This window comes from Podarcis bocagei, assembly GCF_964188305.1.
Source record: "Podarcis bocagei genome assembly, chromosome: 5".
Taxonomy (NCBI): Eukaryota; Metazoa; Chordata; class Lepidosauria; order Squamata; family Lacertidae; genus Podarcis; species Podarcis bocagei.
Window position 1 is genome coordinate 92,683,770 of NC_138129.1, and position 72,089 is coordinate 92,755,858.

Genomic DNA, 72,089 nt, shown 5'->3' on the forward strand with positions numbered 1-72,089 from the left:
GAAAAACCTTTCAGGGGATCGTTTGCAACAGTTTGGCACCATTTTTGAGTGAATTCCAGAACGTCAGATTTTTGCTGAAATTGTGACCGCGCGGCTTAGGGACTTTTTCAAAAAAAAAGTTGTTCAGACCTTGTGGCCTAATTCTGTTTCTATGATAAAAACTCATGTGTTTCCACCGAAAAACCTTTCAGGGGATCGTTTGCAACAGTTTGGCAGCGTTTTTGAATGAATTCCAGAACGTCACATTTTTGCTGAAATTGTGACCGCGCAGCTTAGGGATTTTTTCAAAAAAAAGTTGTTCAGACATTGCTAGCTAATTCTGTTTCAATGATAAAAACCCATCTGTTTCCACCGAAAAACCTTTCAGGGAATCGTTTGCAACAGTTTGGCACCATTTTTGAGTGAATTCCAGAACGTCAGATTTTTGCTGAAATTGTGACCGCACGGCTTAGGGATTTTTCAAAAAAATGTTGTTCAGAACCTGCGGGCTAATTCTGTTTTGATGATAAAAACCCATCTGTTTCCACCGAAAAACCTTTCAGGGGATCGTTTGCAACAGTTTGGCACCATTTTTGATTGAATTCCAGAACGTCAGATTTTTGCTGAAATTGTGACCGGGCGGCTTAGGGATTTTTTCAAAAAAAAGTTGTTCAGACATTGCTGGCTAATTCTGTTTCAATGATAAAAACCCATCTGTTTCCACCGAAAAACCTTTCAGGGAATCGTTTGCAACAGTTTGGCACCATTTTTGAGTGAATTCCAGAACGTCAGATTTTTGCTGAAATTGTGACCGCGCGGCTTAGGGATTTTTTTAAGAAAATGTTGTTCAGACCTTGCGGGCTAATTCTGTTTCGATGATAAAAACCCATCTGTTTCCACCGAAAAACCTTTCAGGGGATCGTTTGCAACAGTTTGGCACCATTTTTGAGTGAATTCCAGAACATCAGATTTTTGCTGAAATTGTGACCGCGCGGCTTAGGGACTTTTTCAAAAAAAAGTTGTTCAGACCTTGCGGGCTAATTCTGTTTCTATGATAAAAACTCATGTGTTTCCACCGAAAAACCTTTCAGGGGATCGTTTGCAACAGTTTGGCAGCATTTTTGATTGAATTCCAGAACGTCAGATTTTTGCTGAAATTGTGACCGCGCGGCTTAAGGGATTTTTTCAAAAAAATGTTGTTCAGACCTTGCGGGCTAATTCTGTTTCGATGATAAAAACCCATCTGTTTCCACCGAAAAACCTTTCAGGGAATCGTTTGCAACAGTTTGGCACCGTTTTTGAGTGAATTCCAAAACGTCAGATTTTTGCTGAAATTGTGACCGCGCGGCTTAGGGATTTTTTCAAAAAAATGTTGTTCAGACCTTGCGGGCTAATTCTGTTTCGATGATAAAAACCCATCTCTTTCCACCGAAAAACCTGTCAGGGGATCGTTTGCAACAGTTTGGCAGCGTTTTTGAGTGAATTCCAGAACGTCAGATTTTTGCTGAAATTGTGACCGCGCGGCTTAGGGACCTTTTCAAAAAAAAGTTGTTCAGACCTTGCGGGCTAATTCTGTTTCTATGATAAAAACCCATCTGTTTCCACCGTAAAACCTTTCAGGGGATCGTTTGCAACAGTTTGGCACCGTTTTTGAGTGAATTCCAAAACGTCAGATTTTTGCTGAAATTGTGACCGCGCGGCTTAGGGACTTTTTTCAAAAAAAAGTTGTTCAGACATTGCTGGCTAATTCTGTTTCAATGATAAAAACCCATCTGTTTCCACCGAAAAACCTTTCAGGGGATCGTTTGCAACAGTTTGGCACCATTTTTGAGTGAATTCCAGAACGTCAGATTTTTGCTGAAATTGTGACCGCGCGGCTTAGGGACTTTTTCAAAAAAAAGTTGTTCAGACCTTGCGGGCTAATTCTGTTTCTATGATAAAAACTCATGTGTTTCCACCGAAAAACCTTTCAGGGGATCGTTTACAACAGTTTGGCACCATTTTTGAGTGAATTCCAGAACGTCAGATTTTTGCTGAAATTGTGACCGCGCGGCTTAGGGACTTTTTCAAAAAAAAAGTTGTTCAGACCTTGTGGCCTAATTCTGTTTCTATGATAAAAACTCATGTGTTTCCACCGAAAAACCTTTCAGGGGATCATTTGCAACAGTTTGGCAGCGTTTTTGAATGAATTCCAGAACGTCACATTTTTGCTGAAATTGTGACCGCGCAGCTTAGGGATTTTTTCAAAAAAAAGTTGTTCAGACATTGCTAGCTAATTCTGTTTCAATGATAAAAACCCATCTGTTTCCACCGAAAAACCTTTCAGGGAATCGTTTGCAACAGTTTGGCACCATTTTTGAGTGAATTCCAGAACGTCAGATTTTTGCTGAAATTGTGACCGCACGGCTTAGGGATTTTTCAAAAAAATGTTGTTCAGAACCTGCGGGCTAATTCTGTTTTGATGATAAAAACCCATCTGTTTCCACCGAAAAACCTTTCAGGGGATCGTTTGCAACAGTTTGGCACCATTTTTGATTGAATTCCAGAACGTCAGATTTTTGCTGAAATTGTGACCGGGCGGCTTAGGGATTTTTTCAAAAAAAAGTTGTTCAGACATTGCTGGCTAATTCTGTTTCAATGATAAAAACCCATCTGTTTCCACCGAAAAACCTTTCAGGGAATCGTTTGCAACAGTTTGGCACCATTTTTGAGTGAATTCCAGAACGTCAGATTTTTGCTGAAATTGTGACCGCGCGGCTTAGGGATTTTTTAAAGAAAATGTTGTTCAGACCTTGCGGGCTAATTCTGTTTCGATGATAAAAACCCATCTGTTTCCACCGAAAAACCTTTCAGGGGATCGTTTGCAACAGTTTGGCACCATTTTTGAGTGAATTCCAGAACATCAGATTTTTGCTGAAATTGTGACCGCGCGGCTTAGGGACTTTTTCAAAAAAAAGTTGTTCAGACCTTGCGGGCTAATTCTGTTTCTATGATAAAAACTCATGTGTTTCCACCGAAAAACCTTTCAGGGGATCGTTTGCAACAGTTTGGCAGCATTTTTGATTGAATTCCAGAACGTCAGATTTTTGCTGAAATTGTGACCGCGCGGCTTAAGGGATTTTTTCAAAAAAATGTTGTTCAGACCTTGCGGGCTAATTCTGTTTCAATGATAAAAACCCATCTGTTTCCACCGAAAAACCTTTCAGGGAATCGTTTGCAACAGTTTGGCACCATTTTTGAGTGAATTCCAGAACGTCAGATTTTTGCTGAAATTGTGACCGCGCGGCTTAGGGACTTTTTCAAAAAAAAGTTGTTCAGACCTTGCGGGCTAATTCTGTTTTTATGATAAAAACTCATGTGTTTCCACCGAAAAACCTTTCAGGGGATCGTTTGCAATAGTTTGGCAGCGTTTTTGAATGAATTCCAGAACGTCAGATTTTTGCTGAAATTGTGACCGCGCAGCTTAGGGATTTTTTCAAAAAAAAGTTGTTCAGACATTGCTGGCTAATTCTGTTTCAATGATAAAAACCCATCTGTTTCCACCGAAAAACCTTTCAGGGAATCGTTTGCAACAGTTTGGCACCATTTTTGAGTGAATTCCAGAACGTCAGATTTTTGCTGAAATTGTGACCGGGCGGCTTAGGGATTTTTTCAAAAAAATGTTGTTCAGACCTTGCGGGCTAATTCTGTTTTGATGATAAAAACCCATCTGTTTCCACCGAAAAACCTTTCAGGGGATCGTTTGCAACAGTTTGGCACCATTTTTGAGTGAATTCCAGAACGTCAGATTTTTGCTGAAATTGTGACCGCGCGGCTTAGGGACCTTTTCAAAAAAAAGTTGTTCAGACCTTGCGGGCTAATTCTGTTTCTATGATAAAAACCCATCTGTTTCCACCGTAAAACCTTTCAGGGGAACGTTTGCAACAGTTTGGCACCGTTTTTGAGTGAATTCCAAAACGTCAGATTTTTGCTGAAATTGTGACCGCGCGGCTTAGGGACTTTTTTCAAAAAAAAGTTGTTCAGACATTGCTGGCTAATTCTGTTTCGATGATAAAAACCCATCTCTTTCCACCGAAAAACCTGTCAGGGGATCGTTTGCAACAGTTTGGCAGCGTTTTTGAGTGAATTCCAGAACGTCAGATTTTTGCTGAAATTGTGACCGCGCGGCTTAGGGACTTTTTCAAAAAAAAGTTGTTCAGACCTTGCGGGCTAATTCTGTTTCTATGATAAAAACTCATGTGTTTCCACCGAAAAACCTTTCAGGGGATCGTTTGCAACAGTTTGGCAACATTTTTGAGTGAATTCCAGAACGTCAGATTTTTGCTGAAATTGTTACCGCGCGGCTTAGGGACTTTTTCAAAAAAAAGTTGTTCAGACCTTGTGGCCTAATTCTGTTTCTATGATAAAAACTCATGTGTTTCCACCGAAAAACCTTTCAGGGGATCGTTTGCAACAGTTTGGCAGCGTTTTTGAATGAATTCCAGAACGTCACATTTTTGCTGAAATTGTGACCGCGCAGCTTAGGGATTTTTTCAAAAAAAAGTTGTTCAGACATTGCTAGCTAATTCTGTTTCAATGATAAAAACCCATCTGTTTCCACCGAAAAACCTTTCAGGGAATCGTTTGCAACAGTTTGGCACCATTTTTGAGTGAATTCCAGAACGTCAGATTTTTGCTGAAATTGTGACCGCACGGCTTAGGGATTTTTCAAAAAAATGTTGTTCAGAACCTGCGGGCTAATTCTGTTTTGATGATAAAAACCCATCTGTTTCCACCGAAAAACCTTTCAGGGGATCGTTTGCAACATTTTGGCACCATTTTTGATTGAATTCCAGAACGTCAGATTTTTGCTGAAATTGTGACCGGGCGGCTTAGGGATTTTTTCAAAAAAAAGTTGTTCAGACATTGCTGGCTAATTCTGTTTCAATGATAAAAACCCATCTGTTTCCACCGAAAAACCTTTCAGGGAATCGTTTGCAACAGTTTGGCACCATTTTTGAGTGAATTCCAGAACGTCAGATTTTTGCTGAAATTGTGACCGGGCGGCTTAGGGATTTTTTCAAAAAAATGTTGTTCAGACCTTGCGGGCTAATTCTGTTTCGATGATAAAAACCCATCTGTTTCCACCGAAAAACCTTTCAGGGGATCGTTTGCAACAGTTTGGCAACATTTTTGAGTGAATTCCAGAACATCAGATTTTTGCTGAAATTGTGACCGCGCGGCTTAGGGACTTTTTCAAAAAAAAGTTGTTCAGACCTTGCGGGCTAATTCTGTTTCTATGATAAAAACTCATGTGTTTCCACCGAAAAACCTTTCAGGGGATCGTTTGCAACAGTTTGGCAGCATTTTTGATTGAATTCCAGAACGTCAGATTTTTGCTGAAATTGTGACCGCGCGGCTTAGGGATTTTTTCAAAAAAATGTTGTTCAGACCTTGCGGGCTAATTCTGTTTCGATGATAAAAACCCATCTCTTTCCACCGAAAAACCTGTCAGGGGATCGTTTGCAACAGTTTGGCACCATTTTTGAGTGAATTCCAGAACGTCAGATTTTTGCTGAAATTGTGACCGCGCGGCTTAGGGACTTTTTCAAAAAAAAGTTGTTCAGACCTTGCGGGCTAATTCTGTTTCTATGATAAAAACTCATGTGTTTCCAACGAAAAACCTTTCAGGGGATCGTTTGCAACAGTTTGGCAGCATTTTTGATTGAATTCCAGAACGTCAGATTTTTGCTGAAATTGTGACCGCGCGGCTTAGGGATTTTTTCAAAAAAATGTTGTTCAGACCTTGCGGGCTAATTCTGTTTCGATGATAAAAACCCATCTCTTTCCACCGAAAAACCTGTCAGGGGATCGTTTGCAACAGTTTGGCACCATTTTTGAGTGAATTCCAGAACGTCAGATTTTTGCTGAAATTGTGACCGCGCGGCTTAGGGACTTTTTCAAAAAAAAGTTGTTCAGACCTTGCGGGCTAATTCTGTTTCTATGATAAAAACTCATGTGTTTCCAACGAAAAACCTTTCAGGGGATAGTTTGCAACAGTTTGGCAGCATTCTTGATTGAATTCCAGAACGTCAGATTTTTGCTGAAATTGTGACCGCGCGGCTTAGGGATTTTTTCAAAAAAATGTTGTTCAGACCTTGCGGGCTAATTCTGTTTCGATGATAAAAACCCATCTCTTTCCACCGAAAAACCTGTCAGGGGATCGTTTGCAACAGTTTGGCACCATTTTTGAGTGAATTCCAGAACGTCAGATTTTTGCTGAAATTGTGACCGCGCGGCTTAGGGACTTTTTCAAAAAAAAGTTGTTCAGACCTTGCGGGCTAATTCTGTTTCTATGATAAAAACTCATGTGTTTCCACCGAAAAACCTTTCAGGGGATCGTTTGCAACAGTTTGGCAGCGTTTTTGAATGAATTCCAGAACGTCAGATTTTTGCTGAAATTGTGACCGCGTGGCTTAGGGATTTTTTCAAAAAAAAATGTTCAGACATTGCTGGCTAATTCTGTTTCAATGATAAAAACCCATCTGTTTCCACCGAAAAACCTTTCAGGGAATCGTTTGCAACAGTTTGGCACCATTTTTGAGTGAATTCCAGAACGTCAGATTTTTGCTGAAATTGTGACCGCGCGGCTTAGGGACTTTTTCAAAAAAAAGTTGTTCAGACCTTGCGGGCTAATTCTGTTTTTATGATAAAAACTCATGTGTTTCCACCGAAAAACCTTTCAGGGGATCGTTTGCAACAGTTTGGCAGCGTTTTTGAATGAATTCCAGAACGTCAGATTTTTGCTGAAATTCTGACCCCGCAGCTTAGGGATTTTTTAAAAAAAAAGTTGTTCAGACATTGCTGGCTAATTCTGTTTCAATGATAAAAACCCATCTGTTTCCACCGAAAAACCTTTCAGGGAATCGTTTGCAACAGTTTGGCACCATTTTTGAGTGAATTCCAGAACGTCAGATTTTTGCTGAAATTGTGACCGGGCGGCTTAGGGATTTTTTCAAAAAAATGTTGTTCAGACCTTGCGGGCTAATTCTGTTTCGATGATAAAAACCCATCTGTTTCCACCGAAAAACCTTTCAGGGGATCGTTTGCAACAGTTTGGCACCATTTTTGAGTGAATTCCAGAACGTCAGATTTTTGCTGAAATTGTGACCGTGCGGCTTAGGGACCTTTTCAAAATAAAAGTTGTTCAGACCTTGCGGGCTAATTCTGTTTCTATGATAAAAACCCATCTGTTTCCACCGTAAAACCTTTCAGGGGAACGTTTGCAACAGTTTGGCACCGTTTTTGAGTGAATTCCAAAACGTCAGATTTTTGCTGAAATTGTGACCGCGCGGCTTAGGGATTTTTTCAAAAAAATGTTGTTCAGACCTTGCGGGCTAATTCTGTTTCGATGATAAAAACCCATCTCTTTCCACCGAAAAACCTGTCAGGGGATCGTTTGCAACAGTTTGGCACCATTTTTGAGTGAATTCCAGAACGTCAGATTTTTGCTGAAATTGTGACCGCGCGGCTTAGGGACTTTTTAAAAAAAAAGTTGTTCAGACCTTGCGGGCTAATTCTGTTTTTATGATAAAAACTCATGTGTTTCCACCGAAAAACCTTTCAGGGGATCGTTTGCAACAGTTTGGCAGCGTTTTTGAATGAATTCCAGAACGTCAGATTTTTGCTGAAATTGTGACCGCGCAGCTTAGGGATTTTTTCAAAAAAAAGTTGTTCAGACATTGCTGGCTAATTCTGTTTCAATGATAAAAACCCATCTGTTTCCACCGAAAAACCTTTCAGGGAATCGTTTGCAACAGTTTGGCACCATTTTTGAGTGAATTCCATAACGTCAGATTTTTGCTGAAATTGTGACCGGGCGGCTTAGGGATTTTTTCAAAAAAATGTTGTTCAGACCTTGCGGGCTAATTCTGTTTTGATGATAAAAACCCATCTGTTTCCACCGAAAAACCTTTCAGGGGATCGTTTGCAACAGTTTGGCACCATTTTTGAGTGAATTCCAGAACGTCAGATTTTTGCTGAAATTGTGACCGCGCGGCTTAGGGACCTTTTCAAAAAAAAGTTGTTCAGACCTTGCGGGCTAATTCTGTTTCTATGATAAAAACCCATCTGTTTCCACCGTAAAACCTTTCAGGGGAACGTTTGCAACAGTTTGGCACCGTTTTTGAGTGAATTCCAAAACGTCAGATTTTTGCTGAAATTGTGACCGCGCGGCTTAGGGACTTTTTTCAAAAAAAAGTTGTTCAGACATTGCTGGCTAATTCTGTTTCGATGATAAAAACCCATCTCTTTCCACCGAAAAACCTGTCAGGGGATCGTTTGCAACAGTTTGGCAGCGTTTTTGAGTGAATTCCAGAACGTCAGATTTTTGCTGAAATTGTGACCGCGCGGCTTAGGGACTTTTTCAAAAAAAAGTTGTTCAGACCTTGCGGGCTAATTCTGTTTCTATGATAAAAACTCATGTGTTTCCACCGAAAAACCTTTCAGGGGATCGTTTGCAACAGTTTGGCACCATTTTTGAGTGAATTCCAGAACGTCAGATTTTTGCTGAAATTGTTACCGCGCGGCTTAGGGACTTTTTCAAAAAAAAGTTGTTCAGACCTTGTGGCCTAATTCTGTTTCTATGATAAAAACTCATGTGTTTCCACCGAAAAACCTTTCAGGGGATCGTTTGCAACAGTTTGGCAGCGTTTTTGAATGAATTCCAGAACGTCACATTTTTGCTGAAATTGTGACCGCGCAGCTTAGGGATTTTTTCAAAAAAAAGTTGTTCAGACATTGCTAGCTAATTCTGTTTCAATGATAAAAACCCATCTGTTTCCACCGAAAAACCTTTCAGGGAATCGTTTGCAACAGTTTGGCACCATTTTTGAGTGAATTCCAGAACGTCAGATTTTTGCTGAAATTGTGACCGCACGGCTTAGGGATTTTTCAAAAAAATGTTGTTCAGAACCTGCGGGCTAATTCTGTTTTGATGATAAAAACCCATCTGTTTCCACCGAAAAACCTTTCAGGGGATCGTTTGCAACATTTTGGCACCATTTTTGATTGAATTCCAGAACGTCAGATTTTTGCTGAAATTGTGACCGGGCGGCTTAGGGATTTTTTCAAAAAAAAGTTGTTCAGACATTGCTGGCTAATTCTGTTTCAATGATAAAAACCCATCTGTTTCCACCGAAAAACCTTTCAGGGAATCGTTTGCAACAGTTTGGCACCATTTTTGAGTGAATTCCAGAACGTCAGATTTTTGCTGAAATTGTGACCGGGCGGCTTAGGGATTTTTTTAAAAAAATGTTGTTCAGACCTTGCGGGCTAATTCTGTTTCGATGATAAAAACCCATCTGTTTCCACCGAAAAACCTTTCAGGGGATCGTTTGCAACAGTTTGGCAACATTTTTGAGTGAATTCCAGAACATCAGATTTTTGCTGAAATTGTGACCGCGCGGCTTAGGGACTTTTTCAAAAAAAAGTTGTTCAGACCTTGCGGGCTAATTCTGTTTCTATGATAAAAACTCATGTGTTTCCACCGAAAAACCTTTCAGGGGATCGTTTGCAACAGTTTGGCAGCATTTTTGATTGAATTCCAGAACGTCAGATTTTTGCTGAAATTGTGACCGCGCGGCTTAGGGATTTTTTCAAAAAAATGTTGTTCAGACCTTGCGGGCTAATTCTGTTTCGATGATAAAAACCCATCTCTTTCCACCGAAAAACCTGTCAGGGGATCGTTTGCAACAGTTTGGCACCATTTTTGAGTGAATTCCAGAACGTCAGATTTTTGCTGAAATTGTGACCGCGCGGCTTAGGGACTTTTTCAAAAAAAAGTTGTTCAGACCTTGCGGGCTAATTCTGTTTCTATGATAAAAACTCATGTGTTTCCAACGAAAAACCTTTCAGGGGATCGTTTGCAACAGTTTGGCAGCATTTTTGATTGAATTCCAGAACGTCAGATTTTTGCTGAAATTGTGACCGCGCGGCTTAGGGATTTTTTCAAAAAAATGTTGTTCAGACCTTGCGGGCTAATTCTGTTTCGATGATAAAAACCCATCTCTTTCCACCGAAAAACCTGTCAGGGGATCGTTTGCAACAGTTTGGCACCATTTTTGAGTGAATTCCAGAACGTCAGATTTTTGCTGAAATTGTGACCGCGCGGCTTAGGGACTTTTTCAAAAAAAAGTTGTTCAGACCTTGCGGGCTAATTCTGTTTCTATGATAAAAACTCATGTGTTTCCAACGAAAAACCTTTCAGGGGATAGTTTGCAACAGTTTGGCAGCATTCTTGATTGAATTCCAGAACGTCAGATTTTTGCTGAAATTGTGACCGCGCGGCTTAGGGATTTTTTCAAAAAAATGTTGTTCAGACCTTGCGGGCTAATTCTGTTTCGATGATAAAAACCCATCTCTTTCCACCGAAAAACCTGTCAGGGGATCGTTTGCAACAGTTTGGCACCATTTTTGAGTGAATTCCAGAACGTCAGATTTTTGCTGAAATTGTGACCGCGCGGCTTAGGGACTTTTTCAAAAAAAAGTTGTTCAGACCTTGCGGGCTAATTCTGTTTCTATGATAAAAACTCATGTGTTTCCACCGAAAAACCTTTCAGGGGATCGTTTGCAACAGTTTGGCAGCGTTTTTGAATGAATTCCAGAACGTCAGATTTTTGCTGAAATTGTGACCGCGTGGCTTAGGGATTTTTTCAAAAAAAAATGTTCAGACATTGCTGGCTAATTCTGTTTCAATGATAAAAACCCATCTGTTTCCACCGAAAAACCTTTCAGGGAATCGTTTGCAACAGTTTGGCACCATTTTTGAGTGAATTCCAGAACGTCAGATTTTTGCTGAAATTGTGACCGCGCGGCTTAGGGACTTTTTCAAAAAAAAGTTGTTCAGACCTTGCGGGCTAATTCTGTTTTTATGATAAAAACTCATGTGTTTCCACCGAAAAACCTTTCAGGGGATCGTTTGCAACAGTTTGGCAGCGTTTTTGAATGAATTCCAGAACGTCAGATTTTTGCTGAAATTCTGACCCCGCAGCTTAGGGATTTTTTCAAAAAAAAGTTGTTCAGACATTGCTGGCTAATTCTGTTTCAATGATAAAAACCCATCTGTTTCCACCGAAAAACCTTTCAGGGAATCGTTTGCAACAGTTTGGCACCATTTTTGAGTGAATTCCAGAACGTCAGATTTTTGCTGAAATTGTGACCGGGCGGCTTAGGGATTTTTTCAAAAAAATGTTGTTCAGACCTTGCGGGCTAATTCTGTTTCGATGATAAAAACCCATCTGTTTCCACCGAAAAACCTTTCAGGGGATCGTTTGCAACAGTTTGGCACCATTTTTGAGTGAATTCCAGAACGTCAGATTTTTGCTGAAATTGTGACCGTGCGGCTTAGGGACCTTTTCAAAATAAAAGTTGTTCAGACCTTGCGGGCTAATTCTGTTTCTATGATAAAAACCCATCTGTTTCCACCGTAAAACCTTTCAGGGGAACGTTTGCAACAGTTTGGCACCGTTTTTGAGTGAATTCCAAAACGTCAGATTTTTGCTGAAATTGTGACCGCGCGGCTTAGGGATTTTTTCAAAAAAATGTTGTTCAGACCTTGCGGGCTAATTCTGTTTCGATGATAAAAACCCATCTCTTTCCACCGAAAAACCTGTCAGGGGATCGTTTGCAACAGTTTGGCACCATTTTTGAGTGAATTCCAGAACGTCAGATTTTTGCTGAAATTGTGACCGCGCGGCTTAGGGACTTTTTTAAAAAAAAGTTGTTCAGACCTTGCGGGCTAATTCTCTTTCTATGATAAAAACTCATGTGTTTCCACCGAAAAACCTTTCAGGGGATCGTTTGCAACAGTTTGGCAGCGTTTTTGAATGAATTCCAGAACGTCAGATTTTTGCTGAAATTGTGACCGCGCAGCTTAGGGATTTTTTCAAAAAAAAGTTGTTCAGACATTGCTGGCTAATTCTGTTTCAATGATAAAAACCCATCTGTTTCCACCGAAAAACCTTTCAGGGAATCGTTTGCAACAGTTTGGCACCATTTTTGAGTGAATTCCAGAACGTCAGATTTTTGCTGAAATTGTGACCGGGCGGCTTAGCGATTTTTTCAAAAAAATGTTGTTCAGACCTTGCGGGCTAATTCTGTTTCGATGATAAAAACCCATCTCTTTCCACCGAAAAACCTGTCAGGGGATCGTTTGCAACAGTTTGGCAGCGTTTTTGAGTGAATTCCAGAACGTCAGATTTTTGCTGAAATAGTGACCGCGTGGCTTAGGGATTTTTTCAAAAAAAAGTTGTTCAGACCTTGCGGGCTAATTCTGTTTCGATGATAAAAACCCATCTCTTTCCACCGAAAAACCTGTCAGGGGATCGTTTGCAACAGTTTGGCACCATTTTTGAGTGAATTCCAGAACGTCAGATTTTTGCTGAAATTGTGACCGCGAGGCTTAGGGACTTTTTTAAAAAAAAGTTGTTCAGACCTTGCGGGCTAATTCTCTTTCTATGATAAAAACTCATGTGTTTCCACCGAAAAACCTTTCAGGGGATCGTTTGCAACAGTTTGGCAGCGTTTTTGAATGAATTCCAGAACGTCAGATTTTTGCTGAAATTGTGACCGCGCGGCTTAGGGATTTTTTCAAAAAAATGTTGTTCAGACCTTGCGGGCTAATTCTGTTTCGATGATAAAAACCCATCTGTTTCCACCGAAAAACCTTTCAGGGGATCGTTTGCAACAGTTTGGCACCATTTTTGAGTGAATTCCAGAACGTCAGATTTTTGCTGAAATTGTGACCGTGCGGCTTAGGGACCTTTTCAAAAAAAAGTTGTTCAGACCTTGCGGGCTAATTCTGTTTCTATGATAAAAACCCATCTGTTTCCACCGTAAAACCTTTCAGGGGAACGTTTGCAACAGTTTGGCACCGTTTTTGAGTGAATTCCAAAACGTCAGATTTTTGCTGAAATTGTGACCGCGCGGCTTAGGGATTTTTTCAAAAAAATGTTGTTCAGACCTTGCGGGCTAATTCTGTTTCGATGATAAAAACCCATCTCTTTCCACCGAAAAACCTGTCAGGGGATCGTTTGCAACAGTTTGGCAGCGTTTTTGAGTGAATTCCAGAACGTCAGATTTTTGCTGAAATAGTGACCGCGTGGCTTAGGGATTTTTTCAAAAAAAAGTTGTTCACACCTTGCAGGCTAATTCTGTTTCGATGATAAAAACCCATCTGTTTCCACCGAAAAACCTTTCAGGGGATCGTTTGCAACAGTTTGGCACCATTTTTGAGTGAATTCCAGAACGTCAGATTTTTGCTGAAATTGTGACCGCGCGGCTTAGGGACTTTTTCAAAAAAAAGTTGTTCAGACCTTGCGGGCTAATTCTCTTTCTATGATAAAAACTCATGTGTTTCCACCGAAAAACCTTTCAGGGGATCGTTTGCAACAGTTTGGCAGCGTTTTTGAATGAATTCCAGAACGTCAGATTTTTGCTGAAATTGTGACCGCGCGGCTTAGGGATTTTTTCAAAAAAAAGTTGTTCAGACATTGCTGGCTAATTCTGTTTCAATGATAAAAACCCATCTGTTTCCACCGAAAAACCTTTCAGGGAATCGTTTGCAACAGTTTGGCACCATTTTTGAGTGAATTCCAGAACGTCAGATTTTTGCTGAAATTGTGACCGCGCAGCTTAGGGATTTTTTCAAAAAAAAGTTGTTCAGACATTGCTGGCTAATTCTGTTTCAATGATAAAAACCCATCTGTTTCCACCGAAAAACCTTTCAGGGAATCGTTTGCAACAGTTTGGCACCATTTTTGAGTGAATTCCAGAACGTCAGATTTTTGCTGAAATTGTGACCGCACGGCTTAGGGATTTTTCAAAAAAATGTTGTTCAGAACCTGCGGGCTAATTCTGTTTTGATGATAAAAACCCATCTGTTTCCACCGAAAAACCTTTCAGGGGATCGTTTGCAACAGTTTGGCACCATTTTTGAGTGAATTCCAGAACGTCAGATTTTTGCTGAAATTGTGACCGCGTGGCTTAGGGATTTTTTCAAAAAAAAGTTGTTCAGACCTTGCGGGCTAATTCTGTTTCAATGATAAAAACCCATCTGTTTCCACCGAAAAACCTTTCGGGGGATCGTTTGCAACAGTTTGGCACTGTTTTTGAGTGAATTGCAGAACGTCAGATTTTTGCTGAAATTGTGACCGCGCGGCTTAGAGATTTTTTCAAAAAAATGTTGTTCAGACCTTGCGGGCTAATTCTGTTTTGATGATAAAAACCCATCTGTTTCCACCGAAAAACCTTTCAGGGGATCGTTTGCAACAGTTTGGCACCATTTTTGATTGAATTCCAGAACGTCAGATTTTTGCTGAAATTGTGACCGGGCGGCTTAGGGATTTTTTCAAAAAAATGTTGTTCAGACCTTGCGGGCTAATTCTGTTTCGATGATAAAAACCCATCTGTTTCCACCGAAAAACCTTTCAGGGGATCGTTTGCAACAGTTTGGCACCATTTTTGAGTGAATTCCAGAACGTCAGATTTTTGCTGAAATTGTGACCGCGCGGCTTAGGGATTTTTTAAAAAAAAAGTTGTTCAGACATTGCTGGCTAATTCTGTTTCAATGATAAAAACCCATCTGTTTCCACCGAAAAACCTTTCAGGGAATCGTTTGCAACAGTTTGGCACCATTTTTGAGTGAATTCCAGAACGTCAGATTTTTGCTGAAATTGTGACCGCACGGCTTAGGGATTTTTCAAAAAAATGTTGTTCAGAACCTGCGGGCTAATTCTGTTTTGATGATAAAAACCCATCTGTTTCCACCGAAAAACCTTTCAGGGGATCGTTTGCAACAGTTTGGCACCATTTTTGAGTGAATTCCAGAACGTCAGATTTTTGCTGAAATTGTGACCGCGTGGCTTAGGGATTTTTTCAAAAAAAAGTTGTTCAGACCTTGCGGGCTAATTCTGTTTCAATGATAAAAACCCATCTGTTTCCACCGAAAAACCTTTCGGGGGATCGTTTGCAACAGTTTGGCACTGTTTTTGAGTGAATTGCAGAACGTCAGATTTTTGCTGAAATTGTGACCGCGCGGCTTAGAGATTTTTTCAAAAAAATGTTGTTCAGACCTTGCGGGCTAATTCTGTTTTGATGATAAAAACCCATCTGTTTCCACCGAAAAACCTTTCAGGGGATCGTTTGCAACAGTTTGGCACCATTTTTGATTGAATTCCAGAACGTCAGATTTTTGCTGAAATTGTGACCGCGCGGCTTAGGGACTTTTTCAAAAAAAAGTTTTTCAGACCTTGCGGGCTAATTCTGTTTCTATGATAAAAACTCATGTGTTTCCACCGAAAAACCTTTCAGGGGATCGTTTGCAACAGTTTGGCAGCGTTTTTGAATGAATTCCAGAACGTCAGATTTTTGCTGAAATTGTGACCGCGCAGCTTAGGGATTTTTTCAAAAAAAAGTTGTTCAGACATTGCTGGCTAATTCTGTTTCAATGATAAAAACCCATCTGTTTCCACCGAAAAACTTTTCAGGGAATCGTTTGCAACAGTTTGGCACCATTTTTGAGTGAATTCCAGAACGTCAGATTTTTGCTGAAATTGTGACCGCGCAGCTTAGGGATTTTTTCAAAAAAAAGTTGTTCAGACATTGCTGGCTAATTCTGTTTCAATGATAAAAACCCATCTGTTTCCACCGAAAAACCTTTCAGGGAATCGTTTGCAACAGTTTGGCACCATTTTTGAGTGAATTCCAGAACGTCAGATTTTTGCTGAAATTGTGACCGCACGGCTTAGGGATTTTTCAAAAAAATGTTGTTCAGAACCTGCGGGCTAATTCTGTTTTGATGATAAAAACCCATCTGTTTCCACCGAAAAACCTTTCAGGGGATCGTTTGCAACAGTTTGGCACCATTTTTGAGTGAATTCCAGAACGTCAGATTTTTGCTGAAATTGTGACCGCGTGGCTTAGGGATTTTTTCAAAAAAAAGTTGTTCAGACCTTGCGGGCTAATTCTGTTTCAATGATAAAAACCCATCTGTTTCCACCGAAAAACCTTTCGGGGGATTGTTTGCAACAGTTTGGCACTGTTTTTGAGTGAATTGCAGAACGTCAGATTTTTGCTGAAATTGTGACCGCGCGGCTTAGGGATTTTTTCAAAAAAATGTTGTTCAGACCTTGCGGGCTAATTCTGTTTTGATGATAAAAACCCATCTGTTTCCACCGAAAAACCTTTCAGGGGATCGTTTGCAACAGTTTGGCACCATTTTTGATTGAATTCCAGAACGTCAGATTTTTGCTGAAATTGTGACCGGGCGGCTTAGGGATTTTTTTCAAAAAAATGTTGTTCAGACCTTGCAGGCTAATTCTGTTTCGATGATAAAAACCCATCTGTTTCCACCGAAAAACCTTTCAGGGGATCGTTTGCAACAGTTTGGCACCATTTTTGAGTGAATTCCAGAACGTCAGATTTTTGCTGAAATTGTGACCGCGCGGCTTAGGGATCTTTTCAAAAAAAAGTTGTTCAGACCTTGCGGGCTAATTCTGTTTCGATGATAAAAACCCATCTGTTTCCACCGAAAAACCTTTCAGGGGATCGTTTGCAACAGTTTGGCACCATTTTTGAGTGAATTCCAGAACGTCAGATTTTTGCTGAAATTGTGACCGCGCGGCTTAGGGACTTTTTCAAAAAAAAGTTGTTCACACCTTGCGGGCTAATTCTGTTTCGATGATAAAAACTCATGTGTTTCCACCGAAAAACCTTTCAGGGGATCGTTTGCAACAGTTTGGCACCGTTTTTGAGTGAATTCCAGAACGTCAGATTTTTGCTGAAATTGTGACCGCGCCGCTTAAGGATTTTTTACAAAAAAGGTTCTTCAGACATTGCGGGCTAATTCTGTTTCAATGATAAAAACCCATCTGTTTCCACCGAAAAACCTGTCAGGGGATCGTTTGGAAGAGTTTGGCACCTTTTTTGAGTGAATTCCAGAACGTCAGATTTTTGCTGAAATTGTGACCGCGCGGCTTAGGGATTTTTTCAAAAAAATGTTGTTCAGACCTTGCGGGCTAATTCTGTTTCGATGATAAAAACCCATCTCTTTCCACCGAAAAACCTGTCAGGGGATCGTTTGCAACAGTTTGGCACCATTTTTGAGTGAATTCCAGAACGTCAGATTTTTGCTGAAATTGTGACCGCGTGGCTTAGGGATTTTTTCAAAAAAAAGTTGTTCAGACCTTGCGGGCTAATTCTGTTTCTATGATAAAAACTCATGTGTTTCCACCGAAAAACCTTTCAGGGGATCGTTTGCAACAGTTTGGCAGCGTTTTTGAATGAATTCCAGAACGTCAGATTTTTGCTGAAATTGTGACCGCGCGGCTTAGGGATTTTTTCAAAAAAAAGTTGTTCAGACCTTGCGGGCTAATTCTGTTTCTATGATAAAAACTCATGTGTTTCCACCGAAAAACCTTTCAGGGGATCGTTTGCAACAGTTTGGCAGCGTTTTTGAATGAATTCCAGAACGTCAGATTTTTGCTGAAATTGTGACCGCGCGGCTTAGGGATTTTTTCAAAAAAAAGTTGTTCAGACCTTGCGGGCTAATTCTGTTTCTATGATAAAAACCCATCTGTTTCCACCGAAAAACCTTTCAGGGGATCGTTTGCAACAGTTTGGCAGCGTTTTTGAATGAATTCCAGAACGTCAGATTTTTGCTGAAATTGTGACCGCGCGGCTTAGGGATTTTTTCAAAAAAAAGTTGTTCAGACATTGCTGGCTAATTCTCTTTCTATGATAAAAACCCATCTGTTTCCACCGAAAAACCTTTCAGGGAATCGTTTCCAACAGTTTGAACCATTTTTGAGTGAATTCCAGAACGTCAGATTTTTGCTGAAATTGTGACCGCGCGGCTTAGGGACTTTTTCAAAAAAAAGTTGTTCAGACCTTGCGGGCTAATTCTGTTTCTATGATAAAAACTCATGTGTTTCCACCGAAAAACCTTTCAGGGGATCGTTTGCAACAGTTTGGCAGCGTTTTTGAATGAATTCCAGAACGTCAGATTTTTGCTGAAATTGTGACCGCGCAGCTTAGGGATTTTTTCAAAAAAAAGTTGTTCAGACATTGCTGGCTAATTCTGTTTCAATGATAAAAACCCATCTGTTTCCACCGAAAAACCTTTCAGGGAATCGTTTGCAACAGTTTGGCACCATTTTTGAGTGAATTCCAGAACGTCAGATTTTTGCTGAAATTGTGACCGCACGGCTTAGGGATTTTTCAAAAAAATGTTGTTCAGAACCTGCGGGCTAATTCTGTTTTGATGATAAAAACCCATCTGTTTCCACCGAAAAACCTTTCAGGGAATCGTTTGCAACAGTTTGGCACCATTTTTGAGTGAATTCCAGAACGTCAGATTTTTGCTGAAATTGTGACCGCACGGCTTAGGGATTTTTCAAAAAAATGTTGTTCAGAACCTGCGGGCTAATTCTGTTTTCTTGATAAAAACCCATCTGTTTCCACCGAAAAACCTTTCAGGGGATCGTTTGCAACAGTTTGGCACCATTTTTGAGTGAATTCCAGAACGTCAGATTTTTGCTGAAATTGTGACCGCGTGGCTTAGGGATTTTTTCAAAAAAAAGTTGTTCAGACCTTGCAGGCTAATTCTGTTTCAATGATAAAAACCCATCTGTTTCCACCGAAAAACCTTTCGGGGGATCGTTTGCAACAGTTTGGCACCGTTTTTGAGTGAATTGCAGAACGTCAGATTTTTGCTGAAATTGTGACCGCGCGGCTTAGGGATTTTTTCAAAAAAATGTTGTTCAGACCTTGCGGGCTAATTCTGTTTTGATGATAAAAACCCATCTGTTTCCACCGAAAAACCTTTCAGGGATGGTTTGCAACAGTTTGGCACCATTTTTGAGTGAATTCCAGAACGTCAGATTTTTGCTGAAATTGTGACCGCGCGGCTTAGGGACTTTTTTTAAAAAAAGTTGTTCAGACCTTGCGGGCTAATTCTGTTTCTATGATAAAAACCCATGTGTTTCCACCGAAAAACCTATCAGGGGATCGTTTGCAACAGTTTGGCACCATTTTTGAGTGAATTCCAGAACGTCAGATTTTTGCTGAAATTGTGACCGCCTGGCTTAGGGATTTTTTCAAAAAAAAGTTGTTCAGACCTTGCGGGCTAATTCTGTTTCTATGATAAAAACTCATGTGTTTCCATCGAAAAACCTTTCAGGGGATCGTTTGCAACAGTTTGGCAGCGTTTTTGATTGAATTCCAGAACGTCAGATTTTTGCTGAAATTGTGACCGGGCGGCTTAGGGATTTTTTCAAAAAAATGTTGTTCAGACCTTGCGGGCTAATTCTGTTTCGAGGATAAAAACCCATCTGTTTCCACCGAAAAACCTTTCAGGGGATGGTTTGCAACAGTTTGGCACCATTTTTGAGTGAATTCCAGAACGTCAGATTTTTGCTGAAATTGTGACCGCGCGGCTTAGGGACTTTTTCAAAAAAAAGTTGTTCAGACCTTGCGGGCTAATTCTGTTTCTATGATAAAAACCCATCTGTTTCCACCGTAAAACCTTTCAGGGGATCGTTTGCAACAGTTTGGCACCGTTTTTGAGTGAATTCCAAAACGCCAGATTTTTGCTGAAATTGTGACCGCGCGGCTTAGGGATTTTTTCAAAAAAAAGTTGTTCAGACCTTGCGGGCTAATTCTGTTTCTATGATAAAAACTCATGTGTTTCCACCGAAAAACCTTTCAGGGGATCGTTTGCAACAGTTTAGCAGCATTTTTGATTGAATTCCAGAACGTCAGATTTTTGCTGAAATTTTGACCGCGCGGCTTAGGGATTTTTTTAAAAAAATGTTGTTCAGACCTTGTGGGTTAATTCTGTTTCGATGATAAAAACCCATCTGTTTCCACCGAAAAACCTTTCAGGGGATCGTTTGCAACAGTTTGGCACCATTTTTGAGTGAATTCCAGAACGTCAGATTTTTGCTGAAATTGTGACCGCGCGGCTTAGGGACTTTTTCAAAAAAAAGTTGTTCAGACCTTGCGGGCTAATTCTGTTTCTATGATAAAAACTCATTTGTTTCCATCGAAAAACCTTTCAGGGGATCGTTTGCAACAGTTTGGCACCATTTTTGAGTGAATTCCAGAACGTCAGATTTTTGCTGAAATTGTGACCGCGCGGCTTAGGGACCTTTTCAAAAAAAAGTTGTTCACACCTTGCGGGCTAATTCTGTTTCGATGATAAAAACCCATCTGTTTCCACCGAAAAACCTTTCAGGGGATCGTTTGCAACAGTTTGGCACCATTTTTGAGTGAATTCCAGAACGTCAGATTTTTGCTGAAATTGTGACCGCGTGGCTTAGGGATTTTTTCAAAAAAAAGTTGTTCAGACCTTGCGGGCTAATTCTGTTTCTATGATAAAAACTCATGTGTTTCCACCGAAAAACCTTTCAGGGGATCGTTTGCAACAGTTTAGCACCGTTTTTGAGTGAATTCCAGAACGTCAGATTTTTGCTGAAATTGTGACCGCGCCGCTTAAGGATTTTTTGCAAAAAAGGTTGTTCAGACATTGCGGGCTAATTCTGTTTCAATGATAAAAACCCATCTGTTTCCACCGAAAAACCTGTCAGGGGATCATTTGGAACAGTTTGGCACCTTTTTTGAGTGAATTCCAGAACGTCAGATTTTTGCTGAAATTGTGACCGCGCGGCTTAGGGATTTTTTCAAAAAAATGTTGTTCAGACCTTGCGGGCTAATTCTGTTTCGATGATAAAAACCCATCTCTTTCCACCGAAAAACCTGTCCGGGGATCGTTTGCAACAGTTTGGCACCATTTTTGAGTGAATTCCAGAACGTCAGATTTTTGCTGAAATTGTGACCGCGTGGCTTAGGGATTTTTTCAAAAAAAAGTTGTTCAGACCTTGCGGGCTAATTCTGTTTCGATGATAAAAACCCATCTGTTTCCACCGAAAAACCTTTCAGGGGATCGTTTGCAACAGTTTGGCACCATTTTTGAGTGAATTCCAGAACGTCAGATTTTTGCTGAAATTGTGACCGCGCGGCTTAGGGACTTTTTCAAAAAAAAGTTGTTCAGACCTTGCGGGCTAATTCTGTTTCTATGATAAAAACTCATGTGTTTCCACCGAAAAACCTTTCAGGGGATCGTTTGCAACAGTTTGGCAGCGTTTTTGAATGAATTCCAGAACGTCAGATTTTTGCTGAAATTGTGACCGCGCGGCTTAGGGATTTTTTCAAAAAAAAGTTGTTCAGACCTTGAGGGCTAATTCTGTTTCTATGATAAAAACTCATGTGTTTACACCGAAAAACCTTTCAGGGGATCGTTTGCAACAGTTTGGCAGCGTTTTTGAATGAATTCCAGAACGTCAGATTTTTGCTGAAATTGTGACCGCGCAGCTTAGGGATTTTTTCAAAAAAAAGTTGATCAGACATTGCTGGCTAATTCTGTTTCAATGATAAAAACCCATCTGTTTCCACCGAAAAACCTTTCAGGGAATCGTTTGCAACAGTTTGGCACCATTTTTGAGTGAATTCCAGAACGTCAGATTTTGCTGAAATTGTGACCGCGCGGCTTAGGGACTTTTTCAAAAAAAAGTTGTTCAGACCTTGCGGGCTAATTCTGTTTCTATGATAAAAACTCATGTGTTTCCACCGAAAAACCTTTCAGGGGATCGTTTGCAACAGTTTGGCACCATTTTTGAGTGAATTCCAGAACGTCAGATTTTTGCTGAAATTGTGACCACGCGGCTTAGGGATTTTTTTCAAAAAAATGTTGTTCAGACCTTGCGGGCTAATTCTGTTTTGATGATAAAAACCCATCTGTTTCCACCGAAAAAGCTTTCAGGGGATCGTTTGCAACAGTTTGGCAGCATTTTTGAGTGAATTCCAGAACGTCAGATTTTTGCTGAAATTGTGACCGCGCGGCTTAGGGATTTTTTCAAAAAAATGTTGTTCAGACCTTGTGGGTTAATTCTGTTTCGATGATAAAAACCCATCTGTTTCCACCGAAAAACCTTTCAGGGGATCGTTTGCAACAGTTTGGCACCATTTTTGAGTGAATTCCAGAACGTCAGATTTTTGCTGAAATTGTGACCGCGCGGCTTAGGGACTTTTTCAAAAAAAAGTTGTTCAGACCTTGCGGGCTAATTCTGTTTCTATGATAAAAACTCATGTGTTTCCACCGAAAAACGTTTCAGGGGATCGTTTGCAACAGTTTGGCACCGTTTTTGAGTGAATTCCAGAACGTCAGATTTTTGCTGAAATTGTGACCGCGCGGCTTAGGGATTTTTTCAAAAAAATGTTGTTCAGACCTTGCGGGCTAATTCTGTTTTGATGATAAAAACCCATCTGTTTCCACCGAAAAACCTTTCAGGGAATCGTTTGCAACAGTTTGGCACCATTTTTGAGTGAATTCCAGAACGTCAGATTTTTGCTGAAATTGTGACCGCGCGGCTTAGGGACTTTTTTTAAAAAAAGTTGTTCAGACCTTGCGGGCTAATTCTGTTTCGATGATAAAAACCCATGTTTTTCCACCGAAAAACCTTTCAGGGAATCGTTTGCAACAGTTTGGCACCATTTTTGAATGAAATCCAGAACGTCAGATTTTTGCTGAAATTGTGACCGCGCGGCTTAGGGATTTTTCAAAAAAATGTTGTTCAGACCTTGCGGGCTAATTCTGTTTCTATGATAAAAACTCATGTGTTTTCATCGAAAAAGCTTTCAGGGGATCGTTTGCAACAGTTTGGCAGGATTTTTGAGTGAATTCCAGAACGTCAGATTATTGCTGAAATTGTGACCGCGCGGCTAAGGGATTTTTTCAAAAAAATGTTGTTCAGACCTTGTGGGCTAATTCTGTTTCGATGATAAAAACCCATCTGTTTCCACCGAAAAACCTTTGAGGGATCGTTTGCAACAGTTTGGCACCATTTTTGAGTGAATTCCAGAACGTCAGATTTTTGCTGAAATTGTGACCGCGCGGCTTAGGGACTTTTTTTAAAAAAAGTTGTTCAGACCTTGCGGGCTAATTCTGTTTCTATGATAAAAACCCATGTGTTTCCACCGAAAAACCTTTCAGGGGATCGTTTGCAACAGTTTGGCACCATTTTTGAGTGAATTCCAGAACGTCAGATTTTTGCTGAAATTGTTACCGCGCGGCTTGGGGATTTTTTCAAAAAAATGTTGTTCAGACATTGCTGGCTAATTCTGTTTCTATGATAAAAACTCATGTGTTTCCATCGAAAAACCTTTCAGGGGATCGTTTGCAACAGTTTGGCAGCATTTTTGATTGAATTCCGGAACGTCAGATTTTTGCTGAAATTGTGACCGCGCGGCTTAGGGATTTTTTCAAAAAAATGTTGTTCAGACCGTGCGGGCTAATTCTGTTTCGATGATAAAAACCCATCTGTTTCCACCAAAAAAACCTTTCAGGGGATCGTTTGCAACAGTTTGGCACCATTTTTGAGTGAATTCCAGAACGTCAGATTTTTGCTGAAATTGTGACCGCGCGGCTTAGGGACTTTTTCAAAAAAAAGTTGTTCAGACCTTGCGGGCTAATTCTGTTTCTATGATAAAAACCCATCTGTTTCCACCGAAAAACCTTTCAGGGGATCGTTTGCAACAGTTTGGCACCATTTTTGAGTGAATTCCAGAACGTCAGATTTTTGCTGAAATTGTGACCGCGCGGCTTAGGGACTTTTTTAAAAAAAAGTTGTTCGGACCTTGCGGGCTAATTCTGTTTCGATGATAAAAACCCATGTTTTTCCACCGAAAAACCTTTCAGGGGATCGTTTGCAACAGTTTGGCACCATTTTTGAATGAATTCCAGAACGTCAGATTTTTGCTGAAATTGTGACCGCGCGGCTTAGGGATTTTTTCAAAAAAATGTTCAGACCTTGCGGGCTAATTCTGTTTTGATGATAAAAACCCATCTGTTTCCACCGAAAAACCTTTCAGGGGATCGTTTGCAACAGTTTGGCACCATTTTTGAGTGAATTCCAAAACGTCAGATTTTTGCTGAAATTGTGACCGCGCGGCTTAGGGATTTTTTGCAAAAAAAGTTATTCAGACATTGCGGGCTAATTCTGTTTCAATGATAAAAACTCATGTGTTTCCACCGAAAAACGTTTCAGGGGATCGTTTGCAACAGTTTGGCACCGTTTTTGGTGAATTCCAGAACGTCAGATTTTTGCTGAAATTGTGACCGCGCGGCTTACGGATTTTTTCAAAAAAATGTTGTTCAGACCTTGCGGGCTAATTCTGTTTCAATGATAAAAACCCATCTGTTTCCACCGAAAAACCTTTCAGGGAATGGTTTGCAACAGTTTGGCACCATTTTTGAGTGAATTCCAGAACGTCAGATTTTTGCTGAAATTGTGACCGCGCGGCTTAGGGACTTTTTAAAAAAAAAGTTGTTCAGACCTTGCGGGCTAATTCTGTTTCGATGATAAAAACTCATGTGTTTCCACCGAAAAACGTTTCAGGGGATCGTTTGCAACAGTTTGGCACCGTTTTTGAGTGAATTCCAGAACGTCAGATTTTTGCTGAAATTGTGACCGCGCGCGGCTTAGGGATTTTTTCAAAAAAATGCTGTTCAGACCTTGCGGGCTAATTCTGTTTTGATGATAAAAACCCATCTGTTTCCACCGAAAAACCTTTCAGGGATCGTTTGCAACAGTTTGGCACCATTTTTGAGTGAATTCCAGAACGTCAGATTTTTGCTGAAATTGTGACCGCGCGGCTTAGGGACTTTTTTAAAAAAAAGTTGTTCAGACCTTGCGGGCTAATTCTGTTTCGATGATAAAAACCCATGTTTTTCCACCGAAAAACCTTTCAGGGGATCGTTTGCAACAGTTTGGCACCATTTTTGAGTGAATTCCAGAACGTCAGATTTTTGCTGAAATTGTTACCGCGCGGCTTGGGGATTTTTTCAAAAAAATGTTGTTCAGACCGTGCGGGCTAATTCTGTTTCAATGATAAAAACCCATCTGTTTCCACCGAAAAACCTTTCAGGGAATGGTTTGCAACAGTTTGGCACCATTTTTGAGTGAATTCCAGAACGTCAGATTTTTGCTGAAATTGTGACCGCGCGGCTTAGGGACTTTTTAAAAAAAAAGTTGTTCAGACCTTGCGGGCTAATTCTGTTTCGATGATAAAAACTCATGTGTTTCCACCGAAAAACGTTTCAGGGGATCGTTTGCAACAGTTTGGCACCGTTTTTGAGTGAATTCCAGAACGTCAGATTTTTGCTGAAATTGTGACCGCGCGCGGCTTAGGGATTTTTTCAAAAAAATGCTGTTCAGACCTTGCGGGCTAATTCTGTTTTGATGATAAAAACCCATCTGTTTCCACCGAAAAACCTTTCAGGGATCGTTTGCAACAGTTTGGCACCATTTTTGAGTGAATTCCAGAACGTCAGATTTTTGCTGAAATTGTGACCGCGCGGCTTAGGGACTTTTTTAAAAAAAAGTTGTTCAGACCTTGCGGGCTAATTCTGTTTCGATGATAAAAACCCATGTTTTTCCACCGAAAAACCTTTCAGGGGATCGTTTGCAACAGTTTGGCACCATTTTTGAGTGAATTCCAGAACGTCAGATTTTTGCTGAAATTGTTACCGCGCGGCTTGGGGATTTTTTCAAAAAAATGTTGTTCAGACCGTGCGGGCTAATTCTGTTTCGATGATAAAAACCCATCTGTTTCCACCAAAAAAACCTTTCAGGGGATCGTTTGCAACAGTTTGGCACCATTTTTGAGTGAATTCCAGAACGTCAGATTTTTGCTGAAATTGTGACCGCCTGGCTTAGGGATTTTTTCAAAAAAAAGTTGTTCAGACCTTGCGGGCTAATTCTGTTTCTATGATAAAAACTCATGTGTTTCCATCGAAAAACCTTTCAGGGGATCGTTTGCAACAGTTTGGCAGCATTTTTGATTGAATTCCAGAACGTCAGATTTTTGCTGAAATTGTGACCGGGCGGCTTAGGGATTTTTTCAAAAAAATGTTGTTCAGACCTTGCGGGCTAATTCTGTTTCGATGATAAAAACCCATCTGTTTCCACCGAAAAACCTTTCAGGGGATGGTTTGCAACAGTTTGGCACCATTTTTGAGTGAATTCCAGAACGTCAGATTTTTGCTGAAATTGTGACCGCGCGGCTTAGGGACTTTTTCAAAAAAAAGTTGTTCAGACCTTGCGGGCTAATTCTGTTTCTATGATCAAAACCCATCTGTTTCCACCGTAAAACCTTTCAGGGGATCGTTTGCAACAGTTTGGCACCGTTTTTGAGTGAATTCCAAAACGCCAGATTTTTGCTGAAATTGTGACCGCGTGGCTTAGGGATTTTTTCAAAAAAAAGTTGTTCAGACCTTGCGGGCTAATTCTGTTTCTATGATAAAAACTCATGTGTTTCCACCGAAAAACCTTTCAGGGGATCGTTTGCAACAGTTTAGCAGCATTTTTGATTGAATTCCAGAACGTCAGATTTTTGCTGAAATTGTGACCGCGCGGCTTAGGGATTTTTTTAAAAAAATGTTGTTCAGACCTTGTGGGTTAATTCTGTTTCGATGATAAAAACCCATCTGTTTCCACCGAAAAACCTTTCAGGGGATCGTTTGCAACAGTTTGGCACCATTTTCGAGTGAATTCCAGAACGTCAGATTTTTGCTGAAATTGTGACCGCGCGGCTTAGGGACTTTTTCAAAAAAAAGTTGTTCAGACCTTGCGGGCTAATTCTGTTTCTATGATAAAAACTCATGTGTTTCCACCGAAAAACCTTTCAGGTGATCGTTTGCAACAGTTTGGCACCGTTTTTGAGTGAATTCCACAACGTCAGATTTTTGCTGAAATTGTGACCGCGCCGCTTAAGGATTTTTTGCAAAAAAGGTTGTTCAGACATTGCGGGCTAATTCTGTTTCAATGACAAAAACTCATTTGTTTCCATCGAAAAACCTTTCAGGGGATCGTTTGCAACAGTTTGGCAGCATTTTTGAGTGAATTCCAGAACGTCAGATTTTTGCTGAAATTGTGACCGCGCGGCTTAGGGATTTTTTCAAAAAAAAGTTGTTCAGACCTTGCGGGCTAATTCTTTCTATGATAAAAACCCATCTGTTTCCACCGAAAAACCTTTCACGGGATCGTTTGCAACAGTTTGGCACCATTTTTGAGTGAATTCCAGAACGTCAGATTTTTGTGGAAATTGTGACCACGCGGCTTAGGGATTTTTCAAAAAAATGTTGTTCAGACATTGCTGGCTAATTCTGTTTCTATGATAAAAACCCATCTGTTTCCACCGAAAAACCTTTCAGGGGATCGTTTGCAACAGTTTGGCACCATTTTTGAGTGAATTCCAGAACGTCAGATTTTTGCTGAAATTGTGACCGCGTGGCTTAGGGATTTTTTCAAAAAAAAGTTGTTCAGACCTTGGGGGCTAATTCTGTTTCTATGATAAAAACCCATCTGTTTCCACCGAAAAACCTTTCAGGGGATCGTTTGCAACAGTTTGGCACCGTTTTTGAGTGAATTCCAGAACGTCAGATTTTTGCTGAAATTGTGACCGCGCGGCTTAGGGATTTTTTCAAAAAAATGTTGTTCAGACCTTGCGGGCTAATTCTGTTTCTATGATAAAAACCCATGTGTTTCCACCGAAAAACCTAACAGGGGATCGTTTGCAACAGTTTGGCAGCGTTTTTGAATGAATTCCAGAACGTCAGATTTTTGCTGAAATTGTGACCGCGCAGCTTAGGGATTTTTTCAAAAAAAAGTTGTTCAGACCTTGCTGGCTAATTCTGTTTCAATGATAAAAACCCATCTGTTTCCACCGAAAAACCTTTCAGGGAATCGTTTGCAACAGTTTGGCAGCATTTTTGATTGAATTCCAGAACGTCAGATTTTTGCTGAAATTGTGACCGCACGGCTTAGGGATTTTTCAAAAAAATGTTGTTCAGAACCTGCGGGCTAATTCTGTTTTGATGATAAAAACCCATCTGTTTCCACCGAAAAACCTTTCAGGGGATCGTTTGCAACAGTTTGGCACCATTTTTGAGTGAATTCCAGAACGTCAGATTTTTGCTGAAATTGTGACTGCGTGGCTTAGGGATTTTTTCAAAAAAAAGTTGTTCAGACCTTGCGGGCTAATTCTGTTTCAATGATAAAAACCCATCTGTTTCCACCGAAAAACCTTTCGGGGGATCGTTTGCAACAGTTTGGCACTGTTTTTGAGTGAATTGCAGAACGTCAGATTTTTGCTGAAATTGTGACCGCGCGGCTTAGGGATTTTTTCAAAAAAATGTTGTTCAGACCTTGCGGGCTAATTCTGTTTTGATGATAAAAACCCATCTGTTTCCACCGAAAAACCTTTCAGGGGATCGTTTGCAACAGTTTGGCACCATTTTTGATTGAATTCCAGAACGTCAGATTTTTGCTGAAATTGTGACCGGGCGGCTTAGGGATTTTTTCAAAAAAATGTTGTTCAGACCTTGCGGGCTAATTCTGTTTCGATGATAAAAACCCATCTGTTTCCACCGAAAAACCTTTCAGGGGATCGTTTGCAACAGTTTGGCACCATTTTTGAGTGAATTCCAGAACGTCAGATTTTTGCTGAAATTGTGACGGCGCGGCTTAGGGACCTTTTCAAAAAAAAGTTGTTCAGACCTTGCGGGCTAATTCTGTTTCTATGATAAAAACCCATCTGTTTCCACCGTAAAACCTTTCAGGGGATCGTTTGCAACAGTTTGGCACCGTTTTTGAGTGAATTCCAAAACGTCAGATTTTTGCTGAAATTGTGACCGCGTGGCTTAGGGATTTTTTCAAAAAAAAGTTGTTCAGACCTTGCGGGCTAATTCTGTTTCTATGATAAAAACTCATGTGTTTCCAGAGAAAAACCTTTCAGGGGATCGTTTGCAACAGTTTAGCAGCATTTTTGATTGAATTCCAGAACGTCAGATTTTTGCTGAAATTGTGACCGCGCGGCTTAGGGACTTTTTTAAAAAAAAGTTGTTCAGACCTTGCGGGCTAATTCTGTTTCGATGATAAAAACCCATCTGTTTCCACCGAAAAACCTTTCAGGGGATCGTTTGCAACAGTTTGGCACCATTTTTGAGTGAATTCCAGAACGTCAGATTTTTGCTGAAATTGTGACCGCGTGGCTTAGGGATTTTTTCAAAAAAAAGTTGTTCAGACCTTGCGGGCTAATTCTGTTTCGATGATAAAAACCCATCTGTTTCCACCGAAAAACCTTTCAGGGGATCGTTTGCAACAGTTTGGCAGCATTTTTGATTGAATTCCAGAACGTCAGATTTTTGCTGAAATTGTGACCGCGCGGCTTAGGGACTTTTTCAAAAAAAAGTTGTTCAGACCTTGCGGGCTAATTCTGTTTCTATGATAAAAACTCATGTGTTTCCACCGAAAAACCTTTCAGGGGATCGTTTGCAACAGTTTGGCAGCGTTTTTGAATGAATTCCAGAACGTCAGATTTTTGCTGAAATTGTGACCGCGCGGCTTAGGGATTTTTTCAAAAAAAAGTTGTTCAGACCTTGCGGGCTAATTCTGTTTCTATGATAAAAACTCATGTGTTTCCACCGAAAAACCTTTCAGGGGATCGTTTGCAACAGTTTGGCAGCGTTTTTGAATGAATTCCAGAACGTCAGTTTTTTGCTGAAATTGTGACCGCGCGGCTTAGGGATTTTTTCAAAAAAAAAATAGGTTCAGACATTGCTGGCTAATTCTGTTTCGATGATAAAAACCCATCTGTTTCCACCGAAAAACCTTTCAGGGGATCGTTTGCAACAGTTTGGCACCGTTTTTGAGTGAATTCCAGAACGTCAGATTTTTGCTGAAATTGTGACCGCGTGGCTTAGGGATTTTTTCAAAAAAAAGTTGTTCAGACCTTGCGGGCTAATTCTGTTTCGATGATAAAAACCCATCTGTTTCCACCGAAAAACCTTTGAGGGATCGTTTGCAACAGTTTGGCACCATTTTTGAGTGAATTCCAGAACGTCAGATTTTTGCTGAAATTGTGACCGCGCGGTTTAGGGATTTTTTCAAAAAAATGTTGTTCAGACCTTGCGGGCTAATTCTGTTTCTATGATAAAAACCCATGTGTTTCCACCGAAAAACCTTTCAGGGGATCGTTTGCAACAGTTTGGCACCATTTTTGAGTGAATTCCAGAACGTCAGATTTTTGTGGAAAGTGTGACCGCGCGGCTTGGGGATTTTTTCAAAAAAATGTTGTTCAGACCGTGCGGGCTAATTCTGTTTCTATGATAAAAACTCATGTGTTTCCATCGAAAAACCTTTCAGGGGATCGTTTGCAACAGTTTGGCAGCATTTTTGATTGAATTCCGGAACGTCAGATTTTTGCTTAAATTGTGACCGCGCGGCTTAGGGATTTTTTCAAAAAAATGTTGTTCAGACCTTGCGGGCTAATTCTGTTTCTATGATAAAAACCCATCTGTTTCCACCGAAAAACCTTTCAGGGGATCGTTTGCAACAGTTTGGCACCATTTTTGAGTGAATTCCAGAACGTCAGATTTTTGCTGAAATTGTGACCGCGCGGCTTAGGGACTTTTTTAAAAAAAAGTTGTTCGGACCTTGCGGGCTAATTCTGTTTCGATGATAAAAACCCATGTTTTTCCACCGAAAAACATTTCAGGGGATCGTTTGCAACAGTTTGGCACCATTTTTGAATGAATTCCAGAACGTCAGATTTTTGCTGAAATTGTGACCGCGCGGCTTAGGGATTTTTTCAAAAAAATGTTGTTCAGACCTTGCGGGCTAATTCTGTTTTGATGATAAAAACCCATCTGTTTCCACCGAAAAACCTTTCAGGGGATCGTTTGCAACAGTTTGGCACCATTTTTGAGTGAATTCCAAAACGTCAGATTTTTGCTGAAATTGTGACCGCGCGGCTTAGGGATTTTTTGCAAAAAAAGGTTATTCAGACATTGCGGGCTAATTCTGTTTCAATGATAAAAACTCATGTGTTTCCACCGAAAAACGTTTCAGGGGATCGTTTGCAACAGTTTGGCACCGTTTTTGAGTGAATTCCAGAACGTCAGATTTTTGCTGAAATTGTGACCGCGCGGCTTACGGATTTTTTCAAAAAAATGTTGTTCAGACCTTGCGGGCTAATTCTGTTTTGATGATAAAAACCCATCTGTTTCCACCGAAAAACCTTTCAGGGATCGTTTGCAACAGTTTGGCACCATTTTTGAGTGAATTCCAGAACGTCAGATTTTTGCTGAAATTGTGACCGCGCGGCTTAGGGACTTTTTTAAAAAAAAGTTGTTCAGACCTTGCGGGCTAATTCTGTTTCGATGATAAAAACCCATATTTTTCCACCAAAAAACCTTTCAGGGAATCGTTTGCAACAGTTTGGCACCATTTTTGAGTGAATTCCAGAACGTCAGATTTTTGCTGAAATTGTGACCGCGCGGCTTACGGATTTTTTCAAAAAAATGTTGTTCAGACCTTGCGGGCTAATTCTGTTTTGATGATAAAAACCCATCTGTTTCCACCGAAAAACCTTTCAGGGAATCGTTTGCAACAGTTTGGCACCATTTTTGAGTGAATTCCAGAACGTCAGATTTTTGCTGAAATTGTGACCGCGCGGCTTAGGGATTTTTCAAAAAAATGTTGTTCAGACCTTGCGGGCTAATTCTGTTTCTATGATAAAAACTCATGTGTTTTCATCGAAAAACCTTTCAGGGGATCGTTTGCAACAGTTTGGCAGGATTTTTGAGTGAATTCCAGAACGTCAGATTATTGCTGAAATTGTGACCGCGCGGCTAAGGGATTTTTTCAAAAAAATGTTGTTCAGACCTTGTGGCCTAATTCTGTTTCGATGATAAAAACCCATCTGTTTCCACCGAAAAACCTTTGAGGGATCGTTTGCAACAGTTTGGCACCATTTTTGAGTGAATTCCAGAACGTCAGATTTTTGCTGAAATTGTGACCGCGCGGCTTAGGGACTTTTTTTAAAAAAAGTTGTTCAGACCTTGCGGGCTAATTCTGTTTCTATGATAAAAACCCATGTGTTTCCACCGAAAAACCTTTCAGGGGATCGTTTGCAACAGTTTGGCACCATTTTTGAGTGAATTCCAGAACGTCAGATTTTTGCTGAAATTGTTACCGCGCGGCTTGGGGATTTTTTCAAAAAAATGTTGTTCAGACCGTGCGGGCTAATTCTGTTTCTATGATAAAAACTCATGTGTTTCCATCGAAAAACCTTTCAGGGGATCGTTTGCAACAGTTTGGCAGCATTTTTGATTGAATTCCGGAACGTCAGATTTTTGCTGAAATTGTGACCGCGCGGCTTAGGGATTTTTTCAAAAAAATGTTGTTCAGACCGTGCGGGCTAATTCTGTTTCGATGATAAAAACCCATCTGTTTCCAGCAAAAAAACCTTTCAGGGGATCGTTTGCAACAGTTTGGCACCATTTTTGAGTGAATTCCAGAACGTCAGATTTTTGCTGAAATTGTGACCGCGCGGCTTAGGGACTTTTTTAAAAAAAAGTTGTTCGGACCTTGCGGGCTAATTCTGTTTCGATGATAAAAACCCATGTTTTTCCACCGAAAAACCTTTCAGGGGATCGTTTGCAACAGTTTGGCACCATTTTTGAATGAATTCCAGAACGTCAGATTTTTGCTGAAATTGTGACCGCGCGGCTTAGGGATTTTTTCAAAAAAATGTTGTTCAGACCTTGCGGGCTAATTCTGTTTTGATGATAAAAACCCATCTGTTTCCACCGAAAAACCTTTCAGGGGATCGTTTGCAACAGTTTGGCACCATTTTTGAGTGAATTCCAAAACGTCAGATTTTTGCTGAAATTGTGACCGCGTGGCTTAGGGATTTTTTCACAAAAAAGTTGTTCAGACCTTGCGGGCTAATTCTGTTTCTATGATAAAAACTCATGTGTTTCCAGAGAAAAACCTTTCAGGGGATCGTTTGCAACAGTTTAGCAGCATTTTTGATTGAATTCCAGAACGTCAGATTTTTGCTGAAATTGTGACCGCGCGGCTTAGGGACTTTTTTAAAAAAAAGTTGTTCAGACCTTGCGGGCTAATTCTGTTTCGATGATAAAAACCCATCTGTTTCCACCGAAAAACCTTTCAGGGGATCGTTTGCAACAGTTTGGCACCATTTTTGAGTGAATTCCAGAACGTCAGATTTTTGCTGAAATTGTGACCGCGTGGCTTAGGGATTTTTTCAAAAAAAAGTTGTTCAGACCTTGCGGGCTAATTCTGTTTCGATGATAAAAACCCATCTGTTTCCACCGAAAAACCTTTCAGGGGATCGTTTGCAACAGTTTGGCACCATTTTTGAGTGAATTCCAGAACGTCAGATTTTTGCTGAAATTGTGACCGCGCGGCTTAGGGACTTTTTCAAAAAAAAGTTGTTCAGACCTTGCGGGCTAATTCTGTTTCTATGATAAAAACTCATGTGTTTCCACCGAAAAACCTTTCAGGGGATCGTTTGCAACAGTTTGGCAGCGTTTTTGAATGAATTCCAGAACGTCAGATTTTTGCTGAAATTGTGACCGCGCGGCTTAGGGATTTTTTCAAAAAAAAGTTGTTCAGACCTTGCGGGCTAATTCTGTTTCTATGATAAAAACTCATGTGTTTCCACCGAAAAACCTTTCAGGGGATCGTTTGCAACAGTTTGGCAGCGTTTTTGAATGAATTCCAGAACGTCAGATTTTTGCTGAAATTGTGACCGCGCGGCTTAGGGATTTTTTCAAAAAAAAAAAAGGTTCAGACATTGCTGGCTAATTCTGTTTCGATGATAAAAACCCATCTGTTTCCACCGAAAAACCTTTCAGGGGATCGTTTGCAACAGTTTGGCACCATTTTTGAGTGAATTCCAGAACGTCAGATTTTTGCTGAAATTGTGACCGCGTGGCTTAGGGATTTTTTCAAAAAAAAGTTGTTCAGACCTTGCGGGCTAATTCTGTTTCTATGATAAAAACCCATCTGTTTCCACCGAAAAACCTTTCAGGGGATCGTTTGCAACAGTTTGGCACCGTTTTTGAGTGAATTCCAGAACGTCAGATTTTTGCTGAAATTGTGACCGCGCGGTTTAGGGATTTTTTCAAAAAAATGTTGTTCAGACCTTGCGGGCTAATTCTGTTTCGATGATAAAAACCCATCTGTTTCCACCGAAAAACCTTTCAGGGGATCGTTTGCAACAGTTTGGCACCGTTTTTGAGTGAATTCCAGAACGTCAGATTATTGCTGAAATTGTGACCGCGCGGCTAAGGGATTTTTTCAAAAAAATGTTGTTCAGACCTTGCGGGCTAATTCTGTTTCGATGATAAAAACCCATCTGTTTCCACCGAAAAACCTTTGAGGGATCGTTTGCAACAGTTTGGCACCATTTTTGAGTGAATTCCAGAACGTCAGATTTTTGCTGAAATTGTGACCGCGCGGCTTAGGGACTTTTTTAAAAAAAAGTTGTTCAGACCTTGCGGGCTAATTCTGTTTCTATGATAAAAACCCATGTGTTTCCACCGAAAAACCTTTCAGGGGATCGTTTGCAACAGTTTGGCACCATTTTTGAGTGAATTCCAGAACGTCAGATTTTTGCTGAAATTGTTACCGCGCGGCTTGGGGATTTTTTCAAAAAAATGTTGTTCAGACCGTGCGGGCTAATTCTGTTTCTATGATAAAAACTCATGTGTTTCCATCGAAAAACCTTTCAGGGGATCGTTTGCAACAGTTTGGCAGCATTTTTGATTGAATTCCGGAACGTCAGATTTTTGCTTAAATTGTGACCGCGCGGCTTAGGGATTTTTTCAAAAAAATGTTGTTCAGACCTTGCGGGCTAATTCTGTTTCTATGATAAAAACCCATCTGTTTCCACCGAAAAACCTTTCAGGGGATCGTTTGCAACAGTTTGGCACCATTTTTGAGTGAATTCCAGAACGTCAGATTTTTGCTGAAATTGTGACCGCGCGGCTTAGGGACTTTTTTAAAAAAAAGTTGTTCGGACCTTGCGGGCTAATTCTGTTTCGATGATAAAAACCCATGTTTTTCCACCGAAAAACATTTCAGGGGATCGTTTGCAACAGTTTGGCACCATTTTTGAATGAATTCCAGAACGTCAGATTTTTGCTGAAATTGTGACCGCGCGGCTTAGGGATTTTTTCAAAAAAATGTTGTTCAGACCTTGCGGGCTAATTCTGTTTTGATGATAAAAACCCATCTGTTTCCACCGAAAAACCTTTCAGGGGATCGTTTGCAACAGTTTGGCACCATTTTTGAGTGAATTCCAAAACGTCAGATTTTTGCTGAAATTGTGACCGCGCGGCTTAGGGATTTTTTGCAAAAAAAGTTATTCAGACATTGCGGGCTAATTCTGTTTCAATGATAAAAACTCATGTGTTTCCACCGAAAAACGTTTCAGGGGATCGTTTGCAACAGTTTGGCACCGTTTTTGAGTGAATTCCAGAACGTCAGATTTTTGCTGAAATTGTGACCGCGCGGCTTACGGATTTTTTCAAAAAAATGTTGTTCAGACCTTGCGGGCTAATTCTGTTTTGATGATAAAAACCCATCTGTTTCCACCGAAAAACCTTTCAGGGATCGTTTGCAACAGTTTGGCACCATTTTTGAGTGAATTCCAGAACGTCAGATTTTTGCTGAAATTGTGACCGCGCGGCTTAGGGACTTTTTTAAAAAAAAGTTGTTCAGACCTTGCGGGCTAATTCTGTTTCGATGATAAAAACCCATATTTTTCCACCAAAAAACCTTTCAGGGAATCGTTTGCAACAGTTTGGCACCATTTTTGAGTGAATTCCAGAACGTCAGATTTTTGCTGAAATTGTGACCGCGCGGCTTACGGATTTTTTCAAAAAAATGTTGTTCAGACCTTGCGGGCTAATTCTGTTTTGATGATAAAAACCCATCTGTTTCCACCGAAAAACCTTTCAGGGAATCGTTTGCAACAGTTTGGCACCATTTTTGAGTGAATTCCAGAACGTCAGATTTTTGCTGAAATTGTGACCGCACGGCTTAGGGATTTTTCAAAAAAATGTTGTTCAGAACCTGCGGGCTAATTCTGTTTTGATGATAAAAACCCATCTGTTTCCACCGAAAAACCTTTCAGGGGATCGTTTGCAACAGTTTGGCACCATTTTTGAGTGAATTCCAGAACGTCAGATTTTTGCTGAAATTGTGACTGCGTGGCTTAGGGATTTTTTCAAAAAAATGTTGTTCAGACCTTGCGGGCTAATTCTGTTTTGATGATAAAAACCCATCTGTTTCCACCGAAAAACCTTTCAGGGGATCGTTTGCAACAGTTTGGCACCATTTTTGATTGAATTCCAGAACGTCAGATTTTTGCTGAAATTGTGACCGGGCGGCTTAGGGATTTTTTCAAAAAAATGTTGTTCAGACCTTGCGGGCTAATTCTGTTTCGATGATAAAAACCCATCTGTTTCCACCGAAAAACCTTTCAGGGGATCGTTTGCAACAGTTTGGCACCATTTTTGAGTGAATTCCAGAACGTCAGATTTTTGCTGAAATTGTGACGGCGCGGCTTAGGGACCTTTTCAAAAAAAAGTTGTTCAGACCTTGCGGGCTAATTCTGTTTCTATGATAAAAACCCATCTGTTTCCACCGTAAAACCTTTCAGGGGATCGTTTGCAACAGTTTGGCACCGTTTTTGAGTGAATTCCAAAACGTCAGATTTTTGCTGAAATTGTGACCGCGTGGCTTAGGGATTTTTTCAAAAAAAAGTTGTTCAGACCTTGCGGGCTAATTCTGTTTCTATGATAAAAACTCATGTGTTTCCAGAGAAAAACCTTTCAGGGGATCGTTTGCAACAGTTTAGCAGCATTTTTGATTGAATTCCAGAACGTCAGATTTTTGCTGAAATTGTGACCGCGCAGCTTAGGGATTTTTTCAAAAAAAAGTTGTTCAGACATTGCTAGCTAATTCTGTTTCTATGATAAAAACTCATGTGTTTCCAGAGAAAAACCTTTCAGGGGATCGTTTGCAACAGTTTGGCACCATTTTTGAGTGAATTCCAAAACGTCAGATTTTTGCTGAAATTGTGACCGCGCGGCTTAGGGATTTTTTGCAAAAAAAGTTATTCAGACATTGCGGGCTAATTCTGTTTCAATGATAAAAACTCATGTGTTTCCACCGAAAAACGTTTCAGGGGATCGTTTGCAACAGTTTGGCACCGTTTTTGAGTGAATTCCAGAACGTCAGATTTTTGCTGAAATTGTGACCGCGCGGCTTACGGATTTTTTCAAAAAAATGTTGTTCAGACCTTGCGGGCTAATTCTGTTTTGATGATAAAAACCCATCTGTTTCCACCGAAAAACCTTTCAGGGATCGTTTGCAACAGTTTGGCACCATTTTTGAGTGAATTCCAGAACGTCAGATTTTTGCTGAAATTGTGACCGCGCGGCTTAGGGACTTTTTTAAAAAAAAGTTGTTCAGACCTTGCGGGCTAATTCTGTTTCGATGATAAAAACCCATATTTTTCCACCAAAAAACCTTTCAGGGAATCGTTTGCAACAGTTTGGCACCATTTTTGAGTGAATTCCAGAACGTCAGATTTTTGCTGAAATTGTGACCGCGCGGCTTACGGATTTTTTCAAAAAAATGTTGTTCAGACCTTGCGGGCTAATTCTGTTTTGATGATAAAAACCCATCTGTTTCCACCGAAAAACCTTTCAGGGAATCGTTTGCAACAGTTTGGCACCATTTTTGAGTGAATTCCAGAACGTCAGATTTTTGCTGAAATTGTGACCGCACGGCTTAGGGATTTTTCAAAAAAATGTTGTTCAGAACCTGCGGGCTAATTCTGTTTTGATGATAAAAACCCATCTGTTTCCACCGAAAAACCTTTCAGGGGATCGTTTGCAACAGTTTGGCACCATTTTTGAGTGAATTCCAGAACGTCAGATTTTTGCTGAAATTGTGACTGCGTGGCTTAGGGATTATTTCAAAAAAAAGTTGTTCAGACCTTGCGGGCTAATTCTGTTTCAATGATAAAAACCCATCTGTTTCCACCGAAAAACCTTTCGGGGGATCGTTTGCAACAGTTTGGCACTGTTTTTGAGTGAATTGCAGAACGTCAGATTTTTGCTGAAATTGTGACCGCGCGGCTTAGGGATTTTTTCAAAAAAATGTTGTTCAGACCTTGCGGGCTAATTCTGTTTTGATGATAAAAACCCATCTGTTTCCACCGAAAAACCTTTCAGGGGATCGTTTGCAACAGTTTGGCACCATTTTTGATTGAATTCCAGAACGTCAGATTTTTGCTGAAATTGTGACCGGGCGGCTTAGGGATTTTTTCAAAAAAATGTTGTTCAGACCTTGCGGGCTAATTCTGTTTCGATGATAAAAACCCATCTGTTTCCACCGAAAAACCTTTCAGGGGATCGTTTGCAACAGTTTGGCACCATTTTTGAGTGAATTCCAGAACGTCAGATTTTTGCTGAAATTGTGACGGCGCGGCTTAGGGACCTTTTCAAAAAAAAGTTGTTCAGACCTTGCGGGCTAATTCTGTTTCTATGATAAAAACCCATCTGTTTCCACCGTAAAACCTTTCAGGGGATCGTTTGCAACAGTTTGGCACCGTTTTTGAGTGAATTCCAAAACGTCAGATTTTTGCTGAAATTGTGACCGCGTGGCTTAGGGATTTTTTCAAAAAAAAGTTGTTCAGACCTTGCGGGCTAATTCTGTTTCTATGATAAAAACTCATGTGTTTCCAGAGAAAAACCTTTCAGGGGATCGTTTGCAACAGTTTAGCAGCATTTTTGATTGAATTCCAGAACGTCAGATTTTTGCTGAAATTGTGACCGCGCGGCTTAGGGACTTTTTTAAAAAAAAGTTGTTCAGACCTTGCGGGCTAATTCTGTTTCGATGATAAAAACCCATCTGTTTCCACCGAAAAACCTTTCAGGGGATCGTTTGCAACAGTTTGGCACCATTTTTGAGTGAATTCCAGAACGTCAGATTTTTGCTGAAATTGTGACCGCGTGGCTTAGGGATTTTTTCAAAAAAAAGTTGTTCAGACCTTGCGGGCTAATTCTGTTTCGATGATAAAAACCCATCTGTTTCCACCGAAAAACCTTTCAGGGGATCGTTTGCAACAGTTTGGCAGCATTTTTGATTGAATTCCAGAACGTCAGATTTTTGCTGAAATTGTGACCGCGCGGCTTAGGGACTTTTTCAAAAAAAAGTTGTTCAGACCTTGCGGGCTAATTCTGTTTCTATGATAAAAACTCATGTGTTTCCACCGAAAAACCTTTCAGGGGATCGTTTGCAACAGTTTGGCAGCGTTTTTGAATGAATTCCAGAACGTCAGATTTTTGCTGAAATTGTGACCGCGCGGCTTAGGGATTTTTTCAAAAAAAAGTTGTTCAGACCTTGCGGGCTAATTCTGTTTCTATGATAAAAACTCATGTGTTTCCACCGAAAAACCTTTCAGGGGATCGTTTGCAACAGTTTGGCAGCGTTTTTGAATGAATTCCAGAACGTCAGTTTTTTGCTGAAATTGTGACCGCGCGGCTTAGGGATTTTTTCAAAAAAAAAATAGGTTCAGACATTGCTGGCTAATTCTGTTTCGATGATAAAAACCCATCTGTTTCCACCGAAAAACCTTTCAGGGGATCGTTTGCAACAGTTTGGCACCGTTTTTGAGTGAATTCCAGAACGTCAGATTTTTGCTGAAATTGTGACCGCGTGGCTTAGGGATTTTTTCAAAAAAAAGTTGTTCAGACCTTGCGGGCTAATTCTGTTTCGATGATAAAAACCCATCTGTTTCCACCGAAAAACCTTTGAGGGATCGTTTGCAACAGTTTGGCACCATTTTTGAGTGAATTCCAGAACGTCAGATTTTTGCTGAAATTGTGACCGCGCGGTTTAGGGATTTTTTCAAAAAAATGTTGTTCAGACCTTGCGGGCTAATTCTGTTTCTATGATAAAAACCCATGTGTTTCCACCGAAAAACCTTTCAGGGGATCGTTTGCAACAGTTTGGCACCATTTTTGAGTGAATTCCAGAACGTCAGATTTTTGTGGAAAGTGTGACCGCGCGGCTTGGGGATTTTTTCAAAAAAATGTTGTTCAGACCGTGCGGGCTAATTCTGTTTCTATGATAAAAACTCATGTGTTTCCATCGAAAAACCTTTCAGGGGATCGTTTGCAACAGTTTGGCAGCATTTTTGATTGAATTCCGGAACGTCAGATTTTTGCTTAAATTGTGACCGCGCGGCTTAGGGATTTTTTCAAAAAAATGTTGTTCAGACCTTGCGGGCTAATTCTGTTTCTATGATAAAAACCCATCTGTTTCCACCGAAAAACCTTTCAGGGGATCGTTTGCAACAGTTTGGCACCATTTTTGAGTGAATTCCAGAACGTCAGATTTTTGCTGAAATTGTGACCGCGCGGCTTAGGGACTTTTTTAAAAAAAAGTTGTTCGGACCTTGCGGGCTAATTCTGTTTCGATGATAAAAACCCATGTTTTTCCACCGAAAAACATTTCAGGGGATCGTTTGCAACAGTTTGGCACCATTTTTGAATGAATTCCAGAACGTCAGATTTTTGCTGAAATTGTGACCGCGCGGCTTAGGGATTTTTTCAAAAAAATGTTGTTCAGACCTTGCGGGCTAATTCTGTTTTGATGATAAAAACCCATCTGTTTCCACCGAAAAACCTTTCAGGGGATCGTTTGCAACAGTTTGGCACCATTTTTGAGTGAATTCCAAAACGTCAGATTTTTGCTGAAATTGTGACCGCGCGGCTTAGGGATTTTTTGCAAAAAAAGTTATTCAGACATTGCGGGCTAATTCTGTTTCAATGATAAAAACTCATGTGTTTCCACCGAAAAACGTTTCAGGGGATCGTTTGCAACAGTTTGGCACCGTTTTTGAGTGAATTCCAGAACGTCAGATTTTTGCTGAAATTGTGACCGCGCGGCTTACGGATTTTTTCAAAAAAATGTTGTTCAGACCTTGCGGGCTAATTCTGTTTTGATGATAAAAACCCATCTGTTTCCACCGAAAAACCTTTCAGGGATCGTTTGCAACAGTTTGGCACCATTTTTGAGTGAATTCCAGAACGTCAGATTTTTGCTGAAATTGTGACCGCGCGGCTTAGGGACTTTTTTAAAAAAAAGTTGTTCAGACCTTGCGGGCTAATTCTGTTTCGATGATAAAAACCCATATTTTTCCACCAAAAAACCTTTCAGGGAATCGTTTGCAACAGTTTGGCACCATTTTTGAGTGAATTCCAGAACGTCAGATTTTTGCTGAAATTGTGACCGCGCGGCTTACGGATTTTTTCAAAAAAATGTTGTTCAGACCTTGCGGGCTAATTCTGTTTTGATGATAAAAACCCATCTGTTTCCACCGAAAAACCTTTCAGGGAATCGTTTGCAACAGTTTGGCACCATTTTTGAGTGAATTCCAGAACGTCAGATTTTTGCTGAAATTGTGACCGCGCGGCTTAGGGATTTTTCAAAAAAATGTTGTTCAGACCTTGCGGGCTAATTCTGTTTCTATGATAAAAACTCATGTGTTTTCATCGAAAAACCTTTCAGGGGATCGTTTGCAACAGTTTGGCAGGATTTTTGAGTGAATTCCAGAACGTCAGATTATTGCTGAAATTGTGACCGCGCGGCTAAGGGATTTTTTCAAAAAAATGTTGTTCAGACCTTGTGGCCTAATTCTGTTTCGATGATAAAAACCCATCTGTTTCCACCGAAAAACCTTTGAGGGATCGTTTGCAACAGTTTGGCACCATTTTTGAGTGAATTCCAGAACGTCAGATTTTTGCTGAAATTGTGACCGCGCGGCTTAGGGACTTTTTTTAAAAAAAGTTGTTCAGACCTTGCGGGCTAATTCTGTTTCTATGATAAAAACCCATGTGTTTCCACCGAAAAACCTTTCAGGGGATCGTTTGCAACAGTTTGGCACCATTTTTGAGTGAATTCCAGAACGTCAGATTTTTGCTGAAATTGTTACCGCGCGGCTTGGGGATTTTTTCAAAAAAATGTTGTTCAGACCGTGCGGGCTAATTCTGTTTCTATGATAAAAACTCATGTGTTTCCATCGAAAAACCTTTCAGGGGATCGTTTGCAACAGTTTGGCAGCATTTTTGATTGAATTCCGGAACGTCAGATTTTTGCTGAAATTGTGACCGCGCGGCTTAGGGATTTTTTCAAAAAAATGTTGTTCAGACCGTGCGGGCTAATTCTGTTTCGATGATAAAAACCCATCTGTTTCCAGCAAAAAAACCTTTCAGGGGATCGTTTGCAACAGTTTGGCACCATTTTTGAGTGAATTCCAGAACGTCAGATTTTTGCTGAAATTGTGACCGCGCGGCTTAGGGACTTTTTTAAAAAAAAGTTGTTCGGACCTTGCGGGCTAATTCTGTTTCGATGATAAAAACCCATGTTTTTCCACCGAAAAACCTTTCAGGGGATCTTTTGCAACAGTTTGGCACCATTTTTGAATGAATTCCAGAACGTCAGATTTTTGCTGAAATTGTGACCGCGCGGCTTAGGGATTTTTTCAAAAAAATGTTGTTCAGACCTTGCGGGCTAATTCTGTTTTGATGATAAAAACCCATCTGTTTCCACCGAAAAACCTTTCAGGGGATCGTTTGCAACAGTTTGGCACCATTTTTGAGTGAATTCCAAAACGTCAGATTTTTGCTGAAATTGTGACCGCGTGGCTTAGGGATTTTTTCAAAAAAAAGTTGTTCAGACCTTGCGGGCTAATTCTGTTTCTATGATAAAAACTCATGTGTTTCCAGAGAAAAACCTTTCAGGGGATCGTTTGCAACAGTTTAGCAGCATTTTTGATTGAATTCCAGAACGTCAGATTTTTGCTGAAATTGTGACCGCGCGGCTTAGGGACTTTTTTAAAAAAAAGTTGTTCAGACCTTGCGGGCTAATTCTGTTTCGATGATAAAAACCCATCTGTTTCCACCGAAAAACCTTTCAGGGGATCGTTTGCAACAGTTTGGCACCATTTTTGAGTGAATTCCAGAACGTCAGATTTTTGCTGAAATTGTGACCGCGTGGCTTAGGGATTTTTTCAAAAAAAAGTTGTTCAGACCTTGCGGGCTAATTCTGTTTCGATGATAAAAACCCATCTGTTTCCACCGAAAAACCTTTCAGGGGATCGTTTGCAACAGTTTGGCACCATTTTTGAGTGAATTCCAGAACGTCAGATTTTTGCTGAAATTGTGACCGCGCGGCTTAGGGACTTTTTCAAAAAAAAGTTGTTCAGACCTTGCGGGCTAATTCTGTTTCTATGATAAAAACTCATGTGTTTCCACCGAAAAACCTTTCAGGGGATCGTTTGCAACAGTTTGGCAGCGTTTTTGAATGAATTCCAGAACGTCAGATTTTTGCTGAAATTGTGACCGCGCGGCTTAGGGATTTTTTCAAAAAAAAGTTGTTCAGACCTTGCGGGCTAATTCTGTTTCTATGATAAAAACTCATGTGTTTCCACCGAAAAACCTTTCAGGGGATCGTTTGCAACAGTTTGGCAGCGTTTTTGAATGAATTCCAGAACGTCAGATTTTTGCTGAAATTGTGACCGCGCGGCTTAGGGATTTTTTCAAAAAAAAAAAAGGTTCAGACATTGCTGGCTAATTCTGTTTCGATGATAAAAACCCATCTGTTTCCACCGAAAAACCTTTCAGGGGATCGTTTGCAACAGTTTGGCACCATTTTTGAGTGAATTCCAGAACGTCAGATTTTTGCTGAAATTGTGACCGCGTGGCTTAGGGATTTTTTCAAAAAAAAGTTGTTCAGACCTTGCGGGCTAATTCTGTTTCTATGATAAAAACCCATCTGTTTCCACCGAAAAACCTTTCAGGGGATCGTTTGCAACAGTTTGGCACCGTTTTTGAGTGAATTCCAGAACGTCAGATTTTTGCTGAAATTGTGACCGCGCGGTTTAGGGATTTTTTCAAAAAAATGTTGTTCAGACCTTGCGGGCTAATTCTGTTTCGATGATAAAAACCCATCTGTTTCCACCGAAAAACCTTTCAGGGGATCGTTTGCAACAGTTTGGCACCGTTTTTGAGTGAATTCCAGAACGTCAGATTATTGCTGAAATTGTGACCGCGCGGCTAAGGGATTTTTTCAAAAAAATGTTGTTCAGACCTTGCGGGCTAATTCTGTTTCGATGATAAAAACCCATCTGTTTCCACCGAAAAACCTTTGAGGGATCGTTTGCAACAGTTTGGCACCATTTTTGAGTGAATTCCAGAACGTCAGATTTTTGCTGAAATTGTGACCGCGCGGCTTAGGGACTTTTTTAAAAAAAAGTTGTTCAGACCTTGCGGGCTAATTCTGTTTCTATGATAAAAACCCATGTGTTTCCACCGAAAAACCTTTCAGGGGATCGTTTGCAACAGTTTGGCACCATTTTTGAGTGAATTCCAGAACGTCAGATTTTTGCTGAAATTGTTACCGCGCGGCTTGGGGATTTTTTCAAAAAAATGTTGTTCAGACCGTGCGGGCTAATTCTGTTTCTATGATAAAAACTCATGTGTTTCCATCGAAAAACCTTTCAGGGGATCGTTTGCAACAGTTTGGCAGCATTTTTGATTGAATTCCGGAACGTCAGATTTTTGCTTAAATTGTGACCGCGCGGCTTAGGGATTTTTTCAAAAAAATGTTGTTCAGACCTTGCGGGCTAATTCTGTTTCTATGATAAAAACCCATCTGTTTCCACCGAAAAACCTTTCAGGGGATCGTTTGCAACAGTTTGGCACCATTTTTGAGTGAATTCCAGAACGTCAGATTTTTGCTGAAATTGTGACCGCGCGGCTTAGGGACTTTTTTAAAAAAAAGTTGTTCGGACCTTGCGGGCTAATTCTGTTTCGATGATAAAAACCCATGTTTTTCCACCGAAAAACATTTCAGGGGATCGTTTGCAACAGTTTGGCACCATTTTTGAATGAATTCCAGAACGTCAGATTTTTGCTGAAATTGTGACCGCGCGGCTTAGGGATTTTTTCAAAAAAATGTTGTTCAGACCTTGCGGGCTAATTCTGTTTTGATGATAAAAACCCATCTGTTTCCACCGAAAAACCTTTCAGGGGATCGTTTGCAACAGTTTGGCACCATTTTTGAGTGAATTCCAAAACGTCAGATTTTTGCTGAAATTGTGACCGCGCGGCTTAGGGATTTTTTGCAAAAAAAGTTATTCAGACATTGCGGGCTAATTCTGTTTCAATGATAAAAACTCATGTGTTTCCACCGAAAAACGTTTCAGGGGATCGTTTGCAACAGTTTGGCACCGTTTTTGAGTGAATTCCAGAACGTCAGATTTTTGCTGAAATTGTGACCGCGCGGCTTACGGATTTTTTCAAAAAAATGTTGTTCAGACCTTGCGGGCTAATTCTGTTTTGATGATAAAAACCCATCTGTTTCCACCGAAAAACCTTTCAGGGATCGTTTGCAACAGTTTGGCACCATTTTTGAGTGAATTCCAGAACGTCAGATTTTTGCTGAAATTGTGACCGCGCGGCTTAGGGACTTTTTTAAAAAAAAGTTGTTCAGACCTTGCGGGCTAATTCTGTTTCGATGATAAAAACCCATATTTTTCCACCAAAAAACCTTTCAGGGAATCGTTTGCAACAGTTTGGCACCATTTTTGAGTGAATTCCAGAACGTCAGATTTTTGCTGAAATTGTGACCGCGCGGCTTACGGATTTTTTCAAAAAAATGTTGTTCAGACCTTGCGGGCTAATTCTGTTTTGATGATAAAAACCCATCTGTTTCCACCGAAAAACCTTTCAGGGAATCGTTTGCAACAGTTTGGCACCATTTTTGAGTGAATTCCAGAACGTCAGATTTTTGCTGAAATTGTGACCGCGCGGCTTAGGGATTTTTCAAAAAAATGTTGTTCAGACCTTGCGGGCTAATTCTGTTTCTATGATAAAAACTCATGTGTTTTCATCGAAAAACCTTTCAGGGGATCGTTTGCAACAGTTTGGCAGGATTTTTGAGTGAATTCCAGAACGTCAGATTATTGCTGAAATTGTGACCGCGCGGCTAAGGGATTTTTTCAAAAAAATGTTGTTCAGACCTTGTGGGCTAATTCTGTTTCGATGATAAAAACCCATCTGTTTCCACCGAAAAACCTTTGAGGGATCGTTTGCAACAGTTTGGCACCATTTTTGAGTGAATTCCAGAACGTCAGATTTTTGCTGAAATTGTGACCGCGCGGCTTAGGGACTTTTTTTAAAAAAAGTTGTTCAGACCATGCGGGCTAATTCTGTTTCTATGATAAAAACCCATGTGTTTCCACCGAAAAACCTTTCAGGGGATCGTTTGCAACAGTTTGGCACCATTTTTGAGTGAATTCCAGAACGTCAGATTTTTGCTGAAATTGTTACCGCGCGGCTTGGGGATTTTTTCAAAAAAATGTTGTTCAGACCGTGCGGGCTAATTCTGTTTCTATGATAAAAACTCATGTGTTTCCATCGAAAAACCTTTCAGGGGATCGTTTGCAACAGTTTGGCAGCATTTTTGATTGAATTCCGGAACGTCAGATTTTTGCTGAAATTGTGACCGCGCGGCTTAGGGATTTTTTCAAAAAAATGTTGTTCAGACCGTGCGGGCTAATTCTGTTTCGATGATAAAAACCCATCTGTTTCCACCAAAAAAACCTTTCAGGGGATCGTTTGCAACAGTTTGGCACCATTTTTGAGTGAATTCCAGAACGTCAGATTTTTGCTGAAATTGTGACCGCGCGGCTTAGGGACTTTTTTAAAAAAAAGTTGTTCGGACCTTGCGGGCTAATTCTGTTTCGATGATAAAAACCCATGTTTTTCCACCGAAAAACCTTTCAGGGGATCGTTTGCAACAGTTTGGCACCATTTTTGAATGAATTCCAGAACGTCAGATTTTTGCTGAAATTGTGACCGCGCGGCTTAGGGATTTTTTCAAAAAAATGTTGTTCAGACCTTGCGGGCTAATTCTGTTTTGATGATAAAAACCCATCTGTTTCCACCGAAAAACCTTTCAGGGGATCGTTTGCAACAGTTTGGCACCATTTTTGAGTGAATTCCAAAACGTCAGATTTTTGCTGAAATTGTGACCGCGCGGCTTAGGGATTTTTTGCAAAAAAAGTTATTCAGACATTGCGGGCTAATTCTGTTTCAATGATAAAAACTCATGTGTTTCCACCGAAAAACGTTTCAGGGGATCGTTTGCAACAGATTGGCACCGTTTTTGAGTGAATTCCAGAACGTCAGATTTTTGCTGAAATTGTGACCGCGCGGCTTACGGATTTTTTCAAAAAAATGTTGTTCAGACCTTGCGGGCTAATTCTGTTTCAATGATAAAAACCCATCTGTTTCCACCGAAAAACCTTTCAGGGATCGTTTGCAACAGTTTGGCACCATTTTTGAGTGAATTCCAGAACGTCAGATTTTTGCTGAAATTGTGACCGCGCGGCTTAGGGACTTTTTTAAAAAAAAGTTGTTCAGACCTTGCGGGCTAATTCTGTTTCGATGATAAAAACCCATATTTTTCCACCGAAAAACCTTTCAGGGAATCGTTTGCAACAGTTTGGCACCCTTTTTGAGTGAATTCCAGAACGTCAGATTTTTGCTGAAATTGTGACCGCGCGGCTTAGGGATTTTTTGCAAAAAAAGTTATTCAGACCTTGCGGGCTAATTCTCTTTCTATGATAAAAACTCATGTGTTTCCACCGAAAAACGTTTCAGGGGATCGTTTGCAACAGTTTGGCACCGTTTTTGAGTGAATTCCAGAACGTCAGATTTTTGCTGAAATTGTGACCGCGCGCGGCTTAGGGATTTTTTCAAAAAAATGCTGTTCAGACCTTGCGGGCTAATTCTGTTTTGATGATAAAAACCCATCTGTTTCCACCGAAAAACCTTTCAGGGATCGTTTGCAACAGTTTGGCACCATTTTTGAGTGAATTCCAGAAAGTCAAATTTTTGCTGAAATTGTGACCGCGCGGCTTAGGGACTTTTTTAAAAAAAAGTTGTTCAGACCTTGCGGGCTAATTCTGTTTCGATGATAAAAACCCATGTTTTTCCACCGAAAAACCTTTCAGGGGATCGTTTGCAACAGTTTGGCACCATTTTTGAGTGAATTCCAGAACGTCAGATTTTTGCTGAAATTGTTACCGCGCGGCTTGGGGATTTTTTCAAAAAAATGTTGTTCAGACCGTGCGGACTAATTCTGTTTCTATGATAAAAACTCATGTGTTTCCATCGAAAAACCTTTCAGGGGATCGTTTGCAACAGTTTGGCAGCATTTTTGATTGAATTCCGGAACGTCAGATTTTTGCTGAAATTGTGACCGCGCGGCTTTCGGATTTTTTCAAAAAAATGTTGTTCAGACCGTGCGGGCTAATTCTGTTTCGATGATAAAAACCCATCTGTTTCCACCAAAAAAACCTTTCAGGGGATCGTTTGCAACAGTTTGGCACCATTTTTGAGTGAATTCCAGAACGTCAGATTTTTGCTGAAATTGTGACCGCGCGGCTTAGGGACTTTTTCAAAAAAAAGTTGTTCAGACCTTGCGGGCTAATTCTGTTTCTATGATAAAAACCCATCTGTTTCCACCGAAAAACCTTTCAGGGGATCGTTTGCAGCAGTTTGGCACCATTTTTGAGTGAATTCCAGAACGTCAGATTTTTGCTGAAATTGTGACCGCGCGGCTTAGGGACTTTTTTTAAAAAAATGTTGTTCAGACCTTGCGGGCTAATTCTGTTATGATGATAAAAACCCATCTGTTTCCACCGAAAAACCTTTCAGGGGATCGTTTGCAACAGTTTGGCACCATTTTTGAGTGAATTCCAGAACGTCAGATTTTTGCTGAAATTGTGACCGCGCGGCTTAGGGATTTTTTGCAAAAAAAGTTATTCAGACATTGCTGGCTAATTCTGTTTCAATGATAAAAACTCATGTGTTTCCACCGAAAAACGTTTCAGGGGATCGTTTGCAACAGTTTGGCACCGTTTTTGAGTGAATTCCAGAACGTCAGATTTTTGCTGAAATTGTGACCGCGCGGCTTAGGGATTTTTTCAAAAAAATGTTGTTCAGACCTTGCGGGCTAATTCTGTTTTGATGATAAAAACCCATCTGTTTCCACCGAAAAACCTTTCAGGGATCGTTTGCAACAGTTTGGCACCATTTTTGAGTGAATTCCAGAACGTCAGATTTTTGCTGAAATTGTGACCGCGCGGCTTAGGGACTTTTTTAAAAAAAAGTTGTTCAGACCTTGCGGGCTAATTCTGTTTCGATGATAAAAACCCATGTTTTTCCACCGAAAAACCTTTCAGGGAATCGTTTGCAACAGTTTGGCACCATTTTTGAATGAATTCCAGAACGTCAGATTTTTGCTGAAATTGTGACCGCGCGGCTTAGGGATTTTTCAAAAAAATGTTGTTCAGACCTTGCGGGCTAATTCTGTTTCTATGATAAAAACTCATGTGTTTTCATCGAAAAACCTTTCAGGGGATCGTTTGCAACAGTTTGGCAGCATTTTTGAGTGAATTCCAGAACGTCAGATTTTTGCTGAAATTGTGACCGCGCGGCTTAGGGATTTTTTCAAAAAAATGTTGTTCAGACCTTGCGGGCTAATTCTGTTTCGATGATAAAAACCCATCTGTTTCCACCAAAAAAACCTTTGAGGGATCGTTTGCAACAGTTTGGCACCATTTTTGAGTGAATTCCAGAACGTCAGATTTTTGCTGAAATTGTGACCGCGCGGCTTAGGGACTTTTTTTAAAAAAAGTTGTTCAGACCTTGCGGGCTAATTCTGTTTCTATGATAAAAACCCATGTGTTTCCACCGAAAAACCTTTCAGGGGATCGTTTGCAACAGTTTGGCACCATTTTTGAGTGAATTCCAGAACGTCAGATTTTTGCTGAAATTGTGACCGCGCGGCTTAGGGATTTTTTCAAAAAAAAGTTGTTCAGACATTGCTGGCTAATTCTGTTTCAATGATAAAAACCCATCTGTTTCCACCGAAAAACCTTTCAGGGAATCGTTTGCAACAGTTTGGCACCATTTTTGAGTGAATTCCAGAACGTCAGATTTTTGCTGAAATTGTGACCGCGCGGCTTATGGACTTTTTCAAAAAAAAAGTTGTTCAGACCTTGCGGGCTAATTCTGTTTCTTTGATAAAAAATCATGTGTTTCCACCGAAAAACCTTTCAGGGGATCGTTTGCAACAGTTTGGCAGCGTTTTTGAATGAATTCCAGAACGTCAGATTTTTGCTGAAATTGTGACCGCGCAGCTTAGGGATTTTTTTTAAAAAAAGTTGTTCAGTCATTGCTGGCTAATTCTGTTTCAATGATAAAAACCCATCTGTTTCCACCGAAAAACCTTTCAGGAAATCGTTTGCAGCAGTTTGGCACCATTTTTGAGTGAATTCCAGAACGTCAGATTTTTGCTGAAATTGTGACCGCACGGCTTAGGGATTTTTCAAAAAAATGTTGTTCAGAACCTGCGGGCTAATTCTGTTTTGATGATAAAAACCCATCTGTTTCCACCGAAAAACCTTTCAGGGGATCGTTTGCAACAGTTTGGCACCATTTTTGAGTGAATTCCAGAACGTCAGATTTTTGCTGAAATTGTGACCGCGTGGCTTAGGGATTTTTTCAAAAAAAAGTTGTTCAGACCTTGCAGGCTAATTCTGTTTCAATGATAAAAACCCATCTGTTTCCACCGAAAAACCTTTCGGGGGATCGTTTGCAACAGTTTGGCACCGTTTTTGAGTGAATTGCAGAACGTCAGATTTTTGCTGAAATTGTGACCGCGCGGCTTAGGGATTTTTTCAAAAAAATGTTGTTCAGACCTTGCGGGCTAATTCTGTTTCAATGATAAAAACCCATCTGTTTCCACCGAAAAACCTTTCAGGGGATCGTTTGCAACAGTTTGGCACCATTTTTGAGTGAATTCCAGAACGTCAGATTTTTGCTGAAATTGTGACCGCGCGGCTTAGGGATTTTTTGCAAAAAAAGTTGTTCAGACATTGCGGGCTAATTCTGTTTCGATGATAAAAACCCATCTGTTTCCACCGAAAAACCTTTCAGGGGATTGTTTGCAACAGTTTGGCAGCATTTTTGAGTGAATTCCAGAACGTCAGATATTTGCTGAAATTGTGACCGCGCGGCTTAGGGATTTTTTGCAAAAAAAGTTGTTCAGACCTTGCGGGCTAATTCTGTTTCAATGATAAAAACCCATCTGTTTCCACCGAAAAACCTTTCAGGGGATTGTTTGCAACAGTTTGGCAGCATTTTTGAGTGAATTCCAGAACGTCAGATTTTTGCTGAAATTGTGACCGCGCGGCTTAGGGACTTTTTCAAAAAAAAGTTGTTCAGACCTTGCGGGCTAATTCTGTTTCGATGATAAAAACCCATCTGTTTCCACCGAAAAACCTTTCAGGGGATTGTTTGCAACAGTTTGGCAGCATTTTTGAGTGAATTCCAGAACGTCAGATATTTGCTGAAATTGTGACCGCGCGGCTTAGGGATTTTTTGCAAAAAAAGTTGTTCAGACATTGCGGGCTAATTCTGTTTCAATGATAAAAACTCATCTGTTTCCACTGAAAAACCTTTCAGGGGATCGTTTGCAACAGTTTGGCAGCGTTTTTGAGTCAATTCCAGAACGTCAGATTTTTGCTGAAATTGTGACCGCGCGGCTTAGGGATTTTTTGCAAAATAAGTTTTTCAGACCTTGCGGGCTAATTCTGTTTCAATGATAAAAACCCATCTGTTTCCACCGTAAAACCTTTCAGGGGATCGTTTGCAACAGTTTGGCACCGTTTTTGAGTGAATTGCAGAATGTCAGATTATTGCTGAAATTGTGACCACGCGGCTTAGGGATATTTTCAAAAAAAAGTTGTTCAGACATTGCGGGCTAATTCTGTTTCAATGATAAAAACCCATCTGTTTCCACCGAAAAACCTTTCAGGGGATCGTTTGCAACAGTTTGGCAGCATTTTTGAGTGAATTCCAGAACGTCAGATTTTTGCTGAAATTGTGACCGCGCGGCTTAGGGATTTTTTCAAAAAAAAATTGTTCAGACCTTGCGGGCTAATTCTGTTTCTATGATAAAAACTCATGTGTTTCCACCGAAAAACCTTTCAGGGGATCGTTTGCAACAGTTTGGCAGCATTTTTGAGTGAATTCCAGAACGTCAGATTTTTGCTGAAATTGTTACCGCGCGGCTTAGGGATTTTTTTAAAAAAAAATTGTTCAGACCTTGCGGGCTAATTCTGTTTCTATGATAAAAACTCATGTGTTTCCACTGAAAAACCTTTCAGGGGATCGTTTGCAACAGTTTGGCAGCGTTTTTGAATGAATTCCAGAACGTCAGATTTTTGTGGAAATTGTGACTGCGCGGCTTAGGGATTTTTTCAAAAAAAAGTAGGTTCAGACATTGCTGGCTAATTCTGTTTCAATGATAAAAACCCATCTGTTTCCACCGAAAAACCTTTCAGGGGATCGTTTGCAACAGTTTGGCACCATTTTTGAGTGAATTCCAGAACGTCAGATTTTTCCTGAAATTGTGACCGCATGGCTGAGGGATTTTTTCAAAAAAAAGTTGTTCAGACCTTGCGGGCTAATTCTGTTTCTATGATAAAAACTCATGTGTTTCCACCGAAAAACCATTCAGGGGATCGTTTGCAACAGTTTGGCAGCATTTTTGAGTGAATTCCAGAACGTCAGATTTTTGCTGAAATTGTGACCGCGCGGCTTAGGGATTTTTTCAAAAAAAAAAATAGGTTCAGACATTTCTGGCTAATTCTGTTTCAATGATGAAAACCCATCTGTTTCCACCGAAAAACCTTTCAGGGGATCGTTTACAACAGTTTGGCAGCATTTTTGAGTGAATTCCAGAACGTCAGATTTTTGCTGAAATTGTGACCGCGCGGCTTTGGGATTTTTTCAAAAAAAAGTTGTTCAGACCATGCGGGCTAATTCTCTTTCTATGATAAAAACCCATCTGTTTCCACTGAAAAACCTTTCAGGGGATCGTTTGCAACAGTTTGGCACCTTTTTTGAGTGAATTCCAGAAAGTCAAATTTTTGCTGAAATTGTGACCGCGCGGCTTAGGGACTTTTTCAAAAAAAAGTTGTTCAGACCTTGCGGGCTAATTCTGTTTCGATGATAAAAACCCATGTTTTTCCACCGAAAAACCTTTCAGGGGATCGTTTGCAACAGTTTGGCACCATTTTTGAGTGAATTCCAGAACGTCAGATTTTTGCTGAAATTGTTACCGCGCGGCTTGGGGATTTTTTCAAAAAAATGTTGTTCAGACCGTGCGGGCTAATTCTGTTTCTATGATAAAAACTCATGTGTTTCCATCGAAAAACCTTTCAGGGGATCGTTTGCAACAGTTTGGCAGCATTTTTGATTGAATTCCGGAACGTCAGATTTTTGCTGAAATTGTGACCGCGCGGCTTAGGGATTTTTTCAAAAAAATGTTGTTCAGACCGTGCGGGCTAATTCTGTTTCGATGATAAAAACCCATCTGTTTCCACCAAAAAAACCTTTCAGGGGATCGTTTGCAACAGTTTGGCACCATTTTTGAGTGAATTCCAGAACGTCAGATTTTTGCTGAAATTGTGACCGCGCGGCTTAGGGACTTTTTCAAAAAAAAGTTGTTCAGACCTTGCGGGCTAATTCTGTTTCTATGATAAAAACCCATCTGTTTCCACCGAAAAACCTTTCAGGGGATCGTTTGCAACAGTTTGGCACCATTTTTGAGTGAATTCCAGAACGTCAGATTTTTGCTGAAATTGTGACCGCGCGGCTTAGGGACTTTTTTAAAAAAAAAGTTGTTCGGACCTTGCGGGCTAATTCTGTTTCTATGATAAAAACCCATCTGTTTCCACCGAAAAACCTTTCAGGGGATCGTTTGCAACAGTTTGGCACCATTTTTGAGTGAATTCCAGAACGTCAGATTTTTGCTGAAATTGTGACCGCGCGGCTTAGGGATTTTTTGCAAAAAAAGTTATTCAGACATTGCGGGCTAATTCTGTTTCAATGATAAAAACTCATGTGTTTCCACCGAAAAACGTTTCAGGGGATCGTTTGCAACAGTTTGGCACCGTTTTTGAGTGAATTCCAGAACGTCAGATTTTTGCTGAAATTGTGACCGCGCGGCTTAGGGATTTTTTCAAAAAAATGTTGTTCAGACCTTGCGGGCTAATTCTGTTTTGATGATAAAAACCCATCTGTTTCCACCGAAAAACCTTTCAGGGATCGTTGGCAACAGTTTGGCACCATTTTTGAGTGAATTCCAGAACGTCAGATTTTTGCTGAAATTGTGACCGCGCGGCTTAGGGACTTTTTTAAAAAAAAGTTGTTCAGACCTTGCGGGCTAATTCTGTTTCGATGATAAAAACCCATGTTTTTCCACCGAAAAACCTTTCAGGGAATCGTTTGCAACAGTTTGGCACCATTTTTGAATGAATTCCAGAACGTCAGATTTTTGCTGAAATTGTGACCGCGCGGCTTAGGGACTTTTTCAAAAAAATGTAGTTCAGACCTTGCGGGCTAATTCTGTTTCTATGATAAAAACTCATGTGTTTTCATCGAAAAACCTTTCAGGGGATCGTTTGCAACAGTTTGGCAGCATTTTTGAGTGAATTCCAGAACGTCAGATTTTTGCTGAAATTGTGACCGCGCGGCTTAGGGATTTTTTCAAAAAAATGTTGTTCAGACCTTGCGGGCTAATTCTGTTTCGATGATAAAAACCCATCTGTTTCCACCGAAAAACCTTTGAGGGATCGTTTGCAACAGTTTGGCACCATTTTTGAGTGAATTCCAGAACGTCAGATTTTTGCTGAAATTGTGACCGCGCGGCTTAGGGACTTTTTTTAAAAAAAGTTGTTCAGACCTTGCGGGCTAATTCTGTTTCTATGATAAAAACCCATGTGTTTCCACCGAAAAACCTTTCAGGGGATCGTTTGCAACAGTTTGGCACCATTTTTGAGTGAATTCCAGAACGTCAGATTTTTGCTGAAATTGTGTCCGCGCCGCTTAGGGATTTTTTCAAAAAAAAGTTGTTCAGACATTGCTGGCTAATTCTGTTTCAATGATAAAAACCCATCTGTTTCCACCGAAAAACCTTTCAGGGAATCGTTTGCAACAGTTTGGCACCATTTTTGAGTGAATTCCAGAACGTCAGATTTTTGCTGAAATTGTGACCGCGCGGCTTATGGACTTTTTCAAAAAAAAAGTTGTTCAGACCTTGCGGGCTAATTCTGTTTCTTTGATAAAAACTCATGTGTTTCCACCGAAAAACCTTTCAGGGGATCGTTTGCAACAGTTTGGCAGCGTTTTTGAATGAATTCCAGAACGTCAGATTTTTGCTGAAATTGTGACCGCGCAGCTTAGGGATTTTTTCAAAAAAAAGTTGTTCAGACCTTGCAGGCTAATTCTGTTTCAATGATAAAAACCCATCTGTTTCCACCGAAAAACCTTTCAGGGGATCGTTTGCAACAGTTTGGCACCATTTTTGAGTGAATTCCAGAACGTCAGATTTTTGCTGAAATTGTGACCGCGTGGCTTAGGGATTTTTTCAAAAAAAAGTTGTTCAGACCTTGCAGGCTAATTCTGTTTCAATGATAAAAACCCATCTGTTTCCACCGAAAAACCTTTCGGGGGATCGTTTGCAACAGTTTGGCACCGTTTTTGAGTGAATTGCAGAACGTCAGATTTTTGCTGAAATTGTGACCGCGCGGCTTAGGGATTTTTTCAAAAAAATGTTCTTCAGACCTTGCGGGCTAATTCTGTTTCAATGATAAAAACCCATCTGTTTCCACCGAAAAACCTTTCAGGGGATCGTTTGCAACAGTTTGGCACCATTTTTGAGTGAATTCCAGAACGTCAGATTTTTGCTGAAATTGTGACCGCGCGGCTTAGGGACTTTTTCAAAAAAAAGTTGTTCAGACCTTGCGGGCTAATTCTGTTTCGATGATAAAAACCCATCTGTTTCCACCGAAAAACCTTTCAGGGGATTGTTTGCAACAGTTTGGAAGCATTTTTGAGTGAATTCCAGAACGTCAGATATTTGCTGAAATTGTGACCGCGCGGCTTAGGGATTTTTTGCAAAAAAAGTTGTTCAGACATTGCGGGCTAATTCTGATTCAATGATTAAAACCCATCTGTTTCCACAGAAAAACTTTTCAGGGGATCGTTTGCAACAGTTTGGCACCATTTTTGAGTGAATTCCAGAACGTCAGATTTTTGCTGAATTTGTGACCGCGCGGCTTATGGACTTTTTCAAAAAAAAAGTTGTTCAGACCTTGCGGGCTAATTCTGTTTCTTTGATAAAAACTCATGTGTTTCCACCGAAAAACCTTTCAGGGGATCGTTTGCAACAGTTTGGCAGCGTTTTTGAATGAATTCCAGAACGTCAGATTTTTGCTGAAATTGTGACCGCGCAGCTTAGGGATTTTTTCAAAAAAAAGTTGTTCAGACCTTGCAGGCTAATTCTGTTTCAATGATAAAAACCCATCTGTTTCCACCGAAAAACCTTTCGGGGGATCGTTTGCAACAGTTTGGCACCGTTTTTGAGTGAATTGCAGAACGTCAGATTTTTGCTGAAATTGTGACCGCGCGGCTTAGGGATTTTTTCAAAAAAATGTTGTTCAGACCTTGCGGGCTAATTCTGTTTCAATGATAAAAACCCATCTGTTTCCACCGAAAAACCTTTCAGGGGATCGTTTGCAACAGTTTGGCACCATTTTTGAGTGAATTCCAGAACGTCAGATTTTTGCTGAAATTGTGACCGCGCGGCTTAGGGACTTTTTCAAAAAAAAGTTGTTCAGACCTTGCGGGCTAATTCTGTTTCGATGATAAAAACCCATCTGTTTCCACCGAAAAACCTTTCAGGGGATTGTTTGCAACAGTTTGGCAGCATTTTTGAGTGAATTCCAGAACGTCAGATATTTGCTGAAATTGTGACCGCGCGGCTTAGGGATTTTTTGCAAAAAAAGTTGTTCAGACATTGCGGGCTAATTCTGATTCAATGATAAAAACCCATCTGTTTCCACCGAAAAACTTTTCAGGGGATCGTTTGCAACAGTTTGGCACCATTTTTGAGTGAATTCCAGAACGTCAGATTTTTGTGGAAATTGTGACCGCGCGGCTTAGGGATTTTTTGCAAAAAAAGTTTTTCAGACATTGCGGGCTAATTCTGTTTCAATGATAAAAACTCATCTGTTTCCACTGAAAAACCTTTCAGGGGATCGTTTGCAACAGTTTGGCAGCGTTTTTGAGTCAATTCCAGAACGTCAGATTTTTGCTGAAATTGTGACCGCGCGGCTTAGGGATTTTTTGCAAAAAAAGTTTTTCAGACCTTGCGGGCTAATTCTGTTTCAATGATAAAAACCCATCTGTTTCCACCGTAAAACCTTTCAGGGGATCGTTTGCAACAGTTTGGCACCGTTTTTGAGTGAATTGCAGAATGTCAGATTATTGCTGAAATTGTGACCACGCGGCTTAGGGATTTTTTCAAAAAAAAGTTGTTCAGACATTGCGGGCTAATTCTGTTTCAATGATAAAAACCCATCTGTTTCCACCGAAAAACCTTTCAGGGGATCGTTTGCAACAGTTTGGCACCGTTTTTGAGTGAATTGCAGAACGTCAGATTTTTGCTGAAATTGTGACCGCGCGGCTTAGGGATTTTTTGCAAAAAAAGTTATTCAGACATTGCTGGCTAATTCTGTTTCAATGATAAAAACCCATCTGTTTCCACCGAAAAACCTTTCAGGGGATCGTTTGCAACAGTTTGGCACCATTTTTGAGTGAATTCCAGAACGTCAGATTTTTGCTGAAATTGTGACCGCGTGGCTTAGGGATTTTTTCAAAAAAAAGTTGTTCAGACCTTGCAGGCTAATTCTGTTTCAATGATAAAAACCCATCTGTTTCCACCGAAAAACCTTTCGGGGGATCGTTTGCAACAGTTTGGCACCGTTTTTGAGTGAATTGCAGAACGTCAGATTTTTGCTGAAATTGTGACCGCGCGGCTTAGGGATTTTTTCAAAAAAATGTTCTTCAGACCTTGCGGGCTAATTCTGTTTCAATGATAAAAACCCATCTGTTTCCACCGAAAAACCTTTCAGGGGATCGTTTGCAACAGTTTGGCACCATTTTTGAGTGAATTCCAGAACGTCAGATTTTTGCTGAAATTGTGACCGCGCGGCTTAGGGACTTTTTCAAAAAAAAGTTGTTCAGACCTTGCGGGCTAATTCTGTTTCGATGATAAAAACCCATCTGTTTCCACCGAAAAACCTTTCAGGGGATTGTTTGCAACAGTTTGGAAGCATTTTTGAGTGAATTCCAGAACGTCAGATATTTGCTGAAATTGTGACCGCGCGGCTTAGGGATTTTTTGCAAAAAAAGTTGTTCAGACATTGCGGGCTAATTCTGATTCAATGATTAAAACCCATCTGTTTCCACAGAAAAACTTTTCAGGGGATCGTTTGCAACAGTTTGGCACCATTTTTGAGTGAATTCCAGAACGTCAGATTTTTGCTGAATTTGTGACCGCGCGGCTTATGGACTTTTTCAAAAAAAAAGTTGTTCAGACCTTGCGGGCTAATTCTGTTTCTTTGATAAAAACTCATGTGTTTCCACCGAAAAACCTTTCAGGGGATCGTTTGCAACAGTTTGGCAGCGTTTTTGAATGAATTCCAGAACGTCAGATTTTTGCTGAAATTGTGACCGCGCAGCTTAGGGATTTTTTCAAAAAAAAGTTGTTCAGACCTTGCAGGCTAATTCTGTTTCAATGATAAAAACCCATCTGTTTCCACCGAAAAACCTTTCGGGGGATCGTTTGCAACAGTTTGGCACCGTTTTTGAGTGAATTGCAGAACGTCAGATTTTTGCTGAAATTGTGACCGCGCGGCTTAGGGATTTTTTCAAAAAAATGTTGTTCAGACCTTGCGGGCTAATTCTGTTTCAATGATAAAAACCCATCTGTTTCCACCGAAAAACCTTTCAGGGGATCGTTTGCAACAGTTTGGCACCATTTTTGAGTGAATTCCAGAACGTCAGATTTTTGCTGAAATTGTGACCGCGCGGCTTAGGGACTTTTTCAAAAAAAAGTTGTTCAGACCTTGCGGGCTAATTCTGTTTCGATGATAAAAACCCATCTGTTTCCACCGAAAAACCTTTCAGGGGATTGTTTGCAACAGTTTGGCAGCATTTTTGAGTGAATTCCAGAACGTCAGATATTTGCTGAAATTGTGACCGCGCGGCTTAGGGATTTTTTGCAAAAAAAGTTGTTCAGACATTGCGGGCTAATTCTGATTCAATGATAAAAACCCATCTGTTTCCACCGAAAAACTTTTCAGGGGATCGTTTGCAACAGTTTGGCACCATTTTTGAGTGAATTCCAGAACGTCAGATTTTTGTGGAAATTGTGACCGCGCGGCTTAGGGATTTTTTGCAAAAAAAGTTTTTCAGACATTGCGGGCTAATTCTGTTTCAATGATAAAAACTCATCTGTTTCCACTGAAAAACCTTTCAGGGGATCGTTTGCAACAGTTTGGCAGCGTTTTTGAGTCAATTCCAGAACGTCAGATTTTTGCTGAAATTGTGACCGCGCGGCTTAGGGATTTTTTGCAAAAAAAGTTTTTCAGACCTTGCGGGCTAATTCTGTTTCAATGATAAAAACCCATCTGTTTCCACCGTAAAACCTTTCAGGGGATCGTTTGCAACAGTTTGGCACCGTTTTTGAGTGAATTGCAGAATGTCAGATTATTGCTGAAATTGTGACCACGCGGCTTAGGGATTTTTTCAAAAAAAAGTTGTTCAGACATTGCGGGCTAATTCTGTTTCAATGATAAAAACCCATCTGTTTCCACAGAAAAACCTTTCAGGGGATCGTTTGCAACAGTTTGGCACCGTTTTTGAGTGAATTGCAGAACGTCAGATTTTTGCTGAAATTGTGACCGCGCGGCTTAGGGATTTTTTCAAAAAAAAGTTGTTCAGACATTGCGGGCTAATTCTGTTTCAATGATAAAAACCCATCTGTTTCCACCGAAAAACCTTTCAGGGGATCGTTTGCAACAGTTTGGCAGCATTTTTGAGTGAATTCCAGAACGTCAGATTTTTGCTGAAATTGTGACCGCGCGGCTTAGGGATTTTTTCTAAAAAAAGTTGTTCAGACCTTGCGGGCTAATTCTGTTTCTATGATAAAAACTCATGTGTTTCCACCGAAAAACCTTTCAGGGGATCGTTTGCAACAGTTTGGCAGCGTTTTTGAATGAATTCCAGAACGTCAGATTTTTGCTGAGATTGTGACCGCGCGGCTTAGGGATTTTTTCAAAAAAATGTTGTTCAGACCTTGCGGGCTAATTCTGTTTTGATGATAAAAACCCATCTGTTTCCACCGAAAAACCTTTCAGGGATCGTTTGCAACAGTTTGGCACCATTTTTGAGTGAATTCCAGAACGTCAGATTTTTGCTGAAATTGTGACCGCGCGGCTTAGGGACTTTTTTAAAAAAAAGTTGTTCAGACCTTGCGGGCTAATTCTGTTTCGATGATAAAAACCCATGTTTTTCCACCGAAAAACCTTTCAGGGAATCGTTTGCAACAGTTTGGCACCATTTTTGAATGAATTCCAGAACGTCAGATTTTTGCTGAAATTGTGACCGCGCGGCTTAGGGATTTTTCAAAAAAATGTTGTTCAGACCTTGCGGGCTAATTCTGTTTCTATGATAAAAACTCATGTGTTTTCATCGAAAAACCTTTCAGGGGATCGTTTGCAACAGTTTGGCAGCATTTTTAAGTGAATTCCAGAACGTCAGATTTTTGCTGAAATTGTGACCGCGCGGCTTAGGGATTTTTTCAAAAAAATGTTGTTCAGACCGTGCGGGCTAATTCTGTTTCGATGATAAAAACCCATCTGTTTCCACCAAAAAAACCTTTCAGGGGATCGTTTGCAACAGTTTGGCACCATTTTTGAGTGAATTCCAGAACGTCAGATTTTTGCTGAAATTGTGACCGCGCGGCTTAGGGACTTTTTCAAAAAAAAGTTGTTCAGACCTTGCGGGCTAATTCTGTTTCGATGATAAAAACCCATCTGTTTCCACCGAAAAACCTTTCAGGGGATTGTTTGCAACAGTTTGGCAGCATTTTTGAGTGAATTCCAGAACGTCAGATATTTGCTGAAATTGTGACCGCGCGGCTTAGGGATTTTTTGCAAAAAAAGTTGTTCAGACATTGCGGGCTAATTCTGATTCAATGATAAAAACCCATCTGTTTCCACCGAAAAACTTTTCAGGGGATCGTTTGCAACAGTTTGGCACCATTTTTGAGTGAATTCCAGAACGTCAGATTTTTGTGGAAATTGTGACCGCGCGGCTTAGGGATTTTTTGCAAAAAAAGTTTTTCAGACATTGCGGGCTAATTCTGTTTCAATGATAAAAACTCATCTGTTTCCACTGAAAAACCTTTCAGGGGATCGTTTGCAACAGTTTGGCAGCGTTTTTGAGTCAATTCCAGAACGTCAGATTTTTGCTGAAATTGTGACCGCGCGGCTTAGGGATTTTTTGCAAAAAAAGTTTTTCAGACCTTGCGGGCTAATTCTGTTTCAATGATAAAAACCCATCTGTTTCCACCGTAAAACCTTTCAGGGGATCGTTTGCAACAGTTTGGCACCGTTTTTGAGTGAATTGCAGAATGTCAGATTATTGCTGAAATTGTGACCACGCGGCTTAGGGATTTTTTCAAAAAAAAGTTGTTCAGACATTGCGGGCTAATTCTGTTTCAATGATAAAAACCCATCTGTTTCCACAGAAAAACCTTTCAGGGGATCGTTTGCAACAGTTTGGCACCGTTTTTGAGTGAATTGCAGAACGTCAGATTTTTGCTGAAATTGTGACCGCGCGGCTTAGGGATTTTTTCAAAAAAAAGTTGTTCAGACATTGCGGGCTAATTCTGTTTCAATGATAAAAACCCATCTGTTTCCACCGAAAAACCTTTCAGGGGATCGTTTGCAACAGTTTGGCAGCATTTTTGAGTGAATTCCAGAACGTCAGATTTTTGCTGAAATTGTGACCGCGCGGCTTAGGGATTTTTTCTAAAAAAAGTTGTTCAGACCTTGCGGGCTAATTCTGTTTCTATGATAAAAACTCATGTGTTTCCACCGAAAAACCTTTCAGGGGATCGTTTGCAACAGTTTGGCAGCGTTTTTGAATGAATTCCAGAACGTCAGATTTTTGCTGAGATTGTGACCGCGCGGCTTAGGGATTTTTTCAAAAAAATGTTGTTCAGACCTTGCGGGCTAATTCTGTTTTGATGATAAAAACCCATCTGTTTCCACCGAAAAACCTTTCAGGGATCGTTTGCAACAGTTTGGCACCATTTTTGAGTGAATTCCAGAACGTCAGATTTTTGCTGAAATTGTGACCGCGCGGCTTAGGGACTTTTTTAAAAAAAAGTTGTTCAGACCTTGCGGGCTAATTCTGTTTCGATGATAAAAACCCATGTTTTTCCACCGAAAAACCTTTCAGGGAATCGTTTGCAACAGTTTGGCACCATTTTTGAATGAATTCCAGAACGTCAGATTTTTGCTGAAATTGTGACCGCGCGGCTTAGGGATTTTTCAAAAAAATGTTGTTCAGACCTTGCGGGCTAATTCTGTTTCTATGATAAAAACTCATGTGTTTTCATCGAAAAACCTTTCAGGGGATCGTTTGCAACAGTTTGGCAGCATTTTTAAGTGAATTCCAGAACGTCAGATTTTTGCTGAAATTGTGACCGCGCGGCTTAGGGATTTTTTCAAAAAAATGTTGTTCAGACCGTGCGGGCTAATTCTGTTTCGATGATAAAAACCCATCTGTTTCCACCAAAAAAACCTTTCAGGGGATCGTTTGCAACAGTTTGGCACCATTTTTGAGTGAATTCCAGAACGTCAGATTTTTGCTGAAATTGTGACCGCGCGGCTTAGGGACTTTTTTTAAAAAAAGTTGTTCAGACCTTGCGGGCTAATTCTGTTTCTATGATAAAAACCCATGTTTTTCCACCGAAAAACCTTTCAGGGAATCGTTTGCAACAGTTTGGCACCATTTTTGAATGAATTCCAGAACGTCAGATTTTTGCTGAAATTGTGACCGCGCGGCTTAGGGATTTTTCAAAAAAATGTTGTTCAGACCTTGCGGGCTAATTCTGTTTCGATGATAAAAAATCATGTGTTTTCATCGAAAAACCTTTCAGGGGATCGTTTGCAACAGTTTGGCAGCATTTTTAAGTGAATTCCAGAACGTCAGATTTTTGCTGAAATTGTGACCGCGCGGCTTAGGGATTTTTGCAAAAAAATGTTGTTCAGACCGTGCGGGCTAATTCTGTTTCGATGATAAAAACCCATCTGTTTCCACCAAAAAAACCTTTCAGGGGATCGTTTGCAACAGTTTGGCACCATTTTTGAGTGAATTCCAGAACGTCAGATTTTTGCTGAAATTGTGACCGCGCGGCTTAGGGACTTTTTCAAAAAAAAGTTGTTCAGACCTTGCGGGCTAATTCTGTTTCTATGATAAAAACCCATGTTTTTCCACCGAAAAACCTTTCAGGGGATCGTTTGCAACAGTTTGGCACCATTTTTGAGTGAATTCCAGAACGTCAGATTTTGCTGAAATTGTGACCGCGCGGCTTAGGGATTTTTTCAAAAAAATGTTGTTCAGACCTTGCGGGCTAATTCTGTTATGATGATAAAAACCCATCTGTTTCCACCGAAAAACCTTTCAGGGGATCGTTTGCAACAGTTTGGCACCATTTTTGAGTGAATTCCAGAACGTCAGATTTTTGCTGAAATTGTGACCGCGCGGCTTAGGGATTTTTTGCAAAAAAAGTTATTCAGACATTGCGGGCTAATTCTGTTTCAATGATAAAAACTCATGTGTTTCCACCGAAAAACGTTTCAGGGGATCGTTTGCAACAGTTTGGCACCGTTTTTGAGTGAATTCCAGAACGTCAGATTTTTGCTGAAATTGTGACCGCGCGGCTTAGGGATTTTTTCAAAAAAATGTTGTTCAGACCTTGCGGGCTAATTCTGTTTTGATGATAAAAACCCATCTGTTTCCACCGAAAAACCTTTCAGGGATCGTTTGCAACAGTTTGGCACCATTTTTGAGTGAATTCCAGAACGTCAGATTTTTGCTGAAATTGTGACCGCGCGGCTTAGGGACTTTTTTAAAAAAAAGTTGTTCAGACCTTGCGGGCTAATTCTGTTTCGATGATAAAAACCCATGTTTTTCCACCGAAAAACCTTTCAGGGAATCGTTTGCAACAGTTTGGCACCATTTTTGAATGAATTCCAGAACGTCAGATTTTTGCTGAAATTGTGACCGCGCGGCTTAGGGACTTTTTCAAAAAAATGTTGTTCAGACCTTGCGGGCTAATTCTGTTTCTATGATAAAAACTCATGTGTTTTCATCGAAAAACCTTTCAGGGGATCGTTTGCAACAGTTTGGCAGCATTTTTGAGTGAATTCCAGAACGTCAGATTTTTGCTGAAATTGTGACCGCGCGGCTTAGGGATTTTTTCAAAAAAATGTTGTTCAGACCTTGCGGGCTAATTCTGTTTCGATGATAAAAACCCATCTGTTTCCACCGAAAAACCTTTGAGGGATCGTTTGCAACAGTTTGGCACCATTTTTGAATGAATTCCAGAACGTCAGATTTTTGCTGAAATTGTGACCGCGCGGCTTAGGGATTTTTCAAAAAAATGTTGTTCAGACCTTGCGGGCTAATTCTGTTTCGATGATAAAAAATCATGTGTTTTCATCGAAAAACCTTTCAGGGGATCGTTTGCAACAGTTTGGCAGCATTTTTAAGTGAATTCCAGAACGTCAGATTTTTGCTGAAATTGTGACCGCGCGGCTTAGGGATTTTTTCAAAAAAATGTTGTTCAGACCGTGCGGGCTAATTCTGTTTCGATGATAAAAACCCATCTGTTTCCACCAAAAAAACCTTTCAGGGGATCGTTTGCAACAGTTTGGCACCATTTTTGAGTGAATTCCAGAACGTCAGATTTTTGCTGAAATTGTGACCGCGCGGCTTAGGGACTTTTTCAAAAAAAAGTTGTTCAGACCTTGCGGGCTAATTCTGTTTCTATGATAAAAACCCATGTTTTTCCACCGAAAAACCTTTCAGGGGATCGTTTGCAACAGTTTGGCACCATTTTTGAGTGAATTCCAGAACGTCAGATTTTTGCTGAAATTGTGACCGCGCGGCTTAGGGATTTTTTCAAAAAAATGTTGTTCAGACCTTGCGGGCTAATTCTGTTATGATGATAAAAACCCATCTGTTTCCACCGAAAAACCTTTCAGGGGATCGTTTGCAACAGTTTGGCACCATTTTTGAGTGAATTCCAGAACGTCAGATTTTTGCTGAAATTGTGACCGCGCGGCTTAGGGATTTTTTGCAAAAAAAGTTATTCAGACATTGCGGGCTAATTCTGTTTCAATGATAAAAACTCATGTGTTTCCACCGAAAAACGTTTCAGGGGATCGTTTGCAACAGTTTGGCACCGTTTTTGAGTGAATTCCAGAACGTCAGATTTTTGCTGAAATTGTGACCGCGCGGCTTAGGGATTTTTTCAAAAAAATGTTGTTCAGACCTTGCGGGCTAATTCTGTTTTGATGATAAAAACCCATCTGTTTCCACCGAAAAACCTTTCAGGGATCGTTTGCAACAGTTTGGCACCATTTTTGAGTGAATTCCAGAACGTCAGATTTTTGCTGAAATTGTGACCGCGCGGCTTAGGGACTTTTTAAAAAAAAAGTTGTTCAGACCTTGCGGGCTAATTCTGTTTCGATGATAAAAACCCATGTTTTTCCACCGAAAAACCTTTCAGGGAATCGTTTGCAACAGTTTGGCACCATTTTTGAATGAATTCCAGAACGTCAGATTTTTGCTGAAATTGTGACCGCGCGGCTTAGGGACTTTTTCAAAAAAATGTTGTTCAGACCTTGCGGGCTAATTCTGTTTCTATGATAAAAACTCATGTGTTTTCATCGAAAAACCTTTCAGGGGATCGTTTGCAACAGTTTGGCAGCATTTTTGAGTGAATTCCAGAACGTCAGATTTTTGCTGAAATTGTGACCGCGCGGCTTAGGGATTTTTTCAAAAAAATGTTGTTCAGACCTTGCGGGCTAATTCTGTTTCGATGATAAAAACCCATGTGTTTCCACCGAAAAACCTTTCAGGGGATCGTTTGCAACAGTTTGGCACCATTTTTGAGTGAATTCCAGAACGTCAGATTTTTGCTGAAATTGTGACCGCGCGGCTTAGGGACTTTTTTAAAAAAAAGTTGTTCAGACCTTGCGGGCTAATTCTGTTTCTATGATAAAAACCCATGTGTTTCCACCGAAAAACCTTTCAGGGGATCGTTTGCAACAGTTTGGCACCATTTTTGAGTGAATTCCAGAACGTCAGATTTTTGCTGAAATTGTGACCGCGCGGCTTAGGGATTTTTTCAAAAAAAAGTTGTTCAGACATTGCTGGCTAATTCTGTTTCAATGATAAAAACCCATCTGTTTCCACCGAAAAACCTTTCAGGGAATCGTTTGCAACAGTTTGGCACCATTTTTGAGTGAATTCCAGAACGTCAGATTTTTGCTGAAATTGTGACCGCGCGGCTTATGGACTTTTTCAAAAAAAAGTTGTTCAGACCTTGCGGGCTAATTCTGTTTCGATGATAAAAACCCATCTGTTTCCACCGAAAAACCTTTCAGGGGATTGTTTGCAACAGTTTGGCAGCATTTTTGAGTGAATTCCAGAACGTCAGATATTTGCTGAAATTGTGACCGCGCGGCTTAGGGATTTTTTGCAAAAAAAGTTGTTCAGACATTGCGGGCTAATTCTGATTCAATGATTAAAACCCATCTGTTTCCACAGAAAAACTTTTCAGGGGATCGTTTGCAACAGTTTGGCACCATTTTTGAGTGAATTCCAGAACGTCAGATTTTTGTGGAAATTGTGACCGCGCGGCTTAGGGATTTTTTGCAAAAAAAGTTTTTCAGACATTGCGGGCTAATTCTGTTTCAATGATAAAAACTCATCTGTTTCCACTGAAAAACCTTTCAGGGGATCGTTTGCAACAGTTTGGCAGCGTTTTTGAGTCAATTCCAGAACGTCAGATTTTTGCTGAAATTGTGACCGCGCGGCTTAGGGATTTTTTGCAAAAAAAGTTTTTCAGACCTTGCGGGCTAATTCTGTTTCAATGATAAAAACCCATCTGTTTCCACCGTAAAACCTTTCAGGGGATCGTTTGCAACAGTTTGGCACCGTTTTTGAGTGAATTGCAGAATGTCAGATTATTGCTGAAATTGTGACCACGCGGCTTAGGGATTTTTTCAAAAAAAAGTTGTTCAGACATTGCGGGCTAATTCTGTTTCAATGATAAAAACCCATCTGTTTCCACCGAAAAACCTTTCAGGGGATCGTTTGCAACAGTTTGGCACCGTTTTTGAGTGAATTGCAGAACGTCAGATTTTTGCTGAAATTGTGACCGCGCGGCTTAGGGATTTTTTCAAAAAAAAGTTGTTCAGACATTGCGGGCTAATTCTGTTTCTATGATAAAAACTCATGTGTTTCCACCGAAAAACCTTTCAGGGGATCGTTTGCAACAGTTTGGCAGCGTTTTTGAATGAATTCCAGAACGTCAGATTTTTGTGGAAATTGTGACTGCGCGGCTTAGGGATTTTTTTTAAAAAAAGTAGGTTCAGACATTGCTGGCTAATTCGGTTTCAATGATAAAAACCCATCTGTTTCCACCGAAAAACCTTTCAGGGGATCGTTTGCAACAGTTTGGCACCATTTTTGAGTGAATTCCACAACGTCAGATTTTTGCTGAAATTGTGACCGCGCGGCTTAGGGATTTTTTTGCAAAAAAAGTTGTTCAGACCTTGCGGGATAATTCTGTTTCTATGATAAAAACTCATGTGTTTCCACCGAAAAACCTTTCAGGGGATCGTTTGCAACAGTTTGGCAGCATTTTTGAGTGAATTCCAGAACATCAGATTTTTGCTGAAATTGTGACCGCGCCGCTTAGGGATTTTTTTAAAAAAATGTTGTTCAGACCTTGCGGGCTAATTCTGATTCTATGATAAACACTCATCTGTTTCCACCGAAAAACCATTCAGGGGATCGTTTGCAACAGTTTGGCAGCTTTTTTGAGTGAATTCCAGAACGTCAGATTTTTGCTGAAATAATGACCGCGCGGCTTAGGGACTTTTTCAAAAAAAAGTTGTTCAGACCTTGCGGCATAATTCTGTTTCTATGATAAAAACTCATGTGTTTCCACCGAAAAACCTTTCAGCGGATTGTTTGCAACAGTTTGGCAGCATTTTTGAGTGAATTCCAGAACGTCAGATTTTTGCTGAAATTGTGACCGCGCGGCTTAGGGATTTTTTTGCAAAAAAAGTTGTTCAGACCTTGCGGGATAATTCTGTTTCTATGATAAAAACTCATGTGTTTCCACCGAAAAACCTTTCAGGGGATCGTTTGCAACAGTTTGGCAGCATTTTTGAGTGAATTCCAGAACATCAGATTTTTGCTGAAATTGTGACCGCGCCGCTTAGGGATTTTTTGCAAAAAAAGTTGTTCAGACATTGCGCGCTAATTCTGTTTCAATGATAAAAACCCATCTGTTTCCACCGAAAAACCTTTCAGGGGATCGTTTGCAACAGTTTGGCACCGTTTTTGAGTGAATTCCAGAAAGTCAGGTTTTTGCTGAAATTGTGACCGCGCGGCTTAGGGATTTTTTCAAAAAAATGTTGTTCAGACCTTGTGGGCTAATTCTGTTTCGATGATAAAAACCCATCTGTTTCCACCGAAAAACCTTTCAGGGGATCGTTTGCAACAGTTTGGCAGCATTTTTGAGTGAATTCCAGAACATCAGATTTTTGCTGAAATTGTGACCGCGCCGCTTAGGGATTTTTTGCAAAAAAAGTTGTTCAGACATTGCGGGCTAATTCTGATTCTATGATAAACACTCATGTGTTTCCACCGAAAAACCATTCAGGGGATCGTTTGCAACAGTTTGGCAGCGTTTTTGAGTGAATTCCAGAACGTCAGATTTTTGCTAAAATTGTGACCGCGCGGCTTAGGGATTTTTTGCAAAAAAAGTTGTTCAGACATTGCGCGCTAATTCTGTTTCAATGATAAAAACCCATCTGTTTCCACCGAAAAACCTTTCAGGGGATCGTTTGCAACAGTTTGGCACCGTTTTTGAGTGAATTCCAGAAAGTCAGGTTTTTGCTGAAATTGTGACCGCGCGCGGCTTAGGGATTTTTTCAAAAAAATGTTGTTCAGACCTTGCGGGCTAATTCTGTTTCGATGATAAAAACCCATCTGTTTCCACCGAAAAACCTTTCAGGGGATCGTTTGCAACAGTTTGGCAGCGTTTTTGAGTGAATTCCAGAACGTCAGATTTTTGCTAAAATTGTGACCGCGCGGCTTAGGGATTTTTTGCAAAAAAAGTTGTTCAGACATTGCGGGCTAATTCTGTTTCAATGATAAAAACCCATCTGTTTCCACCGAAAAACCTTTCAGGGGATCGTTTGCCACAGTTTGGCATGATTTTTGAGTGAATTCCAGAACGTCAGATTTTTGCTGAAATTGTGACCGCTCGGCTTAGGGACTTTTTCAAAAAAAAGTTGTTCAGACCTTGCGGGATAATTCTGTTTCTATAATAAAAACTCATGTGTTTCCACCAAAAAACCTTTCAAGGGATTGTTTGCAACAGTTTGGCAGCATTTCAGAGTGAATTCCAGAACGTCAGACATTTGCTGAAATTGTGACCGCGCGGCTTAGGGATTTTTTGCAAAAAAAGTTGTTCAGACATTGTGGGCTAATTCTGATTCAATGATAAAAACCAATCTGTTTCCTCCGAAAAACTTTTCAGGGGATCGTTTGCAACAGTTTGGCACCATTTTTGAGTGAATTCCAGAACGTCAGATTTTAGCTGAAATTGTGACCGTGCGGCTTAGGGATTTTTTTCAAAAAAATGTTGTTCAGACCTTGCGGGCTAATTCTGTTTCGTTGATAAAAACCCATCTGTTTCCACCGAAAAACCTTTCAGGGGATCGTTTGCAACAGTTTGGCACCTTTTTTGAGTGAATTGCAGAACGTCAGATTTTTGCTGAAATTGTGACCGCGCGGCTTAGGGATTTTTTCAAAAAAAAGTTGTTCAGACCTTGCGGGCTAATTCTGTTTCTATGATAAAAACCCATGTTTTTCCACCGAAAAACCTTTCAGGGGATCGTTTGCAACAGTTTGGCAGCATTTTTGAGTGAATTCCAGAACGTCAGATTTTTGCTGAAATTGTGACCGCGCGGCTTAGGGATTTTTTCAAAAAAAAAAAGAGGTTCAGACATTTCTGGCTAATTCTGTTTCAATGATGAAAACCCATCTGTTTCCACCGAAAAACCTTTCTGGGGATCGTTTGCAACAGTTTGGCAGCATTTTTGAGTGAATTCCAGAACATCAGATTTTTGCTGAAATTGTGACCGCGCCGCTTAGGGATTTTTTGCAAAAAAAGTTGTTCAGACATTGCGGGCTAATTCTGATTCTATGATAAACACTCATGTGTTTCCACCGAAAAACCATTCAGGGGATCGTTTGCAACAGTTTGGCAGCGTTTTTGAGTGAATTCCAGAACGTCAGATTTTTGCTAAAATTGTGACCGCGCGGCTTAGGGATTTTTTGCAAAAAAAGTTGTTCAGACATTGCGGGATAATTCTTTTTCAATGATAAAAACCCATCTGTTTCCACCGAAAAACCTTTCAGGGGATCGTTTGCCACAGTTTGGCACGATTTTTGAGTGAATTCCAGAACGTCAGATTTTTGCTGAAATTGTGACCGCGCGGCTTAGGGACTTTTTCAAAAAAAAATTGTTCAGACCTTGCGGGCTAATTCTGTTTCGATGATAAAAACCCATCTGTTTCCACCGAAAAACCTTTCAGGGGATCGTTTGCAACAGTTTGGCACCATTTTTGAGTGAATTCCAGAACGTCAGATTTTTGCTGAAATTGTGACCGCGCGGCTTAGGGATTTTTTTAAAAAAATGTTGTTCAGACCTTGCGGGCTAATTCAGTTTCGATGATAAATACCCATCTGTTTCCACCGAAAAACCTTTCAGGGGATCGTTTGCAACAGTTTGGCAGCTTTTTTGAGTGAATTCCAGAACGTCAGATTTTTGCTGAAATAATGACCGCGCGGCTTAGGGACTTTTTCAAAAAAAAGTTGTTCACACCTTGCGGCATAATTCTGTTTCTATGATAAAAACTCATGTGTTTCCACCGAAAAACCTTTCAGGGGATTGTTTGCAACAGTTTGGCAGCATTTTTGAGTGAATTCCAGAACGTCAGATTTTTGCTGAAATTGTGACCGCGCGGCTTAGGGATTTTTTTTGCAAAAAAAGTTGTTCAGACCTTGCGGGATAATTCTGTTTCTATGATAAAAACTCATGTGTTTCCACCGAAAAACCTTTCAGGGGATCGTTTGCAACAGTTTGGCAGCATTTTTGAGTGAATTCCAGAACATCAGATTTTTGCTGAAATTGTGACCGCGCCGCTTAGGGATTTTTTGCAAAAAAAGTTGTTCAGACATTGCGCGCTAATTCTGTTTCAATGATAAAAACCCATCTGTTTCCACCGAAAAACCTTTCAGGGGATCGTTTGCAACAGTTTGGCAGCATTTTTGAGTGAATTCCAGAACATCAGATTTTTGCTGAAATTGTGACCGCGCCGCTTAGGGATTTTTTGCAAAAAAAGTTGTTCAGACATTGCGGGCTAATTCTGATTCTATGATAAACACTCATGTGTTTCCACCGAAAAACCATTCAGGGGATCGTTTGCAACAGTTTGGCAGCGTTTTTGAGTGAATTCCAGAACGTCAGATTTTTGCTAAAATTGTGACCGCGCGGCTTAGGGATTTTTTGCAAAAAAAGTTGTTCAGACATTGCGGGATAATTCTGTTTCAATGATAAAAACCCATCTGTTTCCACCGAAAAACCTTTCAGGGGATCGTTTGCCACAGTTTGGCACGATTTTTGAGTGAATTCCAGAACGTCAGATTTTTGCTGAAATTGTGACCGCGCGGCTTAGGGACTTTT